Source organism: Lygodium microphyllum, chromosome 21 (genome assembly GCF_053477565.2).
Source record: "Lygodium microphyllum isolate KBCC chromosome 21, Lygodium_microphyllum_v1.1.10, whole genome shotgun sequence".
Classification (NCBI taxonomy): domain Eukaryota; kingdom Viridiplantae; phylum Streptophyta; class Polypodiopsida; order Schizaeales; family Lygodiaceae; genus Lygodium; species Lygodium microphyllum.
In genome coordinates, this window is record NC_141155.1 from 130228176 (window position 1) to 130300264 (window position 72089).

Below are 72089 nucleotides of genomic sequence, written 5' to 3' on the forward strand. Positions count from 1 at the left end.
AATTACCTAACACATTAATTTGACATATAACAAACAGCTTCTTTAATTAGCCCTGTTAAGCACTGGTTCCTTCACGTAATCTTATCACGTGACATAGAAAAGAATATCAAACAACTTCTTTATTATCATTTCATCCTTTTATCTTTGAAATACAAGGAGTTCCGCCCGTAGGCTTGTCTATAATCCGCCCGAAGGCTTATCCAGTAATCCGCTAGGGATCACTATTCTAAGCTTCTGCCCGTAGACTAGTATGCGGGCCTCAAGATCCAATCCCGAGTCACGTTAGCCTCTTGTGCAGGACCCGGAAGGCGAGGGATTTACGGCCAGAGCCCCCCTGGCACCCAAGCGTCCTCCTGCTCCAAGTAGAGCTCAACGGAAAGACCTCTCGCGGCGGGTTCGGTCCACGTTCCCGGCGCGGTCAACAACCCCCTTGGTTAGGGTCAGGCAGGCAGTTGGGGGTAACTGAAGCTGCCCCTCCCTTCAGGCCTTCAACCTGAAGCATTTATATATCTTTTCATCCTTTAGTTCCTTGAACAAACAATGCAAACAGTGCTTTCTAAACTGTTACAAGCACAATCAATTCCAGTGGTCGTTTAGTTGGCAAACTGATAAGGAGTGACTCCTTCTCTCCGAATGCATCCCGCATTCGATCCGAAATCAATTGCAACTTGGCAAGATTCCTATCGTCCTTGGGATAGGGTCATACCCTGTTAACCCAACTTAACCAATACCTTAGGTTTTATTAATAGTAAATCCCGGCGGCCATGTCGCTTTAATTTATTGATTAATCATTTGCGTCCGAGCAATCACCTAACTTCCCTTAACTTGGCAACTTTTCCCTAATGATGGCGATGTAACAAGATGACTAACCATCCCCTTGCAAGTTAAACTTGCGCAAGAACCTGCCAACCTCATTCCAAGGATTGGCAAAACTTTCTTGTGATCGAACCACAAGGCTATGCGACGTTGCAACTTGTTGCACAAGTGTCGCCTCCATTCCAAGAGATCATTTCACTTTTGAATGGTGTTTTCTGGTCAAGAATTATGATTAGACTCGAAGTAGGGTTTTAGGGCGTCTTCTCACTCACCCAATCCTAATTGCACTAGACCGACAACGTTCGGTCCTAGGGATTCCAACTCAAACCAAGTTCTAGCACTAGGTCGAATGGTCCTTAGGGTAGAAACCCTAGATCATTATTTGCGTGCGTGTCCCATTGGCTCAATTTCTCCGGGAAGGTGGGTAGGACCTTTGGGTTTGAGGACTTCGACTTGGTGTCCAAGTACGTTACTTGGCTAGATCTCTAACGTGCCAAGCCCTAACTAGTACTTGAGGTTTTTATTGAATCGGCTAGCTATGCCTATACGAAACCCTAGCAGTCGTGATACTACACATGACTTGGGTAAATTGACCTACTTGTCTTTAACAAGGACAATTCTTTCCTAGAGATGATATACTTTATCTAAAGTAGGAAAATAGTTGCAAAATGTTACAATACATATAAACCTGTAATTCATTACTTTCACATACCATAAGATCCGCAATAGCCCTATCCCTTCCTTTTAATTAAAGTCAAAAGGCAAGATAATTTGAAGAGTAATCTACATAGGGCTTACTAGGATTTAGGTCAAGGGACAACACCTACAACCTTGTGTCTAAGTATTTGCATTTCACGCTTTTATAAGCCATGCAATCATTCCTACATGTTACATGATGAAATGAAGTTTGCGAAAGTAAAAGTGCGACCCTTAGATACAACAACATCGTGAGTGAAGTTCATGCAATACTAAGGCAAGAGTCGATTTAATCTATTTGCAAGCATCATTTTCCATGCACATATAAGATCGGGGTTCTTTATCGTGCCGTGAAACAGAAGTTAATAAATCCCTCACGCGAATCATAACGAAGGGAGTTATTGACTAAATGCAAAATACTCCTTTCCTACATGACCAATGCACTTTAACAATTTCCCCTTTTACCCTAGGCCATATGTGGCTTTCACTTTGAAAATGCACGACAAGACAGTTTGCAACTAAGTTCATAGGGAGAATAAGTGCTTTTCATTCATAACTTTGTAGATGCATGATATGCACAGATCCTTTATCTATAATTATCGAATGTACTATTATCACTACCCATGAATTAATGATAACGTAGTATGAATTTCCCTATGGAGTTAAGCGTATTTAAAACATCTCTTCATGTGGAAATATATTTACGGAACCTGGATTTGTGGATCCGCGGTGATATCCACGTGTAAGTCCGGGGAAGAACCTCCCGCAGGTGCGCCTTGTGTCTTCTTGGGAGCCATTGTAGACATGATTATAGACTCTGTGGGTTCCCTCTAGCCTTACTCTCGCTCTCCGAAACTAACTGTAGGTCGATACCTCCTCCTCGCGTGTAGGAATAGGAGCTTTATGAACCCGGGTTTAAAATCTAGGAAGGGAACATAGGAATAAGGCCTATGTCCCTTATCCTTAGAAGCTTCTTGACTGAACAGAATCGATGTGGAAGGGGCCCCAATGATTGGGGAGAGGAAAAGATTGAAGATGAGGGAAAGGTAACGATTAATGGCGCTGATGGCAAGGAGCATGGGTGGCAGCCGACACTGGGTGCAGCAGGGCGGCAACTATGGCAGCTACAACACGGTAGGCGGCGTCCTTCTCACAGTGTGGCAGCCTCTCTCTTTGATCATGCCCCTTGGCAGAATTCGGCCTCCCCACTCCGATCGAGCCTTGTCCCTCCCGTGGCTTTTGTTTCCCAGAGCGGCAGCCTCCTCACCCGTTCGTCTGATCCTCTAGCATGCAGCCTTCCCTCTCCCTTCGTCTGATCCTCCCCTCAGTACGGCGACGTGTATCTGAGCCTCCTCCTCCTTAGCACGTAGCGGGTGTTTATATAGGCATGGGGGGGAGAGAAGGCCTCCACCACGTGGCCCCTTGCATGGGTTCCCCCCCTCCCATGCAGCCCACGACTCTTCCATGTCCCATCCCCCCACACTCCCTCTTCTCCAGCCATGCATCGGCTGGGGAAAAGGGATAAAAATAAACAAAATTTGCCTTGATAATATTCAATTTGCCCCTCCCAAGAGTGTGTTTACGCGTGAATTTTGGTTTTGAACCCTCGGCTTGCTTTGTCAATGCGGATGGTCTCGATTTCTCACGTGTAGGTCACAGATCACACTGCCGGTAATTCCAACAAGAAGGATAACCTTTGCACGAGGTTTACGCGGTGTGTGGGAAGTCAATATTCGTGGGTGGGAATATTACAATGGCTTTCTTCCATTTTTCTTTTCCCATGGCTTCCTCAAAAGAAGTGGGTTCTAGTTACTGTATCACTTTAACCATATATGCATAGTGAATGGCTGTAAATCCATCATATTTCAGCCTATCCACAGGATACCTAGCTCTCGTAGACCTGCGCAAAGTAGGTTCACTCCTAGGTACTCTCAAAACATCCCTGGTCTTCCTTACTCCAGGTGTAACAATAGAAGGAATACCCAACTCATCATCAATGCTCTGTTCTGAGCCACTGGATTCACCATCCACATAAGAGTGACCTACATTCACATCAAACATGGGCTGATCAACCTTCTCTTTTCCTTTTCGTGATACCTGCATACCACTATCTGCATTGCTTTGAGAAGATTCTCCTGATCTCAATCTGCCTGTCCATGGCGAAGAATGTGAACCACTGCTAGAGGACGCTCCAAGTCCACTAATATTTTGTGACTGCTGCTGTGGATTCTGTGCAGCATTACCATTTTGTGCATCTACATCATCAATCACATTTACTGGTTTATACCAGCTACTCATCTCATCAAAAATAACATCTCTGCTCACTGTAAACTTATGAGTAGAAGGGTTATAGCATCTATACCCTTTGTGCTGCAGAGAGTAACCAATAAAGATGCACTTCTCAGCTTTTGGATCCAACTTGGATCTCAACTCATCTGGTACATGTACATAGGCAATGCAACCAAAAAATTTCAAATGAGAAATATCTGGTTTCCTACCAGTATACCTCTCCTCTGGAGTCATTCCATGTATTGCTGCAGTGAGATTCATGTTCATTATGTAGATTGCTGTAGCAACTGCTTCAGCCCAATAAAAATCTGGCAAGTCTTTTTCATTGAGCATGGCACGAGATACCTCTCCAATATGCCTGTTTTTCATTTCTGCAATTCCATTTTGTTGTGGGGTATGACTGCATGAATATTGCTGCTTTATGCCATGCTCCTACAAGAACCTTGCAAACTCATTTGAGAGGTACTCTCCCCCTCCATCTGACCTTAGGCATTTTATCTGCAGGCCTGTTTCTTTTTCAACCATAACTTTAAGAGTTTTGAAATGCCCAAAAACTTCACTTTTCTTTTTCATAAAATACACCCAAACTTTTCTGCTATAGTCATCAATAAAAGTGACAAAATAATGACAGCCTCCAAGAGATCTAGCTTTAGTAGTCCACACATCAGAGTGGATTAATTCAAATGGCTTCTCACTCTCTTGAACATGTCTAGGAAATGGTTTCCTTGCCTGTTTTCCAAACTGACAGGCTTCACATATCTTATGCATTTCTGCAACCTTGAATTTGGGCAATCCTGGAACAATATTTTGGGCCTGCATTGATTTAAGTCATTGTACATTAACATGACCAATGCGTTTATGCCAGATATCAATATCTGCAACTACACCGGTCCCATGTGCAAACATTGCATCACTCAATTCAGACATGTCTACATCCAATGTAAATATTCTGCCCTTCTTATTTCCTTTTGCTATCAAGCGACCTTTATTTTTCATATCCTCAACAAAGCATCCATGAGGATTAAATCTGACCTGCAAGCCCTGCTCAACCATTTGACCAACAAAAACCAGATTCTTGGTGATATTCGGGACATGAAATACATCGGACAAGTATTTCTTTTTCCCATCCTGCATAGACAAAGGAATTTTTCCAATCTGCACAATAGGATGTGCAGTATCATCACCAGTCTCCACAAATCCTGGTTTTTCCATTTTCCTTGCATCCTCCATTCATTCTGCATGACCTGTCATGTGGTTTGATGTACCTGAGTCAACATACCATACATCATTGCTTTCTTCTGCACTTGTCATAGAATTGTTCATGTGCTGCAAGATAAACAAATGCTCATTTCTGTCATCACCCTGTCTACTAGAAGATGCATAATTCCCTTGTTGCAGTTTTCCATTCATGATGTCATTCTGCTTTTTATAGCAATCTTTAGCCATATGACCCATTTTACCACAGTAGTAGCATTCAACATTACTGTTTGCATTTTGGCCTCTTTGCCATCCACCACGACCTCTTTGGCTTCCCCTGTCTCTAGAGTTACCACGTCCTCCTCCATAGGACTGGTTTTCTTGAGTTTGCTGCATATTCTGATTTCTACCACGGCCTCCAAATCGGCCTCCTCTACCTCTGCCTCTACCTCTTCCAGCATTTGAGTAGAAGACAGCTTCTTTTGAAGTTCCTCCTGAAGAAGATGCACCACCATTTCTCTGCTCCTCAGAAATTAGAAGAGCAATCAACTCCTCAAAATCAGAAAATCTTTCATGGACGGAAATGGATGTTCGGAATTGTGCATAATCCTTTCCTAGACCATTCAAGGTCACAAAAACTAAATCATCATCTTCCACTGGTGACCCAATGGAAGCAAGTGCATCTGCAATCTTCTTCACCTTCATGTGGTAGTCATTGATGCTCATATTTTCTCTTTGCACATTGTGCAACTCTTGCTTGAGCTGCATTTTCCTGGCTTGCGTATTTGTGCTATACATCTTTGACAGAGTATCCCATGCCTCCTTTGGCGTACTTGCATCCTGAATATGCACAATCATAGAGTCTGAAATGTTGATAGACAGCCAGTACATAACTTTTCTGGCTCTCTCATGCCATGCTTTGAATGCCTGCATTTGCTGTTGATTGGAAACATCAGGAAGAACTAGTTCTTCTTCATTTCCTACAACAAATTTCCAATATCCTTTTCCCATACGGAAATTCGTCATTCTAAACTTCCATGCTTGGAAGTTGTTCTTGTCAAGCTTTTCAGTTACAATCTGTGAAAGAGAATCAGACGCCATTACAGAACACTGCAAAAAATTCTGTCACTGCAAAAAACACAGTTTCACCCTCACAAGGGCAAATCTGCAAGACTGGCGAAAGTGGTATTTGACCACACAGTCACTTCCCAGTGACGATTTTGCATAAACAGGAACCAAGGATGATTTTGTAACTCCCAATGTCTCTGCACATAAGCATACGATGTAATTTCTGTGGTAACTTTTCACCGACCTGTAGAACAGTGGTCGCACAGCATAAAACTGGGCCTTTTCCTGAGTGCGTGCAGAAAACTTCCGTCTCCAAAACAGGCCCCGAAATGGCCTTAAATAAAAAAAACAGGGTCGCCGGGGGCTAAAGCCCTCACCCGCAGCATATACTGCCCTCTTGCTTCACCGCGAAGGGCGTCTCAACCTGAGACAATACACTCCTGCAATTTTCGGCTGTGCTACCTGCAGAGATCTGCTCCCAAAACAGAAAATGAAAGCAACACTGCTCCTCTTACCAGAACACCGCGAGCTTGGCTTGCTTTCTTGAGCTCCTTACCACGAACAAGACTCTGATACCATGTCAAGATTGTGGGAGAGAAGGAAGGAGTCTCACTTGTAGCTTTCTTGCTTGCACAATGGGGGAAGACACACAAGGGTGGAGGCTGAAAACAGTTTTCCTCTTCTTAATTGTGTAAGCCAAAAGAACTCAAGTACAAAGAAATAGAAGAACCCTATATATGGGTCTCAAACCAAACTCAACTAACTAAGGTGGCATACTAACTGAGCCATGAACTAGAGTAGATAAGGATAGCTATCATGTAGCTATTATTCATGGGCGGTGTACCAACCGCGTCTGCAACTGACAAGTCGGTGACATAAATACACAATGGTCACCCTGGCGTATCACGAGTGGAGCTCAATATCTCAACAGGGAGATGACCTCTTGATGGTTTGGGTGGGGGGGATTTGATGTGGAGGGAGATGAACTTGGTGATGCGGAAGGGGAGTAATTATTTTCCAATGAATGTGGCTAAGGGGGGGACTCACTCTGGTGAGTATTTTTTGCTACCTTTGTTCCTCTATTCCACCATTTTTGTCTTGAATCTTTTGCTTTGTAGATGACTTGGTTGCACTTGGCCCTTGGCCTCCACCACTAGGCATTCCACCTTGAACAACTTTGTTTGCTCAGTTGCTACTTGGCCTCGAATGAACTTACTACTACCCTTTGTCTCCATCAATAGCACTTAGCTTGTGACATCTGAATAGGACCATGCACACAACCTTAGGCATCTGCTTGTAGGGCTCGCTCACCAATAAGCCTTGTCCTTGCATGTTTAAGTAGCGGATAGGGCTTGGCCCTCGATTACTATGCAATCAATCTTGGTCTTTGGCTATGGCACACCACCCTTGATCACCTTGGCCCCACACACTTATGTGCCTTGCATCAATGAACAACCATTTCACCAAAACAATTGGGCATATCAAGCCCTTGGCAGTGTGGCTCTGCCATAAGTAAGCCTTGGATGGCCATTCCACTTGCTTGATCACACCCTCGACCGCCTCATAGCACCCTCTTGGCCTGTTCGATAGGACAAGTGGCTAATGTCTTAGCCCCGGCCATAAGTGGCCAACTTGGTCATCAGCACAAAAATAGGCACCTTGACTTGTTAAAATTAGCCCCAGGATCCATCATAACAACAATGGCCATGTGGCCTTTGAGTCGGCCCACATGGCTCTGATTATCAGCTCCTCGATTTACTTTTTTTAAACAATCAAACGATGATATTCTTCACACAAGAGCACATTGAAGGAACCTTTTGCAACTGAAGTTAAAACGATGCCATGCTTCTGGAAGACCTTTGAATTCGCATTCGCAAAAGCTTCTTGCTCCACTGCTGAATTGCTCAACAGCGAGATCTCTAAGGAGCAAGCCATCAAACAGCGCCTCATCACATCATACGATCAGCGAACCACTTTTGCTATCATTGATCAAGAAATCACAGCGTTATCAAAGCTCGCTGATACTGACTACCCATTCTTGAGGCATTGGTACACTCTTAGGCTGCAATGGGAAGTTGAAGGGTGTCGTATAATGACCAACGCTGAGCAACGCCGCGCTAGCAAAACAACGGAATACGACCCCACATATGTCGCGCCAACCTCATATAGAGTGTTAACCACTCTTCAAGGCTGACCCATGGAAGAACAAATCAAAGGACACCCCTACCTCAACCGCTTGTTGACTGAGGAAGAGTTACACATTGCTAGCCATGTCAACTCTGGTGACTTCTTAACATATGTTCTCACATACATCACGCAAGTGGGGATTCAACCCTCTGATCTGGACCGCGAAGCTCACTTAGAATATAACCCCCAGTTCTATGATTGGCTCCTTCACAAGTAACTCCTACACCACCATGCCGAACGCCCTTGCCCTTCTGACCCTAAATCCTAGGAAGGATTCTTCTCAAGCTGGAAGGGGAAGGGGTAAGGTGAATAAGGTGAATCAAATCAGGCCAATTAAATCAAAATTAGTGAAACACATAAACATATATTATGAAAAACGGATGGGGTAGGAAAAAGGATATGAAAACTTTGAAGTAAAGGACAAAAAGTCAAAGTCTAAAAATGAAAATCTACATTGGTTCTTAATGAATTCATGCAAAAAGCATAGAATTTTTCTTTTTCAGCAATCAACAAATTACCATGTGGAAAGATAAAATTACGGTTTATGATAAAAACGAAAAATATCGCAACAAGACCATGCCCACCAGCTTCCATTCACGGAAGAGGAGAGAGCGCAGTACAACATCACCTTGGAGAGCCACACCTACAACCAACTAAAATTCCGAGCTATTCACAACTTGGAAGGATTGGTGGCCAAAGAAGAGGTGGCTAGGAGAGTCATTGAAAACTGCAACTTCACCAAGTACCTGGAAAGATTCGCACAAGAACCCGACCACACAAGGTGCATGAAATTTCTCAGGTCTTATGACCCCGACAACGAATGCGGCACCGTCACAATAGGAAGGGGACAAAATGCCAAGCAATTGTTGGTTCGCTTATCCCCCGCCTTGGTAGAAAAGGCGCTAGGACTAGAACCGAAAATAGAAAAGAAGCAGAAGAGAGATGTGTACGCCATGCTGGAGATGAGAAAGGAGGACGAGCTGACAAATGGCAGCATCAACATTCAAGATATCCCTGATGCAAAAACCAGACTGCAGGCAAAACTGATACACGTGCTCTTTTCCAGCCAGTGCTACAATGCATTGATGCACTAGATCAGTGTGCCAGTATTGGAGAATGTCGTGGCTCATACCTTGCATGAAGTCGATCGGAATGGCTATGTGCGCAAAACCATCGACCAGGCGGCTAAAGCACTGGCTTTGGAAAGCATGCCAGCAGGTGGAGGGTCGCCAACTTCCAAGGCCACAGAGAGGAAGAAGGCCTCATTTATCGGCTACGGACGCATTTTGGCTACGCTCATCCAGGAGGCAATAAAGGAGACAAAGAATGCAGAAGAAGAAGAAGGAGAAATGTCGGATAGGTCGCCCCCTCACCAGGACAAAGAAGGGTCCATCAATAGAACTGAGACCAAGGAAGAAGGGGAAGAACAGAAAACCAAGAAGATGACCAAGAAACCCAAGAAGAAAACAGTCCAAAGGAAGAAAGAGGATGACGAAGGCCGCAAGAAGGAGAAATAGGACTTGGAAAGGGCCAAAAAAAGAATCCCTTAAGGAGGCCAAGGAGAGGGAGAAGAAGAAGAAACAGGAAGAAGAAAAGGAAAAGGAGGAATTACAGAAGGCAAAGAAGGTGTCAAAACAGGAGGCTGAGGAGAGGAAAAAGAAGGAAAAGGGAGAAAAAGACAAAAAGGGGGAAGAATGCCAAAAAACAGAAGTGGAAAGGCAAAGAAAAGCCGCGGAGGAAGACGAGGAACTAAGAAGGAAGGAGGAAGAAGACCTGGTTGAGACTACACGCCGGTCTATCGAACAACAAAGTAGGGCAAATGAATTAGGGAATCTGAGCCCGCAAAGAGAAGAAGAGCCTGGTTCTAGCACACAGGTGCCAAAAATCATGTCGCCTGTTGTCATTGAGGGCAAGGGCAAAGCCCCAATTCACCCGATTCCGCCCCTCATGGTGCCTCGCACCAAACCAACCACCGTCACCCCTAGCATCCCGACTAGTGCCAATGTTTCAAATTTCGTGGCATGGATGCAATACTTCATCAACAAAGAAATGGGCCAAGAACAAAGCACCGAAACTACGGCCACAAGGCAAAAAAGGCCAGCCATTGATGTAGAATCAAGACAAGACCCTAAACGGCAGAAGGTGGAAGACTTGACATCACCAACCCACACAACGATGACGCCATCAGCTTACTACAACGAGTACGTCACCGAGCTACTCTCCCAATTGGAGAAAGCTAAGGAGGAATGAAAGATAGCTGTGGCTGAGTTAGCGGCTGAAAAGGAGTCAGTAGAGCTGCCTTCCAACTCGACAAAACTAGAATGATAGTCATGCAGCAAAGGGAGATCTCAGATCTCAAGCAAGAAGTGAAGGCTAAGGATGATAGGAAAGAGCACTAGAGGTAGCTACTAGACAATGAAACATAGGAACTTGTGAAAATGCAGAGAGAACACAAGCTCTTGATCATGCAGTATGAGGAGCTAATTGCAAAAGCCGCCAAAGTCAAAGCGCTTATGGCTGAGCTCAATGCCAGGGGCGAGGAAAGAAAACAGAACATGGAGCACTAGTAGAACAAGATCAAGTCCCTGACCGATCAGCTGAACTCCCAAAAAGAAGAACAGGAGACACTGGTCAAAGAACGGGAATACCAAGAACAAAGGCTCACAACCCTGGCTCTAAGGCAAGGAGAGAGTCTAGAAGAGATAAACAAGAAAGCAGAGGAGTGGGCCATGCAGAATAAAAGAAAGGTGAAGACACTGGCACGGCACCTTGCTCTAGTGGAAAAAGAGAAGATCATCGCAGAGAACAAGACAGAAGCCGCCCAGGTGGCCTTTGGTACCCAACAGAAGGCCTTCCTCAACACAATCATGGACACCACCCGCCCAGAGGAGGGAGAATCATTGGAGGTGGCACAAAAGAAGCTTAACATTGCACGCAGAGCCCTGCATGCAGGACTGCAAATGCCACCCCAACCTGCGGAGGTTAGACTAAGCCTGGAAAAGCAAAGGAAATACCTACTGCTGGCCGGCCTAACCCCCCAGGAAGTAGATGCCATAGGATTTGAAGAGAGAGCACCACAGGCAGACCGGCAGGGGGAGGAAGCAGAACTCGAATTCGACATGGGCAGATTCAGAGAGGATGTGATCACACAACCCTCCTCGCCGCAGTCTCAAGAACAACAATAGAAGGATCCATCTGCAGAGAGACAAGCCGCACTTAAAGAGAGATGCAGGAAGCTAGTCAAAGAAGCCAGGAAGCAGTTAAGGGCAGCCGTGTAGCCGTCCGCACCCCTCCCACCTTGCCCTGATAACATCCCAGTTGGATTCCATGCAAAGCTAGCGGTTTGGGAAGGACAAGAAAAAGAAAAGGATCCATTCACCTTTAGCTTTCTCCTGCCCAACAATCTACGGAGGGTCTTGCCGCTTAAGGTGATGGAGCAGGTGATCGCGATTGGTGGCTGACTAGGGCAAAAGTGGCTAGAAGAGAGAGAGAAGACCCCCACCTCTTGTGAAACTGAAGAGGCCAACTACTGGCAAAACAATATTTTTGAAGTTTCATATATAGTACAGGGCTATAAAAGCCAACCCCTGTGGAGGAGGCGAGTATGCAACATTAGTATGCTCGCCTGGATGGCATTTTGTAACACGCTGCCCTTCGAGAGGAACAACCCCACATACATGGTATACCCTCGAAGGGTAGGTGTGGATTTTGATGCCACCCTCCACGGGCGTTACGACTTTCCCATTATCTATAACTCCAATATAATATCCTTCGAACATGCCCTCCTCTTTAACCTAGAAAGCCTAGATGACTCTATGATGCGCTTCCTCGTAGATTTCTCTTCATGTCCTGACCCAACTTTTGTAACTACATATAACTACCTTAGATTACTTAAGCTATTACTTAATCAGGACCCAACTCCACAAGAGCGTGGTCTGCCTCCCCTCTTCTTCGACCCTAACGCCATTGACAGCTGTGCCATGGCTCGTCTCATGATGAGGGCTAGTCTCCTCCCCTCCTTTTGCCTAGCCCTCCTAGAACACATGAATGACAGCCAGTTTACTAGGTGCAATCACCCTTTCCTCTCCACCACCTCTCTCCACGTCCACATGAATCTGAAAGGATACATACAAAGCTACCAATTTTTTAGTAAATCCATCCAACCCCCTTTTCCTCCTCATTCAGATGAAGAGAATTTGGCCCTGGCTGTCATTCTACTACTATAACTTCAAAAAAAAAAAGAGAAAAGAAAAGTAAAGTAAAGTAAAAGCGAAGAAAAGAACAACATGAAAGGAAAAGCACGAAAGACTCTCCACTGACTGGACAACATAGCCCACTTGCAAAAGCACTTACCACCACATAAAGCACGATCATTGCACCTAGGGGTTCTCAAGTTAGGCATGCCCAGTGGCTTCGGTTGGCCGGCTCCACTCCTAACCCCCTAGCCCTTTTGCTCCCCCACTCCACGCTTAGGGCACATCAAGGGCAGGACATATCTAGGGAGGTAACACTCGCCTATGGCTAGATCTGTCACCCTAAGCCACTTGCACCGCACCTCCCTTGGCACAAATGGGGTCCTCAAGTGTGGGACATCACCCAAGCTTGCCTACGATTAGATCCACCTCCCCATTTCACTAGCACGAGCACAATGCACTAACACAATGAGGTAGGCACTTCCCTTAGAAATAGCATCGCACCTTCTCCTTTCAGGCATCACAAAAAGCAACAAACCACCAACTTCGGAGGCCCCCGTCAAACACGCAATACCCATTTGGCTTCTCCAACAAAAATCATTTCACAACTTCCACAAGCACCTGAGTCTCCAAGTGGCCCTCACCTTTACACCACTTGGCCAATTATCTGTCAACCTATAACAACACAGAAGTGCCATGGGACTGGCACCCGTCTAGGAGGGGGGTAATATTAACCCCAAGTCGAGATGGTGAAAAAAGAAAGGAAAAAGCAAAAAATCATAGAAAAAAAGCAAAGACACGCAAGCGACCTCCAAAGCTAAGCCAGAAAAAAAAGCGCAATTTTAAATGAAAGGCGCCTCAAAGAACTTAGAAAACTCTTGTAAAAGAGCGCCAAGCTTCCTCCTGTGCCAATTGTAAAATATTAGACGGGTGTAGGCTAGAGGCATAATGCTAGAAGAGGGAAATGAAAAAAGGACCTTGCCACAATGGCCGGTCATGTAAAAAAGGGATGGGTGCCCATGGGATTTTAGGGTTTGTATATATAAAGTTTAAAAAGTGAATGAGAGCTCATTCTTTGGTGTGGGGCTAACAAGAACTCTCTTCTTCTCTCCTCATCTTCTTGCTTGTGTGTGCTCTTGAGAGAGGGAGTGTGAGAGTGTGAGGGAGTGAGTGTGTGAGAGTGAGGGATCAAGAGGGTGAAGCTCTTCACCATCTCCTCTTCTCTTCTTCTCTTCTCTTCTCTCTTCTCTCACGTGCGGCTATGGAGGATGGAGCTTGGGGATGGAGGAGGCTTGAGGATGCTTGAGCTTGCATCTAGGATCATGGAGCTATCGGGGTGTGCGAGAGAGGAGGCAACTCGTATCGGCATCAAGGTAAGCTCACTACACTCATAGGATTGACGGCGCGTCGGCTAGGTTAGATATAGCCATTAGAGCTCACTTGAAACGCTTGAAGCAATAAGCGGTCCGTGGGTCTTGGTGGTTGAGCGAAAGCTTCCACTACACCTCTCTTGAACCTTGTTTATTTTCATAGTATTAGAGCCATCCCACAATTGCGCGGAGCTTAATTAAAGATTGAGGTAAAGGCATTGGAACACGAAAGAAAACAAGCAAGCAACAGCTAAGAAGTTCTTTCACCTTGCTTCGTTTGCCTTAGGTTATAGCTACAAGGAGGTTCCAGTTTAGTCAAGAAAAGTTCGCCAATATCAAATGTATGGGTCACAACTGAGTGTAGTCCAACAAGTGCCGTCCAAAGCACTTGGCCTATGTGCTCATGTGTGAAGAAGATCATTGTTTGACTGTTTAAAAAACTCAAATCAAGGAGCTGATAATCAAAGCCATGTGGGCCGACTCAAAGGCCACATGGCCATCGTTGTTATGATGGATCATGGGGCTAATTTTAACAGGTCAAGGTGCCTATTTTTGTGGTGATGACCAAGTTGGCCACTTATGGCTAGGGTCAAGACATTAGCCACTTCTCCTATCAAATGGGCCAAGAGGTTGGTATGAGGCGGTCGAGGGTGTGACCAAGCAAGTGGAATGGCCATCCAAGGCTTACTTATGGCAAATCCACGTGGCCAAGGGCTTGATATGCCCAATTGTTTTGGTGAAATGGTTGTTCATTGATCCAAAGCACATAAGTGTGCGGGACCAAGGTGATCAAGGTGGTGTGCCATAGCCAAAGGCCAAGATTGATTGCATGGTAGTCAAGGACCAAGCCCTACCCGCTACTTAAACATGCAAGGACAAGGCTTATTGGTGAGCGAGCCCTATAAGCGGATGCCTAAGGTTGTGGCATGGTCCTATTCAGATGTCACAAGCTAAGTGTTATTGGTGGAGACAGAGGGTAGTAGTAAGTTTATTCGAGGCCAAGAAGTAGCTAAGCAAACACAGTTGTTCAAGGTGGAATGCCTAGTGGTGGAGGCAAAGGGCCAAGTGCAACCAAGTCATCTACAAAGCACCCCTTTAAAGACAAAATGGTGGAATAGAGGAAGAAAGGCAGCCAAAAATAGTCACCTGAGTGAGTCCCCCCCCCCACCCACATTCATTGGAAATTAATTACTCCCCTTCCTCATCATTAGGTTCATCTCCCTCTACATCAAAGCCTCCCCCCACCCAAACCATCAAGAGGTCATCTCCCCCTCCTAGTAAATTCTCCTTCTCCCCATCATCATCATCACCACCTCCTTCTTCTTCTTCTTTCTTAGCACCTCTCTGAGCAAAGAACAAATCTTATTCTCCCCTAATAACATATAAGTAATTCACCCCACACACAAACACACACATAAAAAATATAAAATCGCCCCCTCTCATTTTTCCAAAATGGAGGCAAATAGGAGCTAACAAGCTCTAAGAGCTCTAAGTGAGTGAGTGAGTAAGCGATAGAGTAAGAATGAGAGAATATATTAAACAAATAGAGAGTGAGAGAAAGAGAGAGAGAAGATATGAAGTGGAAGATAAATAACAGAAGGAAATAGAGAGAATAGAGAGGGAAAGAAACAAAGATGAGAAGGGAGAGTGAGAAAGAGAGTGAAACAAAGCTCATGCCACCGATGATGCATACATAAAATCAAGCTCACATACACAAAGGAAAAACCCCTTTCTCTTTTATTTTCTCTAAATCTTCATTTTCTTTTATGAGAATGCCACCACATGAGCATACAAATGTCTGGGTTTCCTCGACCACCATTGTGAGCCCATCATTTGACTAGCAACGATGCAAGCAAGCAAGAAAATGCTCCATCCAAGCATCGCCTCCACAAACAAGCTCTTGACTTTTTTGGGCCTTTAATACAAGCACATGTGTATCCTTCTTCACTTTCACTAGCTTTGTCTTCATAGCATATCCATTGTCTTCCCTTCCACAAACTCCTCTTTCTCTTCCTCATAGTTTCAATTATGGCTACCTCATCCTCTCTATATCCACTGTCTACGTCTTGGGTCCTCTCCTATTGGTGGGTTCCTTGAGTGCTTTATCTAAGTGAGTTTCTTCAGTTATTGAATACAATTCTCAATTTATGGTCACTCAGTGTGCTTGTCGCTTCTCGTGCACTTGTGCTCAATCAGGCTTTCAATTTCCTTAAGTGCATTCAAGTGTAGAAATTCAAGGTGAGTGCAGTAAACAATCTCGAAGTATCTTACGCACTCTCGCTTTGTTCCGGGCCTGATAGGCTTATTGTAGCCGCCTTGACAGGGTTCAGGATTTTTCTAATATGTTGTCTCGTTTGTTTTTTGCCAATTAGGTTTTAACTACTCAGCGCTTTGAATCTAGGTCTATGGGTCTCGCTGCTAACCAAACTGCTCCCTACAATTTCGTCTATTCCGTGTGCTAGAATCAAGTTCTGAGCATCAGAAGGACTTTCGACAGTTTGTGCTGTTGAGCTCTAGCCAGGTCAAGTCAAATTTTTGAGAATTTGATTAAAATTTTCACTCCACCCAGCTGGTCCAAATTGTAGGGTCCGAGTGAGTCACTCGGACGGGCTGAGATGCATGGGCCGAGGACCGAATTCGTGACTCGGACAGGGTAGACTCGGACAGGCCGGGGCGCAAACTCAGACAAAGTCGCTCGGACAGGTTCGCTTGGACGTGCCGAATGGTCAATTCAGACGAGGTCACTTGGACGACGGGCCGAGGGCCGAATGTGACATGTGGCCGAGGGCGGAATCCTATGGCTCGAACGGTTTGGCTCAGACGGGCAGGGCCGAGGGCCGAATTAGTCGATGATCCAAAAGGTTAACTCGGGCGGACCGAGTAGGTCTGGGCCGAGGGCCGATTAGGGTTTCGAGCCGAGTGGGCCGAACGAAAGAGGGTCGAGGGCCGATTCTGGGACTTGGCCCAGAAGCGACCGTTTGGACAGGTCGAATGCGGTGCGACGACGATAGAGCGAGAGGTCGATTTTGCTCGATTCTTGCGATTTAATCAATCATAGCAAGCATAAACCTCCAAATCCTATCTAGGGGGATAGGAGAAGGAATTCATATACCTGAATAGAGCTGTAGGCTCATCGATGATGCGATTGGATCGAATCGTGCAATGGCTCTCTCTCTCTCTCTCTCTCTCTCTCTCTCTCTCGCTCGCTCTCACTGAACTGGTCACAAATGAGCTCTCCCTTGGCCTCTTGGCTCCTATACCCCTTCTCGAGTATGGTGTTGATGCCCCCAATCACTCACTTGCCGATCTTAGGCATCATAAGCGAGCTTTTTACCATTTTTTGCACGATTTTTGCCATGTTTTACCCTATTTTGCAATAGTAAATCCTACCCTTCTGCGATGTGATTTCCTAATCCTAACCTATGCTAAATGCAACAAAAATCGAAAGCAAAAAAGTAAAATAATTTCTCCATGTTTCCCAATCATCAAACAAACAAAATGTCCCAAAATACTTACTTGTTTTAAGAATCAAAAATACCCAAACTTCTTACCTATCTCAAGCTCCGTTTCGGGGATGAATCCCTTACTTTGATGCTCAATATGAGGCACGCAAGTGCTCAAGCTTGAATCTGTTGATCCTGGCAATCGAATCAAAATGTAGTGGGAGCTTTCGCTCAACCACCAAGACCCACGGACTGCTTATTACTTCAAGCATTTCAAGTGAGCTCTAATGGCTATCTCTCACCTAGCTGACGCGTCGTCGATCCTATGAGTGTAGTGAGCTTACCTTGATGCCGATACGAGTTGCCTCCTCTCTCGCACACCCCGGTAGCTCCACGATCCTAGATGCGAGCTCAAGCATCCTCAAGCCTCCTCCATCCCAAGCTCCATCCTCCATAGCCGCATGCAAGAGAAGGGAGAAGAGAAGAGAAGAAGAGAAGAGGAGATGGTGAAGAGCTTCACCCTCTTGATCCCTCACTCTCACACACTCACTCCCTCACACTCTCATACTCCCTCTCTCAAGAGAACATACAAGCAAGAAGATGAGGAGGGAAGAAGAGAAGAAGAAGAGAGTTCTTGTTAGCCACACACCAAAGAATGAGCTCTCATTCACTTTTTGAACTTTATATATACAAACCCTAAAATCCCATGGGTACCCATCCCTTTTTTACATGACCAGCCATTGTGGCAAGGTCCTTTTTCCATTTCCCTCTTCTAGCCTTATGCCTCTAGCCTACACGCGTCTAATATTTTACAATTGGCACAGGAGGGAGCTTGGTGCTCTTTTACAAGAGTTTTCCAAGTTCTTTGAGGCGCCTTTCATTTAAAATTGCGCTTTTTGCCCCGGCTTAGCTTTGGAGGTCGCCTACGTGTCTTTGCTCTTTTTCCATGTTTTTTTTTGCTTTTCCCTTTCTTTTTCCGCCATCTCGACTTGGGGTTAATAAGAGATGAAGCACCCAAGAGCACATATTAACAAAAGCAATGGAGACTTGAGAACACAGAGAGATAGGACTAAATCTTATTCTTCTTTCTTTCTTTTTCTTCACAAAAGAAAAACTAAGTCTACAACATGAATGAAAGTACCAGAATGTATGTACACACAGTCACTAAGTGTGAACTTGCAAAGGAAAGAAAAGTGGCACCATGAATGTGCCACAACCAAGGGTGGATTACATGGGTGTAGTCTGGCTATAGAATCAATAATGTATCCTCATGTCAGTCACCTAACATGCTGATGAATAATATCTTGTCACAATTTTGATTCACTGTTAGCTTGGAGATAGGCTATATTGGAGGAAACTGATGAGGCTTGGATGGCCTCAACCTCCTATTGCTTATTGTGGGTCTACATAATCACTCACAAGGATACCATTTCACCTCACCGAGTTTATTAAACTTGCCTTCTGGTCCGGAAGCACTCGCCATGCTATAGAAGTTCGCCATTCACAACTCCGGAATAGGTAGCACTGTGGCAATCAAAAGAGGAAACCCGCAAGAGTGAGGGGGGGAGAAAGGAAAAGAGGGAGGGAAAAAAGAGAAGAAACAAACACAAAACAAGAAAAGGTTGGGCCAACCACCACTCACTCAAGTTGCAACTTAAATGTAATTTCAAAGACGCATCGTCTCACACCGTAGCTGCTGGCCGCCAACCATTAGGCAGGAGCGCCCTTGGGGCCATGCTAACTAGTTGGAGTGGATAAGAAGAAATAAACGTTGGTGTTTAGATCATTGATTCGCCTTGGATTGGGTGCTTCAATTGTAATCAAAGTGATCAGCCAATCAGTGGCGTGTGATTATTATTGAATCACGAGAGCTGGCAAGCCAATTCTACCTTCCTATTTTGAAAAGGAATTGAATTTATGTGAGCTGCTTGGACGTCAGTGCCTTGCTTGCAGGAGCTACAATTTGACTTGAAGGCAGCTGGGAGGCTAGAAAGGAAAGGCTTATAAAGAGACCAGTAGAAGCCTAATAGAGCATAGAGGGAGAAGAGAGAGAGAGAGCTTGAGCGTATGAAGAGAAGAGTAGAAGCCTGTGGAGTATAGAGAGGCTGTTAGTATCGGATAGTCAGAGTCGATTCCCCACTCCGAGAGAGAGAGAGAGAGAGAGAGAGAGAGAGAGAGCGGGCTGTGAACCATGGCATCCTACCGGCACCCCTGCCTTGCCCACCTCATCATCCTCCCTTTCATCCTCCTCTTTGTCTCTGATCAATCTTGCCAGCTTGCTTCTGCCAAGACTAGATACTTCCATTTCACTGTACGTTGCATTTTGATTTTGACAACAGCTCTCCTACTGATCTCTCCGTTGTAATGTAACTGTCTCCTCATTAATCGACAGGTAGAGTTGAGGTAATCCATTGTTTATTGCTGAACAGATCCAGTTTGCGAGCGTCACACGTCTCTGCCACACCAAGTCCCTGGTCTCGGTGAACGGCCAATTCCCGGGCCCAGCTAGCTACGTGAGAGAGGGTGACAAGGTGGTTGTCAATGTTACCAACCTGGTCACCTACAATGCCACTATTCACTGGTAATTCGACCGCAACTGATCCCCAGGCCCCATTAGCCCCCGGGGACGTTTGTCGCGAGACTGGGTTGCTAACCGGATGACCAGCTCTGAAGCCTTAACATAAAAATCCTCTCGTGCGCACATGCACATGCACGTTGTGTTCTTATAATATGCAGACCGTGCATAATATCCCTGATATGGGTTGCCCACCTCTGAACTGCACACGCAAACACTACATACAATGTAGGCTAGTTTACATGAGCTGCGAATCAAATCCAACCCTACGTAGTACGCAGTAAAGCCACTGGCTCACTTTCACCCAATGTGTACAAACTCCCTTTTTTGTTTTTTCTTGTGTGGCTCCCCCAATTCCACAATCTCTGCAGTGCCCACTTGCAAGCTTATTACTGATGTCCGTCTGCATTTGGATTTTAACTCTGGTAGCAATGTGCATTTGGTGAAAGATCAGCTTTGGAGTCGGCTTTTGAGACCGTAATAATCATGAACCTGATCTCTTTTCTCTGCATTCGACTGTGACAGTGTGTGATTGTGTGTTTTACTAGGCATGGAGTCAGGTAGGTACTGTCTTCATGGGCTGACGGGCCGGCCTATATCACACAATGCCCAATCCAACCAGGCCACTCTTATGTCCACCGCTTCCAAGTCGTCGGACAGCGGGGCACCCTCTTTTGGCATGCCCATTTCAGCTGGCTTAGAGCTACTGTCCATGGTGCCTTCATCATCCTTCCCAAGCACAACGCACCTTTTCCTTTCCCCAAACCACACAAGGAGATGGAACCCCTCATCCTAGGTAACATGTATCCACCATTAACGCTACAGCACTTATAACAGTTCTTTTTTATGCATTCACCTTGAGTCAATGTTCTTCAGGTGAGTGGTGGAATGCAAATGTGGAGGACATTATTGCCCAAGCCTTAGCAACGGGAGGCACTTACAATATCTCCGATGCCGTCACCATCAATGGGCAGCCTGGAAGCTTATACACCTGCTCAGCCCAAGGTAAGAGGCATATGTATGACTGCTGCGGCCAGCAGAGGTTGAGGATGGATTACGATCTATTTGAGCTAGTAAACTTCAGCAGTCGTGGTTTTAGTAAGCATTATGGTAATGAGCAGGATCCCATTGAGAACTTGATCAAGCTGTTCCCTCAATCGCATAACTCTTCGTGGGCTATGCATGGATTGCAGGCACTGCGGTGTACAATGTGACCCGGGGGGAGACATACCTTCTACGAATAATCAATGCGGCCGTGAACTTCCAGTTCTACTTTGCCATAGCCAACCACACCATGACAGTGGTGGAGGTGGACGCAGAGTACACAGAGCCCTTGCCAACGGACATGATCATAATAGCCCCGGGGCAGACGACGAACGTGCTGATAAAGGCCAACGGCTCCGTATCCAACTACTACATGGCGGCTTCTGTGTACTCTCCCCCAAACATCAGTATGGTGCCATTTCCTCAGACCCCCACAACTGCCATACTCCATTACAAAGGGGCAGAGCCTGCCTCGTTCCTGCTGCAATCGGACACATCAAACAAGAGCACGTCCCCCTTCGTTGGCCTTGCCTAGCTTCCCTCTGGCCAACGACTCCACCTTCCAGGTGAACTTCACCCAGAGCCTGAGAGGGCTGAACTTCTCTCGAGGGTACTACTACTATGATGTGCCCAAGGCGGTGGACATCGACCTGCTCCACACTGTGGGATATGCCCTTCAGCCCTGCAACAATGCCACCAGTACAGGAAGCGCCGCCGACTCGTGCCAAGGACCCAATGGCACCATCTTCAGATCATCCATGAGCAACATCACCTTTGTCAACCCTCCAAGACTGTCCCTAATTCAGGTGATCGGGGTGTTGCAAGTGACAACTGCGAGTAAATATTTAAATCATGCCGGGGACACTAGAAGAGCAGGAGTAGGATTGACACTAGCTAGAGTTTGCAGGGCAACATGAATGCTGTTGATTAATGCGGAACCCCATAGACACAGAGACAGAGAGAGAGAGAGAGAGAGAGAGAGAGAAAACTGCGAGCGCAGGTTAGCGTCATCTATCTATTTAGGAGAGACTTGCCACAAAGACTACCTCTGATGATGATGGCGACGATGGAGCACCTCCATTGCAGCGACCCACAGTACCAACAAGCAACTGATCGCAACAAGGTCCTCTGTCTCTGCAGGGCCTCACACGCACGCACACACACACACACACACACTCTCTCTCTCTCTCTCTCTCTCTCTCTCTCTCTCCCTCTCAGCCTAGAACTTAGAAAAGTTTGGCCATATCTAAAGTCTAGCCTAATCACTTGTGTACCGTGGCAAATGGCAATGTGGCTAATGAGCCTTCCGAAAGTTTGAAAAGGCGCGTGTCCTCCGGTGGATCCCCATGAAACACGGGCGCTTCTCCTCCTAAATTCTTATTTTAAAAACGAGGACCGGCCAAGAATTTAGCTTATCCCCACAACAAAGTACATATTTACATGTTATATTTGTGTGTGTGTGTGTGTGTGTGTGTGTGCACGTGCAGGTGCATGCATGGGGGTGGGGTTGTGTATGTAAATATGTATGTTGCATGCTGCTTGGTAGATGTATCTCTCATTCCGTCAGTCGATTGAATGCAATGGCAGGCCTACTATGACCACATAAACAGAGTGTACACCTCGGATTTCCCAGATGTCCCAATGTTCCAGTACAATTACACTGGTGTTAATCCGACAGACAAGGCAGCATTGCCAGGGACAAGGGTGAGGGTGATCCCATTCAACAGCTCCATTCAGGTGTGTTACTTTGTTGGAGACAATACCCGATGGAGGGGGGTGGTGTTTATTAACCGTATAATGATAACGACTAGCTTTTTTTAAAAAAACCATGACTTTATCCGTGAATATGAGCCACTTAAAATGGTTCTCCTCGGAATTCAGGTTGTTTACCAGAACACAGCCACGCTCTTTTTTGAGTCGCATCCCATCCACCTTCACGGCCAAAGCTTCTATGTGGTGGGCACTAGCATTGGCACCTTTAACCCCGCGACCGATCCAACCAACTTCAACCTTGTCAACCCCCACTCTCGCAACACCGTAGCTATCTACCCTGGTGGCTGGGCAGCTATCCGATGGCAGGCAATGAACCCAGGTAAACATAGCATGTGCTCTCGCAAACCTTCATTATCCCTATGTTGCCTTGTTCCACTCAATAAAATGCCTAAATTTCTGCTCAATTTCCTACCGCTTTTTATGTACCTTTTTGGTTAGGTTTGCTTGGTAAATAGTCAAACTATTTGGGTTAGCCTTACCAAGGAAGAGTTATCCGCAAACAGCTTGCAAACTCTGATCTTCTCCCTAGGTTAAGGTTGCCCCTCAAAGCTATCCTTGGGGGTAGTTTAGGGAGTGCCCCGGTTAGATTCTCGTTCAAAATCTATAGCTTAACCAAAATCTACAATGGGATGTGCAATAAGTTAAGTACAACATTATTCAAATCATATTACTAAACCTTTAAATCTAACACCAAGATCTACTTCCATGTCATATGAAGGCTTATTCCTTATACCGAACATCTAGTTACATAGGATCACTAGGCTCACTTTCAACTTGTATTGCTAAAACACCATCTTCATTGCATTTGCTTGTAACGTACTTGGCGATGCAGGACATCATCTTCACTAACGTGCTGTTTTGTGGTTTGATCAGGAGTATGGTTTGTGCATTGTCATTTTGACATACATCAATCATGGGGCATGGACATGGTCTTCATCACCCTTAATGGTGTGGGACCTTCCCAAACTTTACCACCACCGCCCAGTGATTTACCACAGTGTTAGTGGTTATGCAAGATTTAGATTTTGTTGAGGCCACATTTCCTCATATTGGAGATTTTGTATTGAGGCAATTACATTTAGTAATTATTTCATATGATTTTTGACAAACAGTTAATGTGAAGAGCAAATACATTTTTTGCATTGTCTTACATTCATATAATGTGTTTGTCTTGCTTGTGGATGTTCTACACCCATTCAAAATCTCTATAATGTAAGCAAGATTTCACTAAACCTAACTTATTCAACCAATAGGAAGCTATACCTGCCTTGTTTGACGTCTAATATGTGTGTGTGTGTGTGTGTGTGTGTGTGTGTGTGTGTGTGTGTGTGTGTGTGTGTGTGTGTGTGTGTGTGTGTGTGTGTGTGTGTGTGTGTGTGTGTGTGTGTGTGTGTGTGTGTGTGTGTGTGTGTGTGTGTGTGTGTGTGTGTGTGTGTGTGTGTGTGTGTGTGTGTGTGTGTGTGTGTGTGTGTGTGTGTGTGTGTGTGTGTGTGTGTGTCAAAAGATCATGCATTCAATTAGCAACAAGACAAAGTAAAACACAAACAAAATTGATGAGGACAGATAGAAAGCAACTCAATAACACATGAAGATCATAGAGAGATCACATAAGGCTTGCCCCGAAGTAAGGCACTAAGAATATTGGTGACTAGTCTCCAACTAAGTTTTAGTGAAAAATGAGTATAATGCAAAATTAATGGCAATGGGTGCCAAATAGGGTTTATTTTATATAGGTTATAAATGGTGGGTGGGGAACTTTAAGAGGGTCACAAGGATAGTCACATTGATGAGACCCACGATGACTAAGTACAAGCACCTCACTAGAGAAACCCCAATATCACTTTATAAAATAGCATGCATAATTGTAACTCTCCCTCTTCATATATGAGAAATTCTATGAGTAAGAAGAGATAATAATGATACAAAGAAGTTAAGAAACTAGGGGAAGTATGGATGCCACATTCGTGCACATAGATGAGATGTGCCTTAAGGATGGAGCAAATAAAATACTCAAATACGAAGCATGGAATGAAGAAAAACTTGCCACAAGGCATAGCTCTCCAACATCTAGGGTAGTCCAAGAAAGAGTCGCTCAATGCTCCAAGAAGAACATCCAATAGTCTTCAACTATATGCATCATTTAGAATGTCACACAATGTTGAAGTGGAATTGGTTCTCAAGCCATTGATTATAGTAGGGACTAGACTCATGAAGTACCTCCCAAGAACTAGTGTTGGATTCTTGTGAGGAAGTGAAACCAAAAGGACACCCAAGATACACTAATCACAAATCACTCCTCCTCAAGGTGAATGTCAAATATTTATAGGGGAGATTGTTGGCTTCCTCCCTCTCAAGCACCAATTACCATAGTTCCCCTTGACTGATTGACTTCAACTTGCATTAACAACTCCTCAACCCCTCCACCAAAGGTACACCAACAATGGCAATAAGTATCTCATGAGAGAGACTTAAAGCGAATGCAGCTTAATACTCAAGAGGAGGCATAGGCTATCCATGGTGAAGAATCCTCCATGCCCCAAACATCTCGAGTAGTGTACTTGAAATAAAACTAAAAAGATGCTCATGCAGAAGCCAATAAGCTAATATGAATGTGCAATAAGGATTCCAAAGCACAATTCAAATCATACTACTAAGCCTTTAAATCTAACACTAAGATCTACTTCCATTTCATATGAAGGCCTATTCCTTTTACCAAACACTTGATTACATAGGATCACTAGGCTCACTTTCAACTACTCAAGCTACTTGTTGTCTTCTTGTTTGACCCGCCTAATTGGGCATGCTTTTTGCATTGTGTTTCTAATTCTGGAGCCTTGATGCCCTTTGAAAATCTTCAAGTTCAAGGTGGCAACAATCTCATAATCTTCTAAGGGGGGTGGATGTGGGGTATTTATACTTCATATAATCACACACATGAACATGTCTCTTTCTATACCTAAAAGGTATTACAATTATATGGTGGCCTTGAGAGTGGTCTTGTCTTTCCAATGGATTTTCCACAAGTACTTCTAGTGTGTCTATTTGAGGATTCATATGCTTGATCATTATGACAACTTATATAGCTAAAACACCACCTTTGTTTCTTTTGGTTGTCCATAATGTACTTTGTGATGTGTGACATCATCTTCACTAATTTGTTGTTTAATGGCATGTTTGGTTTGTGCATTGTCATCTTGACATACATCAATCATGAGGCATGGACCTAATCTTCATCACCCTTAATGACCCTCCCAAACTTTATTGCCAAGGGATTTACCACAGTGTTAGTGGTTATGCAAGATTTAGATTTCGTTGAGGTCCAATTTCCTCATGTTGGAGGTTTTGTATTGAGGCAACTACATCAAATAATTATTTCAAATGATTTTTGACAAACGATTACTATTAAGGACAAATTCATTTTTTTGCATTTTCTTGCATTCATCTAATGTGCTTGTCTTGCTTGTGGATGTTCTTAGCACCCATTTTAAATCTCTATAATGTAAGCAAGATATTACTAAACATAAACTATTCATGTAATGGAAAGCTATGCATGCCTTGTTTGACATTTAATGAGAGAGAGAGAGAGAGAGAGAGAGAGAGAGAGAGAGAGAGAATGTGTGTGTGTGTGTGTGTGTGTTAACCCCAACACGAAGAAAGCAAAATGAAATAAAAAAGACGCAGGGCAAAGGTGGAAAAAAGGTAGCCTGATTGAAGAAAGAAGAGGAGGAAAGGCCAAAAGCTCAAGGGCAACCTTAAAAAGTCCAAGGCAAAAACAAAAGGAGAAAGGTGCATTTTAAAATACAAAGGCACACCCTGAAATCTTGTAAAAGAGTACCAGGCGGTGGAAAATCCGGAAAGCTAAAACAGAAGACGAAGACAAAGGCCAAGGCAAAGAGAAACGGAAGACAAAGGCGCACAAGGAAAAGCGCAAGTCAAAACTTTTGTAAAAGAGCGCAAGCGCATCATGGTTTAATTCAAGGAGCGCCGGGCTCTCACCCGTGCAATTTGTAAATGTAGACGGGCGGTGGAAAGGAAGCTAGGAAGATAGAAGGACAATGGAAAAAAGGGCCTAGCCCGGCCATGTAAAAAAGGGGAAAAGGGGATGACTGCCCAAAAGGGATTTAGGGTTTTGTATATAAAGTTGAAAAGTGAATGAGAAGCTCATTCTTGTGTTGGCAAAAAGTGGCTCTCTTCTTCTTCTTCTCTTCTTGTTCTTGCTTGCTTGAGCTTGTGCTTGAGAGAGGGAGTGAGTGTGTGAGTGTGAGGGACCGTGAGGTGGAGAAGCTCTCCATCTTCTCCTATCTTCTTCTCTTCTCTTCCCTTGCTCGCGGTGATGGAGCTTGGAGTGTGGAGCTTGAGGATGGAGCTTGCTTGAAGCTTGCACTTGGATCGTGGAGCTACCGGAGTGCGCGAGAGAGAAGGTAACTCGAACAGCATGGAGGTAAGCTCACTACACCCGTAGATATGGATGGCGCGTCGGCTATGTGAGAGGTAGCCATTAGTGCTCGGCTTGGAACACTTGAAACAATAAGCGGTCCATGGGTCTTGGCAGTCGAGCAAAAGCTCCCACATTTTGGTTCTGTTGCCGGGACCAACGAATTCAAGCCTTGAGTGCTTGCGCGCTTCGAATAATCGAGCATTGAAGTAGGGTTTTCCCCGAACCAGTGCTTGAGGTAGATAGGTAGGAAGCGAGGGGGTTGAAGATGGTATTCGATCTCCTTGGCAAGCAGGTTTTTTGCTTTTTTGAGATTTATGTTGTGAGATGGAGTAGTGTAGGTATTTGCTTTGTGAATTGGATGCATTAGAGTAGGAGAAAACAAAGAAAAACAAAGAAAATAAGCATTAGGGTTTACTGTTGCAAAACAGGGCAAAAATCGTGTAAAAAATGGTAAAAAGCTTGCTTGTGATGCTTAAGATCGGCAAATGAGTGATTGGGGGCATCAACACTATACCCAAGAAGGGGCATAAGAGCCAAGAGGCCAAGGGAGAGCTCATTTGTGACCATTTGAGAGAGAGAGAGAGCCATTGCACGATTCGCTCCATCTCGCCATCGACGAGCCTACTACTCTATTCAGGTATATGAATCCCTTTCACTATCCCCCTAGATAAGATCTGGAGGTTTATGCTAGCTATGATTGGTTAAATCGCAAGAATCGAGCAAGATCGACATCTCGCTGTTGTTGTCGCACCACGTTAGGCCCGTCCGAGCAGCCGCTTTTGGGCTGAGTCCCAGAATCGGCCCTCGGCCTTCTTTCGCTCGGCCCCGGCCCAAGTGCCTCGGCCCGTCCCAGTGACCTCGTCCGAGTGACCTCGTTCGAGTGACCCATTCGAGTGACCTCGTCCAAGTCTACCCTGTCCGAGTCCCGAATTTGGCCCTCGGCCCGCCCATCCGAGTGACCCACTCGGACCCTGCAATTCGGACCAGCTAGGCCAAGTGTAAATTTTTATCAAATTCTCATAAATTTGACCTGACCCGGCTAGAGCTCAACATCGCAAACTGTCGAAAGTCCTTCTGACGCTCAGATTTTAATTCTGGCATACGGAAGTGATGAAATCGTAGGGAGTAGCCGCTTAGCAGCTTGAAGTAGGCAGTGGCGAGACCTAGAGACCTAGACGCAAGCGCTGAGCAGTTAAAACCTGATTGGCCAAAAGCAAACGAGACAACATATTAGAAAAACCCTGAACCCCAAAACTGACCCCAAAGGCTACGTAGAGCTAAAGACACATCACAGACCCATCATTGGGCTGAAACTTAGAACATTAGTTCAAAATTTGGCTAAACGGTCCTCCGAATTGCACATGGTGTTTACTGTAACGGCCCTATGAGGCATGGGGAGAGGTGTGGACCCTACAAGGCCTACCAGAGCTGACACCGACTAATGCCTCATAGGGCCGATGAGGCATGGACCCTACTAGGCTGACACTGACTAATGCAGCTCTTAGCCCTTATGGGGGATCTCCACAAGCACTCATGGGGAAGTGCAATATCCTTGCAAAAATTGAAACTGAAAGCTTGCCTATCCTATTTCATGTTCCTCCAAACAGTGCTAAATATGGTAAGGAAACCCTCCTGGGAAGACCCTTCAAAATGTGAGGCTGGCTATGTAGCACAGAGGATACACCTGACACTACCGGGTGCAAGGATAGTCATGAACTTTAGCAAGTGTGACCTCATCAAACCTCGAAGGAAAGGCAAGCAAGGTGCTGACATAACAGTCAAGCCTGCTAACGAGAGCAAGGACTTGTTGGAAGAGTTAATGCAAGCACAGGTCGAACAATGAGAACCAGTGAGTGAGGCCATTGCCTGAAACAAGAAGGTCAGAACACAATGCCAAGGACGGCCTTTGGACTTACAAATATCGTAGAAGACCCAAAAGAAGCCCAAGCCTTATAGACGAAGGCATTGATGGAGAGTCAATACAACACCGCGATGGATATCCAAGACGTTGCTACATGCTCAAGGGTATTATGCAGGTAACCGATGGATTTGGGTACCAAAACCCCCTTTTAAACCTCCTTTGTCAAATGAAGGCCAGATTGTATCAAGAGCAAATGAGTGACCGAGCCCCTCATGGTCGAAATCAAAGAAGTGTAGGAGGAGATCTAAATGAAAAACCAAGTCTCAAGTCAAGAACAATGGAGTGACCGAGCCCCTCATGGTCGAAATCAAGAAACCCAACAGGACCAATTGAAGGGTAGATACTCAGCCTAGCGTGCTTGACAAGCAGACATTAAATGTAATCGTTGAGGATACCCAAAAGCCACTAGTGCCCAAGGAGCCTTTGATTCCCCAAGAGGATAGCAGGCATCATAGGCACAACATTGCTCATGGCAAGGGTAAATGCTCAACAAAGCAAATAGCAAAATCATCTAACAACAGCAAGCAAATCTCCCAGCCAGTGTCAAAGCCACTTAGGAGTCCCAAGTCTCCTACACCCTCTTCCCCTAAACGGACACAGGAAGCACAACACTCGTCAAGTGCGGCTACTCAATCCCAATCTCTACCTACATCAAAGCTTCCAAATGTCCAAGAGGTAGGACACGACACCACCGTTAGCTTTCAACCTAAGGATATGCCTATGCAATCCACCGTGGCTAGCTCAACGGATAATCGATCTACGCAAGTGAATGCTCTAAGGGCAACAAACAACACAACCACTTCCAATTTCCGTAAGGACTTGACACCGCAAAATCCACCAATAGTAGCAAGTCCATTGAACTAGCTGCTACTACTTCAAATCAGGGATCATAGCAGTCACAGCCCTGGGCCGTGACAATGCCCCTTGCGGAATGTGCCCTTAGTAGTTTGCCTGTGGAGGAGGTGTCGCAACCAACTTCATTAACAACTCCAACACTTCCAAAGCGCCTAAAGCCTAGATTGGAGGAGTTAAATAAAAGTGAAGAGCTAGACTCTCCAAAAAGGGAGGTAGTTGTACCCTCACAACCTAGCAAGGCTACTCAGCAGGCCACGGTTATGTCCCATGAGGACACACCAGAGCAGGGGAAATTTGAGGCCCAACCAAGCACACCAACGGCTGACCTAGTTCAGGGACTTGAGTCATTAAGTTATGCACCTTCACTGACCAAGAAAAAGAGGAGAAAACAACGAAAACAACAGCAGCGAACAGCAGGTGGTTGTGGACCACAAGAGCATTGAGACCAAGAGCGCTAGAGAGCTGGGGAATAAAGCATCAAGTCCATCCACCAATGAACCCATTGACGTCTCTCCTAATAGCGGTGAAACCTCAGACACATCCGTGTGCTCTGAAAAATCAAAGCAGCCATTGCCATCAACAGTTGCTTTCAACACTCAATCCACCGGCAATAGAACTCGCAGCGACCAATCAAGAGTGGATACAACGTTGTCACAACAGGGTGACAAATCTATACCAGTCACATCCAAGAAGAACCATGAAAAAATAGCAGCAAAACCTCAGGAAAAATGCACAATCCCTAAGAGCATAAGTAATCTTATCGTTGACCAATCTTGCTCATCTAGGCCTGAGCCCCTAGCTATGCTAAAGCCTAGGCAAACTCCTAGAACCTTGCATGAGATAGCAACCGAGCAAGCCCTCGTGGAACATAGAAGTGTCGCAGAATGCTTAACTGAGTTGGATGCTAAGCTCAAGGTGTTTGCATGTGTCTATGTCCTTGCGGACATGGGTGCATTCCCTAAAGGGCAGCTCGAAGAATACTTGCCATTTCCCTTATCTTGGGAAGAGCAAGAACATCTTGATGAGAACTATAATAGGCTCCTGTATAAATTCATGCAACTCATCTCTGGCGAGGAAGCCGATGAACTACGCTTAACGGTCACATTCAATGATGTGCTCTGCCAACCAAGTCTCTTACGGATAGAGCAACTAAAGCGACTATCAGAGGGCCGAAGTCAGTTTGAACAGAGTTAATATGAAAACCGCGTTGCAATGGCCAAACTAGGAGCCTAGATCATGACAGTCTCCGAGGAGCGATTGGCCAAATCGCAGTCTCAAAGAGACCCAACCTATGTGGCACCAACTTCCCTTCGAGTGCTAACTACCATTCGCAATATAGACTTAGCTGAACCTAGCCAAGAGAACTCGTTGTTTGATAAGGTTCTCACTGAGGAGGAGTTACATGCTGCCAGTAGACTCGGACAAGGTTCCATGCTACTCGATGTTGCAAAATATCTATCGGTATTGAGTAAGCTGGCACAAGTATTGGATGCGTGTGCCACGCTCCAGTACAATCCGGAGTTCTATAATTGATTTTTATCCTCATGAAACGACATGGATTCATGGATATGTATATAAATAAATAATGACTTTTGTGACCCTGTATAGACACTATCAACACATACAAGCAATAATAGTCAAGTACAAGAAGAAGAGTTAGGGTCAACAAGCTAAGCTCACAGCCCCCCTCTCACCACATATTTAGAAGTTGCGTGACCATTTTTACGTTCAGGTGGAGGGCATGCACCCCTCATTGCCACCATGGGAAGCCTTGACCAACATCTCTGATGATGTAAGCAGGGTGTAGTTCCTTTCTATACACCTTTCCCTTTCCGATCTATCCTTGCGAGGATGAGCCCTGCCCCAATCCATGACCACCAAAACCACGTAACTTAGCATGAGCCAAGATCTGCTAATGGTTGGAGGCTAAATGAACATCATCACGGTGGCCATCCCTCTACAACAAGCATTGCACATCCCACCCCTCCCCTTCTAGTCATATGCACTTGATAACCCACACTATAACCCCTCCCATGCGAACGGTTTTATTTCGTATCAAGGCCTAACCCTTGGTTCGCATCTTGTAGGTCCCCCTATGAGAAAAACATGGAGAACCTAGGATAGCTGGCTTGTAGAGATGCTCTCTGCGGACGACGGGAACATGCAGCACACGCCCCTCCGCCGGTGCACTACGTGCCCACACTCAAAAGGTATGCAAAGAAATGAGGTCCCAAGCGACACCGCCCCGAATGAAGGCCGAAGAATCCCTGGGCCAGAGGGTCGAAGCTCAAAGAAGCACACAAGATATGGCAACACTAGTTGCGCAAACCCCTAACGGACACTCGGGCACCAAGTGCTCAAGGGCAGAAAGGGCAGCCCGGGACAGAGAAGAATTCAATGAATTGTTCAACAGCATTTTGGAAATGGTGGCGGCCCGAGATTACACCATTTATATCATGGCCGACATATTCCCTGCCCAACCTCATGGGAGCCCCGCACCAGTAGAGCCTTAGTCGCCTGACCACCCAGACTCACCCCGCCTTGTGCAAATCGAGTAGCCCCTATGATATACAAGCAACTTGACAAATCATCATGCCATAACTTTTTGTCTTTTGATGAGTAAAGGGGCAAGCTCCCCACTTGTACACACTTCCTTTACCTATCATTAATGTATGCCACGTCTTTAACAAGCAATGGAATAGGCATTGCAATTAACATCATAGCATTCTGAAAAGTTATGTCTTAACATGATTGCATTTGCTCGATGTACTTGACGCAAGTAAGCATATACTCTCATGAAGTGACAAGTGGATGCAGGATGACATAGGTCTTCGTGCAAACGTGTTCAACGCCCAAGTCACCACAAGACCACCAACCGCACAAAGAACCGCAATAAAGCCACGCTGTTGAATGCGAAAAATCACCCTTGCAAGTGCCCACATAGCACGAACCACAGCATAGTCATAGGCTACACTCTCTTCTTGGGTCAAGCTCTACAGTGAGCTCACGATGGGTGTCACCTCAATCGCACCAATATTGCAACAATGGCTCCTCTAACAACGAGGCTAGGGCACAATCAATCCTGAGCCTTCGAAGCTTGACATTTTCCAACCCATTGAAAGGCTCATAGCCTCAACATATTGCAATGATTGTACTTAGGCAAAAAAAAAAAGAGAAGAAAATAAAAGAATGAAAAGATACGAAGCACCCATGCTCACAGCACTACACCTAGGGGTCCTCAAATTAGGTGCGTCCAGTGACCTTGGTCAGCTGGTTCCGTCCCTAGTCCCCTAGCCCCCTAGCATTCCCCACAATAATTTAGGGCACATCAAGGGCAGGACAGACCTAAGTGAGCTTGTCTCAACTGTAGTATAGTATCCCTGTGTCTACCAGCTATGGATAGTATAGTATCCCTGTGTTCTATCCTGTTACGTTGTGCAATCACAATGCACAGGATGTCGCATACACCTTTACGTGTACTTCTTCCCACCATGGACCACTTTGCTTTATCCACATGTCGTTATGAGAAACCAGCCTGCGGTCTTCTACCTACGTAATATCTAAGTATGCACGAGCACTCACACAATATATGTACCAAAGTATATACACAGTTTGGGTCCTTAAGTGCAGGACAATACTCTCACCTTGCTTAGAGTTCGACTTGTCTCCCAAAATAATTGAACTAAGTCTTGTGCACGATAAAGAAGACTAGCACTTCCCCTAGGGAGAAATCACGTATGAGAGGTTTTCAATTGCAGGTATTAAAGACTCCAATGAGGATGTCGTTCCATCTTCATCAACACTCAACTCTGCATTCCTCTCCGTATCACCCTCTAAACTTGCCATTCTACTCCATCAGGGCAACCCCCCAAAGAAGAGCCCTACCCCCAACTCCCATTTCCCTACCACCTACTGCTTAACCCACCAACGTGCCCTCAACGGTCTTCCTCCCACCTCTACCAATACTCTGCCATGTGGCAACCACACACGCCCTCGCCACCCACGTCTTCGTGCATGCTAACACCTACTACTTGTGACGGGGAGTGCCATGGGACTGGCACTCATCTAGGAGGGGGGTAATGTTAACCCCATCACGAAGAAAGCAAAATGAAATAAAAAAGACGCAGGGCAAAGGCGGAAAAAAGGTAGCCCGACTGAAGAAAGAAGACGAGGAAAGGCTAAAAGCTCAAGGGCAACCTTAAAAAGTCCAAGGCAAATACAAAAGGGAAAAGGTGCATTTTAAAATACAAAGGCGCACCTTGAAAACTTGCAAAAGAGTGCCAAGCGGTGGAAAATCTGGAAAGCTAAAACAGAAGACGAAGACAAAGGCCAAGGCAAAGAGAAACGGAAGACAAAGGCACACAAGGAAAAGCGCAAGTCAAAACTTTTGTAAAAGAGTGCAAGCGCATCATGGTTTAATTCAAGGAGCACCGGCCTGTCACCCGTGCAATTTGTAAATGTAGACGGGCAGTGGAAAGGAAGCTAGGAAGATAGAAGGACAATGGGAAAAAGGGCCTAGTAAAAAAGGGGAAAAGGGGATGACCGCCCAAAAGGGATTTAGGGTTTTGTATATAAAGTTGAAAAGTGAATGAGAAGCTCATTCTTGTGTGTGGCAAAAAGTGGCTCTCTTCTTCTTCTTCTCTTCTTGTTCTTGCTTGCTTGAGCTTGTGCTTGAGAGAGGGAGTGTGAGAGTGTGAGGGAGTGAGTGTGTGAGTGTGAGGGACCGTGAGGTGGAGAAGCTCTCCATCTTCTCCTCTCTTCTTCTCTTCTCTTCTCTTCTCTTCCCTTGCTCGTGGTGATGGAGCTTGGAGCGTGGAGCTTGAGGATGGAGCTTGCTTGAAGCTTGCACTTGGATCGTGGAGCTACCGGAGTGCATGGGAGAGCAGGTAACTCGAACGGCATGGAGGTAAGCTCACTACACCCGTAGATATGGATGGCGCGTCGGCTATGTGAGAGGTAGCCATTAGTGCTCGGCTTGGAATGCTTGAAACAATAAGCGGTCCATGGGTCTTGGCAGTCGAGCAAAAGCTCCCAAGAGAGAGAGAGAGAGAGAGAGAGAGAGAGAGAGAGTTACCAGAACATAGCCACGCTCTTTTTCGAGTTGCATCCCATCCACCTTCACGGCCAAAGCTTCTATGTGGTAGGCACTAGCATTGGCACCTTTAACCCCACGACCGATCCAGTCAACTTCAACCTTGTCAACCCCCACTCTCGCAACACCGTAGCTATCTACCCCGGTGGCTGGGCAGCTATCCCATGGCATGCAATGAACCCAGGTAAACATCGCATGTGCTCTCGCAAACCTTCATTATCCCTATGTTGGCTTGTTCCACTCAACAAAATGCCCAACTTTCTGCTCAATTCCTACTACTTTTTATGTACCTTTTTGGTTAGGTTTGCTTGGTAAATAGTCAAACTATTTGGGTTAGCTTTACCAAGGAAGAGTTATTGGCAAACGACTTGCAAACTCCGATCTTCTCCCTAGGTTAAGGTTGCCCCTCAAAGCTATCCTTGGGGGTAGTTTCCCGATTAGATTCTCATTCACAATCTATAGCTTATCCAAAATCTACAATGGGATGTGCAATAAGTTAAGTACAACATTATTCAAATCATACTGCTAAGCCTTTAAATCTAACACCAAGATCTACTTCCATGTCAAATGAAGGCCTATTCCTTATATCGAACGTCTGGTTACATAAGATCACTAGGCTCGCTTTCAACTACTCAAGCTATTTGTTGCCTTCCTATTTGATCCATCTGATTGGACATGCTTTTTGCATTGTGTTTCTCATTCTAGAGCCTTGATGCCCTTTGAAAATCTTCAAGTTCAAGGTGGCAACAATCTCATAATATTTTAAAGGGGGTCATGTATGGGGTATCTATAGTCTACATAATCACACACATGAACATGTTTCTTTCTACACCTAACGGTGCCAACAAACGAAAGGTATTCCATTTATGTGGTGGCCTTGAGAGTGGTTTTGTCTTTCCAATGAATTTTCCCTAAATACTTCTAGTGTGTCTATTTCGGGATTCACATGCTTGATCATTATCACAACTTGTATTGCTAAAATACCACCTTCATTACATTTGCTTGTAACGTACTTGGCAATGCAGGGCATCATCTTCACTAACGTGTTGTTTTGTGCTCTGATCAGGAGTATGGTTTGTGCATTGTCAGTTTGACATACATCAATCATGGGGCATGGACATGGTCTTCATCACCCTTAATGGTGTGGGACCTTCCCAAACTTAACCACCACCACCAAGTGATTTACGACAGTGTTAGTGGTTATGCAAGATTTAGATTTTGTTGAGGCCACATTTCCTCATATTGGAGATTTTGTATTGAGGTAATTACATACAATAATTATTTCATATGATTTCTGACAAATAGTTAATGTGAGGAGCAAAGACTTTTTTTTCATTTTCTTACATTCATCTAATGTGTTTGTCTTGCTTGTGAATTTTCTATACCCAATCGAAATCTCTATAATGTAAGCAAGATTTCACTAAACCTAAAATATTCAAGCAGCTATACATGCCTTGTTTGATGACTGAGAGAGAGAGAGAGAGAGAGAGAGAGAGAGAGAGAGAGAGTGAGTGAGTGAGAGAGTGAGTGAGTGAGTGAGTGAGTGAGTGAGTGAGTGTGTGTGTGTGTGTGTGTGTGTGTGTGTGTGTGTGTGCATCAAAAGATCATGCATTCAATTAGCAACAAGACAAAGTAAAACACAAACAAAATTGATGAGGACAAATAGAAAGCAATGCAATAACACATGAAGATCATAGAGAGATCACACAAGGCTTAGCAACAAGACAAAGTAAAACACAAACAAAATTGATGAGGACAAATAGAAAGCAACTCAATAACACATGAAGATCCTAGAGAGATGATGCTAGGAGGCATATTTCACGGTGGATTCCATGCCACGGTGGATTCCGTGAGGTTTTACGGTGGATTCCATAAACTTTGATTATCGGGGCTCATACACAAAGTGGATTCTTTGTGCGAGAAGTCGATGGGGATGCCTATCCTTTTCGAGCATTTCGTTAATTTAGTGTGTACATGGGTGATTTCATAGCGGGTGATTCCGCAAAATACATATTAAATTAATAAACGTTTATGAGTTTAGAGTGCGCACTCATGATAAATTAAGGTTAGGATTGATTTCTAACCAATTTATGTAGCTAAAGACTGCTAAGTATTCACTTTTGTCAGTTTAATTGTATTATTTTACTAATGATGTGTAGAGATAGCAGCAGTGGCGAAGAAAAGCATTGGAGGATAGCGTGTATTCGAGTTATCACCTATATTTTGATGGGCACATACCTTAGGCATGGCGCCTATATTTTGTCGCGCCTATTTATTAAGGTGTTGGATATTTATTTATTATTTTTAAATGTGCATGGGCGCACAATTATGATATTTGTATTTGAACATTGTATTGGGTATGCCTGACTTCTTGGGCACCCACCCATTAGCTTTATTTCTATTTAGCACTAAAGCAAACTCAAAAGCCAAAAGCATGCTATTTTGTAATTTGGGCTATTATTTGAGCTTGAAGATGATTAATACAAAAAAATACATGCTTTGTGGAGCGCTCACACAAGGCATGGGGGGAGATTGCACCCAATTGGTCTCTTGTTCATGTCGTGCATGCTTTCTACCTAGAGTTTTGTGCAAAAAGCTGAGTTCTTTTGTTCTTGGGGACCTTCCGATGCTCACTACGTGCGCTTACGGCATCCGATCTGTGCACTAGTGGTATCAGAGTGAAGCTGAGATCGAGAGCTTCCAATCGCTACCCATCTTGTGCGAAGGTGGAGCTCCTGGAACGATCGAGTTCTACAGTCAGTTTCATTACGAATGGTCAATACGGGTGGATTCCTGGCAATCAAGAACCTCTATCTACAGCCTCTGATCACGAAGGACCGACTTGAGGAAGCAGAGGACCATGTCAATATCTTCTTCAATAAGTCGTTATGTAACATAGAGTACAGATAAGCTTTATCTCCATATCCACAAGTTCAATAAGCTTTAAAATAAAGCTTAGGGAGTTAATAGTAATCTTTATAAAAGCTTACTTAAAAGAATTTCATCGACCAGTATCGCGACATGCTGACGCCGTGATCAGTGGCGGCGGAAAAAACGCCCCCCCTCAAAATTCGTCGTCAGTTTCAGTGTTACTAAGCTTAAGTTACTTGAGCTTTATAAAAGCTAAATCATCTAAGTAATCTCCAAGTTCCTCAAGTTCTATCACTCTGCAAGTTTACCAAGTCTGCAGAGATCAAAACAGACTTACCTCAATTACTCCTATAAGGATTGTTCCTGCGCAAAAGCACAGAACTACAAAATTGTTCCATAGAAGACTCTGTTCCTATACGCAAACTTATTGAACCAATTTTAGCACACGCAGAAGATCATATACAGTTTCAAAGAAGATTACAAACCCTGCAACCGCAAAAGACAAAGACCGTGAAAGCCAAACAAAAATCTATAAGCCTTGTATATGCGATTTTGAGCTACGCTCATCCCGCTAATTGGATTTTGAGAATGTGAGGTCTTTTGGATTTTTACAGGATGACAGAACAAAATATGGATGATTTAATGGCTGAAGGTGATCTTCCTGAACCTATGATGGAATAAAAATTGGATTTAATTATGATGCAGCTTGATGAAGAATGAAGAGCCCGATAAGCTTTGCAAGTTCAATTGGCCAATTTGCAACGATCTACCACCGATAAAGATGGACCACAACCGGAAGATCTTATCCGACGTACCATCGATGCGATGCTCGAAGCTCAATCCATCCGCAAAGAAACAAAGATAAGTAAAAGAAATTTCAAATTCCGTACTTTCAATGGAACTCGAGATGGAAAGACTGTACTTGCATTCATCAGTCAATTTGATGATTACTTTCATGAAGAGACATACGCTGAAAAAGACAAAATCAAATGTGTCACTAATCATTTAGTCGATCGAGCACCTCTTTGGTGGACCGTGGTTCGTAAGAGTATTGAATGTCCCACTGCCTGGGAGAGTTTCAAAAAGAAGTTTCTGCAGAATTTCCTTCCTCCTCAATTCCATGAAAAAGCCATAAAGCATTGGGATCTTCTACAACAAAGAGATCGTGAGCCTATTTCCCAATACACCGAACGTTTTTGGAATGCCCTACTGCAACTCAGAATGCTTGAAGACGTACCTGAAGCGACTCACAATTGCAAGTTTATGTCTGGATTACTTGGACATTACTACGCTGAAGTCAATATGTTTAAGCCTACAACCCTTGAAGATGCAATTTCCTTGGCTCATGACACTGAAGACAAGATTCGAGGAAGAGACAAACATCCACAACAATTTCAAGCAAATGGTAACTATGGTTCTAAGCAATTCAATTCGAATTTTAGAATCATGTGAGCTACTGAATTCGTAGCCCCTCGAGGTAGAGTACACATGCGGACTAGGCCAAGAGGCGTCTTCATTGTGGTAATGTCTCGGCTCTCCAAAGCAAGCTGAAATTGGTCATAGCTTGAATATAAATCTCCCATGGAATAGATTGCCCTACCTGCAAAAGCTTCAGCAAACTCATCCACAATTGGCCCTGATCCAACATTTCTAATAATGACTTTATTGACGGATTGTGGAGGTTTTCAATAGGAAAGATAGTGGCGGTAATTGGATTTGTGATAAGTACTATAAGTTGGATTAGATTTTGATGCACCCAAGTACTCGAGAGGGAGTTTCAAGGTCAGGTGTAAGGATGTTGCAAACCCTAGCAAACATTGGAAAGGTAGAATTTTAGAGTTCAGAAAAGTGTTCAATGGAACAAGTATAGTAATACAAGTGTTGATCCAACATGTTTATACGCACAAACAAATCTCTGTACACGATAATAACTACATTGCAAATTATAAACAAAACAGTAAGTTTTTAAATTTTATCATTGTTTATTCTTTTGATTCAGAGTTGTTTTTAAAAATCTTTACAGTATTCTAACTCAATCTTGTTTTACTGATAGCTCTATATCACTGCGAAAAGAAGCGGGACTAGGATACAAAATTATATGTGGTGGTTTAGGCGTATAATACGACGTTTAAATGAGCCACTGGCCACACCCCATTCAAATTAGTTTACGGGGAGGAGTGTGTATTGCCCTTAGAAATTGAGTTGTCGACCATTAGATTCACAATCAATCATTCTCTAGGTGATGAAGATGCCCTATTTGAGCTGTTTACGACTATAGCCCACTTAGACGAGCTCAAATTACAAAGTTTGTTGCACCAAGAGGTAGCTAAACGTCGGATGAAGTGGTTGCATGATCTGAAAGCGAAGAAATATACTTTTAAGAAAGGGCAGTTAGTTCTATATTACGATGCACGTAGAGAGCTATTTCCAGGAAAGTTGGAACCTAGATGGGATGGCCCTTACAAGATAGTTCAGATAGGTAAAAATAAGTCCACAGTTCTATTAGCTGATCTACAAGTAGTGGAATTTAAGAATAAGGTTAATCTTAATAAGATTAAACCTTATTATTTATAAATATGCTAATGCGCTAAATGCATTGCAAGTCCATGCTGGGGCTGATCGGAGACCTGCGACAGGAGTGCTTAAATTGGTTGATGTGGGGCAGTTAATTCCTTATTTGGAGCACCCATATCTCAAGGAAAGATATCATCAGGGGAGGCTTATCTGGTGGAGCAAGGAACATAAAGTGATTGAGTGAGAAGACGGTACCTTTGTGTAGGAAATTAAAGTTTTCTGCCATCACTGCTTACAAATCTTGACAAGCATCCCTATTGAGTTTAATGAAGAAGGTGCGATGGAGCCGTTAGTTCATCCTCTAAATATGTTGAACTTTTATTACCATAATTACGAATAGGGGAGTTATTGATTGGCTGGTGGTGTGAATCCATTATGGATGTATACATTATACTTTGATGGAGCGTCCAAGGGCCCTAATAGAAAAGGAAGTGTTGAAGTACGAGATCCCCGACGAAAGAGTTACAATGCAATTAGCTACTTACCTCGGGGTATGATTCACTAACAACATGGCAGAGTATAAATGCCTGATTATGGGATTGAATATTGCTAAGAAAGGTGGTATTCGGCGGTTGTTAATAAAAGGGGATTCCCAGCTGATCTTAAATCAACTCAATGGGACATATACAGTCCGAAATCCTCTCCTTCGTATGTATCATCAAACTGCTATAACCCTACTTGATGAATTTGAGAGCATATCTCTTTAGCTGATTCCACGTTATTGGAATCAGTTTGCGGATTTCTTAGCTAATTTTTCTTATGAAGAGGACCTCTTTTTCAACTGTGGTCCTAGTCCGGATGTTGCTATTGATACTGAGACAGGACCTGGTCGCTTTGTGGGGAATGTTATCCGACCACGTGTTATATGGTAGGCGATGGCTGATATGGGTAATGCAAAGAGTAGCGAAGACCCATCTATCGTTGTTATCTTGGACCCATAGGTTGATCCGACGACATGTTACGAGTACGCCTCTTGCTACATATGCAGGAGGTATGGGCCATAATTTGATGCATTTAGTTTAGGGCTGAGAGCCCTATTTTTTCCCTTGGAATGGAGTGTATTTGCATATATTTGCCTTCTTCTAAGGAGGGATCTCTATGAGCTATTTTGTTTGATTCCATTAGGCCAAGATGGCCAGTAGCTTTAAGTAGTTAATGTATGATTTCTTTAGGCCAAGAGGGCCAGTTTTAATAATCTATCTCTTTAGGCCAACAGGGCCCATTAGGTTGCAGTGAAAAGTGCTATTTCTTTAGGTCAAGATGGCCCTATCTCTATTTGGTGCAGGTACATTTAATGCTTTGTTGTTCTAGGGATTGCACCATACAGGTTGACGAAGTCGCTGAAAGGAGCCTTTGTTGTGAAGAAGCTTCTTGTGGCCATTCCAGATGGTTTCGTTCCCTTTTCTAGTTTTTTTCCTTAAGCAATTAATGATATATGTGCATGTAAGGGTTACTTTCTTTTATTTATTGGGGACCGGCACTCAAGGCATGAAGTCCCAGGTTTAGGCTCTGTATGTTTCAGGGAGGTCTGAGTAGTCCTTGCCTCCTACAAGGCATAGTCATGAATTGTAAGACCTGTTTTAGATGGGAGTTCTAGTGACCTTGTTTTGCTGACCTGCTAGGCAACCGTTCTAGGAGTTCTTGCTTAGTTGTGAGGCAGTTAGAGAAGCCTACTAAGATAATGATGGAAAGAGACAAAACCCTAAAAATCTGAAAGATAATATATAAATATATGGAGGTGTGTAAAAAGGGGTTTTAACCCCTATAAAAATAGAAAAGGAAAGAAAGAAAAATCCTTGAGCTGTTGTTTATTGCCTTGTGAAGGCGTGGTAGGTTCTTGGGGACGAGTAAGACCCAGGGCCGATGCCTTGTCTTCCTTGGGGTGACATCTTGCCATAAAAGAAGAGAATAAAAGAAGGTTGGAGTGAAAATAAAAGTGAGTGTTAGAAAAGTATTAAGTGTCGCCTTGCGAGGGCTTGGTAGGTTTTTGGGTACCGAGACAGGACCTGAGGCCGATGCCCTGTTCTCCTTCGGTCACTACTCTCAGCTCCCTCATTTTTACACGCTCGAGTATGGAAAATGAGAGGTTAAAAGAGTAATGTGCTAAAAGAAAATATCTTTTGATCGAGCTATAAGAGTCCTCGCCTAAGGGAAGCTCCTGGTTGAGTTGTTCTTAGTTAGGTAGGTAGTTCAGACCACCACTTAGGATGACCTCTTTGATAGTTCTTTTTAGCTTGGCTGTGTTGCAGAAATTGGTTAGTGACTAGCTTCGGGCCTTCTATAAATTATGCTGGGCCTACTCCTCATGGATTTCATGCCTTGGTTTTGTCAGGGATAGGGTATGAGCTGTGATGTGTTGTGTTGTGTATTTTTTGTATCAGCTTGATGCTCCTTTTTGTTGTTTATGTGCAGATCTATTCGTGGGATTCGACGGGTTGAGTCGCCCTATCCCATGGAATCGCCAATGAGGCAGATGATTTTTTATGCCGAGAAGTGCTTAAAAATAGCCAAAAATTACGAATATCCGAGGAAAAATAGAGTTCGTCAAAGGCGGCGGTGGAAATCAGTACGATTTAAGCAGCAATGCTCAGAAATGCTTAAAAGACCCATTGAATGACAATCGGGGAATTTTCATAATTTTTTGGCGTGCAAGACAAGACCTTGGGAGATGCCGGACAGCGGAGGACTTCAAGATGAACACCCAGGATTTTTCAGATCAAGAATCAGACATCGGACGAGGAAGAGGGAGTGCCCAAGAGGCCAAGCCCAAAATGCCAAGTGTGGAAATTGACTTTAGGAGAGCCCAAAGGGTGTGACCCTTTGGGGCTAGCCCCAAAATCAAAAATGGGGGGGGGGGCTGCATTTTTTTCGCGAGATGCAGAGAAGGCATCATGAATCCACGATTTGATGGAAGGGGCTATGGCACTTACAAACAGGGCCCCCAACTGATCGGATACATGATCTATATCCTATCTTTGCTCTCTATTGCCGGTCTCCACTCCTCAATTGGCTGCCTGTTGTGGAGATCAAAAACCAGTCTTTCTCTCTTCTCTCTCTCTCTCCTGCATAGAGGTAATTCATGTGCAAGAAATCAAGAAGAAGAGGGGCTGAAGGATGCTTGTCCGATCAGATTGCTTCAAGATGAAGTGGAGGTTGAGAAAAGAGGTTCAGCACTGAAGAATGGTTACTGGTCGGTTCATGGGCTGCTCAGAATAATTATTAAAAAAACCGCAACATGCAAGACATGCGATATGCTCCAATTTTATGAAAAATTTTGCTTGTTTTTGTTGTTTCATTGTCCAAATGTTGTTCATATGCGATGAATTTTTGTTTGAACCTTATTTGCATCATGTTTGAGGGCTATAACTACAGAAATGCTAAACCTGTAATGATTTAGAGTCGTTATTAATTCTTTAAAACCCATAAAATGTCATTTTCAATGGAATTAGTGGTTTTTTTCGATTTTGAGTTGGAGAAAAGGAATGGAAATGGGATAAACTCGGAGAAAATGTTAAGTTTCAGTTAAGATAATAAGCCAATGAAAATAAATAAAATAATACCTATTTTTCATGAGTAATAAATAGAAAAAAATAGCAAAAATAGAGAAAATTGGGATTTTCGTGCTAAAAAAATATGAAAAAATAAGATTTATGCGCGTGAATGTTTGACGAGGTTAAAGCATGGGGTTAAGCCTGAGTTTGGCCTTGTCCTTTGTGTTATAGTCTGTGTTTATTGCTTTTTACATACAAAAATGATAGAAAACAACCATTTACACCTATGCACCGCAGCAACACCTAAACGCTGAGGGGGGATGAAGTTTGTGTGACAATCTAATTGCTGAAAAGATACAAATTTTGATTTTCCTCTTTATGCATAGCATTTAGGGATTGTTCCATAATTAAATATAGGCGACTAGTAGCACGGAAGTTCTGGTGCTAGTCCCTAAAGTAGTGCAGCACGTAACTCTTAGTTAAAATTCATGAAAGGGCTATTTTCCACACCTCACATGGCTGGTTTTTTTAAAATCATAAAACGGTTATGCACAATCGCCATACACCTTATATCAAGCATGCCACGTGGTATCTCTTGGAATGCATTGCAATTGATTGATAAACTTTGACCAACGCTGAGAGGATAGGAAACCTAAGTTGTAGGTTAGACGGGTGCTTCCGTTGGGGAAAGTTTTGTGAGGCAAATCAAAATCTCCTGGAACGCTGGATTATGAAAGAGTGGAGTTTGTGTGAATGTTATATGTGTTAGCGATGCATCTTGGGGCTAATCCCGGAGGCATAGGAGAGTCGCATTGGAGTTGCGGCAATCAGCCGAGAGGTGCTTCCCTATGTGTGTATTACGAGTCATTATGCCTATATGTTATGGGATCTCCCTCTGAGGAGAATGGAAGGTGAACGTTGGACTACATATTGGATACAAACGCAAAATCGTCATAAGTATTTAGTGCAAAGTGAGTTTTAGATGCTCCTAGCCCGTGAGGCCGTGTGGTGGGATTTTCTGTCATATGCATGAGGTCCGGCTAGTGCCATAGCCAATGCCGACCCATTTTAGGTCCCATTATACATTCAGTAGGGCATACAAATAAAACTTCATTTTTGTTAAGTGAAGGTTAATGTAAGCCTTAGAAGGCTAATTTTGGATGGAGGGGGGTACTATTCATGGCCTCTTCTCCATGATTTTTGGAGAACTTCAATAGGTTTGAGAAGGAAATGCGATATGGTTGGAGGAGGCTATTATTGCATGGAATGATGATTTTATGAGAAGAACAATAGTTGGATTTCATGGAGATTTTCAAAAGCAATCAAAGAGAAATGGGAAGTCCAAATGTTGTAGAAAACATGATCTGAGATAGGGGCAAGCCATCTAATCTTACAGGTGGTTGGTATTCGGAGGATCTTGAGGACTCTAATTGTGGGGGAATAAGACTTTGCATGCTTTTTGAGGTATAGAGAGAAGAAATATTGTAAACATTATCGTAGGCAACATCACAATATAGACGAAAGGAGAATGACAGGAAGTAATTAAGGCAAAAGTTTTAGTATGAAAAAGACAAGCTGATTGAATTGTTAGTTGCAGTTTTTCATGGTGATGGAGCTTATTCTAATGTGGATTTTTTCTCCTTGAGGGCTCAGAAGTGAAGATTGTGGACATAAATGACTTAATCACAACCTATTTAAGTTGGTATGAAGATTTCCTTTATTAAAGGCACTGCATCTTTTACTGTAACATGAAGTTGAGAGTGGGTGATTGCAATTTTAATAATGCTTCTCAATTGAGAGCAATAGTGACTATATGTAGTGAACAGAATGTAGATAAGGTTGAAGAGCACCCTACCACCACACAAAAAGAACCACGAACCGGCCAAGAGAGGCTGCAAATACATTGTTGGCCATAAAACCTACAAGAAAACCCTCTTTTTCTCACCAAGAACCATGCCTCAAAACATACAAGGAGATGGCACGCAAGAAATAGACAAATGAAAACCCTCCTCACCATCTTCCTCTTCCTTACTCTCCATAAAATTTAGCAATGAAGCACAAGAGAGAAAAACAAGAACAAGAAGGCAAGTGTTGTGCCAAAATGAGGAAGAGGAAAATGAACCATAAGGAGAAGATAAAGGAAGAGAGATATGTAACCACCTCAACGTCCCACCTCCCCAAATCCCATGGCTGCAACCACCTTTCCTTTTTCTTGATATTAAAATTGAGTTTGCATACATAGACTAAGGTCTTAGAGACCCCTCATATTTGAAATAGGACAAAGGTGTTTGACCTTTTCTTTTCCTAGCACAATACTTTATAATGTGAGCCTTTTGGACTACACATTTTACATTGCTTAATAAATGATTTTTTACAAGAGAGTACAAAAGCAAAATGTCATTTCATAAAAGATGTTTCTATGTTGAGCACATTTTGGTGCCTATATTTACACAAATTTCCTAGTTATCATTCCTCCCATGCTTAAGTGTGAAGCATACTTGCGAACAAATTTGAAAAAGAACCACAATCAGCACTTGAAAATCCTTCATCTTTATCTTCATCCTGGATATTTTCTTCATTGTCTTTGAATTGCAATTGGATAGGGAAGGAAAATAACACACAAATAGAAAGACACAACTAGGTCACAAAAGATAGAGTTTTTCAACAAATTTGCATACGAGGATGGGCACTACACTCAACATAGAAAGAAAGATAATCACTAGTGAAGCACATAAGAAAACCTGAGAAAGATAATCATTCAATGTACCCTCACTAAAGATACAACAATATAGTTCTCTACCCGATTAGAAAGGAAAGAAATGTAGATTTTATTCATAACATAGCTTTTAGAGAAAACAAAAAAGAAAAGTCAGGTGTGTATTGAAGGAATGTAATCTTGGGAAGAGAAGAGAAGAGAAGATGGAAAGAAGCTGCATGTAAATGGATTTTAGGAAGGGTTATTTTGGTCAAAGGTTTTAAATCTTAGCTTTATTGTGTGGCAAAGAAATTAAAGATTAATTAGATAATTGTGTTGAACAGATGAGGAAAGAAAAGGATGATGCTTGTCAGCAGACACACTAATGGAAGAAGGGAAAAATCTATTTGCCATATCCTCGCTGCACAACAATTGTAACGTGCCCACCTATCGGCTCTGTCCAAGCATGTTTTAGCGGTCCATTGAGAAAAAAATCTAAGCGTCGCCGCCTGGCACTCCCAGGGAATGTTTCAGGGTTTGTCGCTGTCGAAAGGTTGAATCCATCAGGGATCAAAAGTAGAAGGAAATAGAGATAGGAGATGGAAGAGAAGATAGAGAATACACAAGTGGTAAACACTACAAAGACAAAGCATAATGAATTGAAACAATATGTATTGAAAGAACCTAGAATCTTCGCACTACTCATAAGCAATCTCCAAGCATTAGATCTCCTAGAGCTTCTTCTTCGTAGAACAAAATATGCATAAAAATTGCAGCTCCCTCTCTGCTGCTCGGAACCCAAATCTGATGGCTCCATTGGCTCCAAAAGGGGGGTAAAACCCTAGGACACCTACTCAGGATCTCCCAGATTACTCATTCTTCTTCTTTTAGTTCAATCTCTAGTTTTCAGCTTGTTTACAACGATCGCGACGTGCATGATTTTGTCCATCTGTCCCTCTTGTGAAAATCCCATAATTGGCTAAAAAAGCAGCTAGCTTTTTGCATGCCATCCTAATCTAGAATCTTTTTCTAATTTTTTTATTTTTACAATAAATAATATCAAAAATAGGCTAAAATTATCCAAAAATATAGTATTTTTGGATAATCCATGCAACTCACACTAGTACTAATGGCTAAGATCACATTGACTCTCTAGATCAATAAAGAAGTCGGATGATGATGCATTCCATACTTTTTCACACTGTGTCCTCATAACATCACAATATCCGCCCCCTTTGAACCTACACATCCTCTGGTATGTGCCAAAATCCTAGTTGTCACCGAATTCTGAGTCCTCATCCTCTGTACCCATATCCTTTGCTTCTTCATCTTCCATATCTTCATGGCTAGCCCCTATATCATGACCACTATTTTCTTCCAATTCCGCCTTTTGAATAATTTGATTTTTTTCCTGCTACCGAAAGTTTGATGGCTGTCCCATCTAGCTCATTTAATGCATAAGTAGCATTATCAAACATATGTATTACCACATAGGGTCCAAACCATCTTTTGGAAACTTTACACATGGTACTTTGCTGGTTGTCTAAACTGCTATCATAAACCAATACTCAATCCCCATCTTGTATGGTTCTTGGTCTCAGTCTATGTCTTTTGTCAAACCATTTCTTGTTCTGCATCCTTGCTGCCCTTAACTTTGCAATTGCTGCCTCTATGTCTTTTGACTTTCTTTCCAACTATCTAATGCATAAGGCCAACAACTCCTCTCGATTCAACTCCTCCTCCCAAGGTAACACACTCCATGTGACTGTCATCTCTTCTATCGGCATGATAGGTTTTTGACCGTACATCAATTCTGCAGGCATATATCCTGTAACAACACTATGACTTGTTCTATTGGCCCACAAAGCATAAGGGAGAAATCGTGGCCACTCTTTTACCTTCTCTCCACATGCTTTTGCCAATGCCTTCACAATAGGTGGATGACCTCTTTCACTTTTTCCATTTTCTTCAGGGTTATAGGCTGAAGTTAAAGCAAGCTTTATCCCCAACCATGCAAAGAAATCATGAGCTTCATCTGCATCCAACTCACCCCTATCTGCTGTAATTTTTTTCACACAACCATACCGACAAAAGATCTCTTCTAAGAGAAAAGTACACACAGCATTTGTTGTCTTAGTACATAGAGATTTTCCTTCCACTTGATTAGTCAAGTCTTCACGAGCAAGCACAATATACCTCATTTGCCAAAGACCTGTTGGCATTGTGACCAAATCCACCACCCACTTAAAATGAAGAGACAATGGATATGTGGGTTGCAATCCATCCTGATGTCTCACAGAATACATTTGACATGTCGTACATGTTTCCACAAAGTGAGCAACATCCTTATACATAACTTGCCACCGATATCTTTCTTTGATCTTTGTAAAAGTACCCCAAACACCTCTATGACCATCCCACAAGCTTTCATGAAATTCTTGCATTACTTTTACTTGTGAAACTGTGTCACTCACAATGGCATATCCTGTTTCTTTTTAGCATGTTTCCATAAGTATCCATCTTTTAAAAAAACCGCATACACTTTCCTCTTGATTTTCTTAAACTCCTCATCTGACCATTCATCTCTCTTTGTTAATGTACTGAGGTATTGACCAATACTCAGCCACTCTCCTGCATATTTGTCTTCCAAAAACACTTCTACACAAGATACAAAACATCTAAAGTGTCTCCTCTTTGTTTTCCAAGCTTCTGTTAATGCTGTAGCAACACCTTGCATTGCTGAATTCACTCTTGCAACATCATTTTCAGCCATAAGAAAGTCATCTTCTTCCTCCTCATCCATCATCCGATCTTCATTCTCATAACGTGAATGAGATAACTTGTCTGCCACCACTGGGTTATCTCTTCCTACAATATGCTGAAATTCAGGGTTCAAATATTTGATATATGCAATCCACATGAGCATAGCAATGTCCGGAGTAGCATAACCAATAATCATACCCAATACCGACAAACAATAAGTCTGAATGACTACATGAGCACCCATAAAATACTCCTTATCACATTTAAGGGCTGTCACAATTTTCCATAATTCTCTTTTAACCTGTGGATATCTTCTCTGTCGTTCAATTAATACTTTAGCACCAAAGAGAATTGCATATCTTTGCCCTTTCTCATCATCTTGCCCAATTGCCCATCCAATCTCGATTGGGCTTGTATCAATAGTAATAATGATAGGCTTTCCATGTGAATAGTTAACCTTTCTCAATGTAGGAGCAAATTTTAAGAGTTGCTTCAATTTCTTCATTGCTTTCTGATTCTTCCTTTCCCAATGAAATTTCTGACCTTTCCTTAGAAGCTGATAAAGAGCATCGGCTACATGTGCAAAGTGAGGAATCCATATCAAATAGAACACATGCACCCAAGAATCTACACGCCTCTGATACATTCGTGCATATATCCTGCATTCTATCAATCCCATCTATTTTTGCTGGTGATGGCCTTCCCCCATAAGGCCCACACATATGCCCAACAATCAAAATCTCTTCAACTCCAAAGACAGACTTTTGTCCAGAAAGAGTTAAATGCACCTCTTTTAGATGTGTCAAAATCCTCTCACAATCCACAATATGGTCTACCACAAACTGTCTGCATCCATGTGCATCCATCTCTTCATTATTTTCATCCATTGCACACCCTTTGATTGGGACATCATCCAAGAATGGCATAGTCAATTGTGGTATATAATCGCTAAGTACCCTATTCATAGTATTTGTCATGTGTGCCACTGAGTTTGTTGCTCCCTGTGGGAGAATACACATCCGTACTAACCCCAAGGGAGTCTTCATGGTTGTGATATCACTGATTTCAATTGCAAGCTGAAACTGATCATAACCCGAGTAAAGATCACCCAAAGAATAGATCACTCTGCTCGCAAAAGCCTCTACAAATTCATCAACCACAAGACCTGCACCTACATTTCTTATGGTTACTTTATTTACCGATTGCATGTATTGAATAAATCTCAAAGCCCCATTCTTTTTGGGCACAGTAAACCAATGATTTGAGTAAGGGGCTGAAGAAGGCTCCAAGATCTTCATGCGAATCTTTTCATTTAACAAATCCATCAGCTTTGGCAAGTAAGCTTTAGGCACTAGAATAGGCCTCAAGTTCCATGGTACATGTGGCACTATAAATATGACCATAGGAGAGACAACATTTGGATCCACACAACCTATTTCACTTGACTGAAATGCAAATGCCTTTCCATGTCTAGCTAACATCTGCATAAAACAGTCTCTCTCAGTAGCTCATTTTCTGCATGTATAGTTACCAATAGTAAATACATGCTTCATTTCATCAAGAGGCGAGTACACCCACTAAACAACACTATTGTAGCCCTGCATTATAGTAGTGCTTAATGAAAATGTAGGTCTTTGAATTCCCTTGCATTTGAAACCAAAGGAGACTCTCGAAGCGTATCCTGATTTCTAGGATGATTAACACAAACAGTAAGAAATTGCACTTGTTTTCTCCCATCCTTGCTTCTGACTCTTGCATAAGCAGATCCATCATCAAGCACCTTTGTTTCCATACGCACACCTATAATATAGGGCTGTCCCAAAATCACCGCATATGAGGAATTATCTTGCACAAAGAAGTGTTGCTCTTCCTGTACATCACCAATCGTCACTTTTACATTAGGACATGTAGCATAGAGCTCCTCTGAAGAATTATTTGCAGCCCTCATTCGCCAACCATGATCAGTGTCTACAAGCCATGCACCATTTATATACAATCCACGCTCAATGACATTTATCTCAGACCCATGGTCAAGTAAAGCAACATAAGGAGTTTCACGCTGTCGAAGGGTTTATGAAAGCAATGTCGCAACAACAGAAGTCCTTGTTAAATTTCAGGATAGATGATCAATCATACAAATAAACAAGATGAATGGATTGGTGAGCAATAATAAATCTGCCAAGCTTCCAACAAGACTGACACAATGGCTTAACTTTAAAGATGCAGCACAGACGGAAATAACTACACTTGAGTCAGATCATGTGCCAACCAAGATGCCTGCATGTAAGTAGCTATTTATATTGGGATTCACTGCTGAGTATCTATTCCCAGCACAGTAGCTTTGCCTGGATGAATGTCTTGTTGATCAGCTTCTTGGTAAGCCATGAGAGGAAGAACTCTTACACAGACATTGCTAGAATTCAAATACTCATCTGTAAGTTATGCAGGCAATTTCTCCTCTCTTTTATAACAGAACATGACTTCTCTTCTGTTTCTTCTCTTCCCCTTCTCTCTCTTCTTCTCCTTGTTCACACAGAGTATCAATGGCTGATCAATGTTACATCTGATGAAGAGCTTTTACACAGATCTGTGAAAAGTTCAAATGCCCATCTATAGGTTAAGCTCAAGTCTCATAAAAGATTAAGTCTTTGCTGATGCTGTTGCTGCCTCTTTCTTCTTCAGATAGCCGAATTTGTTTAATTTTACTACAGATTGAGTCTTCTTTCTCTAGGTCTTCAGATGGGTACTGCAGACTCGGTCTTCGTATGAGATTATCTTAGCGCAATGTATCTTTCTGATCAAAATTCTGGTGCTTTGATGCTTGGCCAAAGCTTGGGTGCCAGCTCAAGGATACAAGGATGAATTGCTCACGGGAGAGAAGAATCGGAAGAGAAGACTCCTGGGTTATTTCTAATTATGGACCTGTAGCACATCTTTCACAGTCTGACTGACCACCCCTTTCCTGGCCTTTCTTCTCCAGTTCGCGCAGAAGATAGAAGTCCTGATCGTAACATGTTGCAATTTGCAAGCCCTCTTTGAAACTTCTCTCAGCATCATCCACAGCACCTATTATGTTGTTAAGTTTCCCCACCTGCAGGAGACTTTCCTAATAATCAGCAATCACTGACTGGGTCCTGGTTGCGGCCTCTTATAGTTGACTGATGTGGTCCGATTGTTGACAGCTACAAGTTGAAGTGCATTGGGCTGAAGCTTCTCACTGTTGGAATCCACTCCATTAAAGTCTGGTAAAGCTGATAACTCAGAAATCTTGAAACAGCGGTTTTATATTTTTCGACGCAAACGAAGTCCTTCCTTTCTCCCCTTTTCTCATATGCATTTCCACAGTTATCATCGGCTTTCTCCAGAAAATCAGAGAAGCATGAGAAAACAAACATGGCAGACTCGGATTACAGCAACTGTATTGGGCAATTATCAAAACATAATGATCGATCAGTGGACGAAAACGATCAGTTTGACGTTCTTTAGGAGACGGATGAGAAGTTGAGGAGGATGAGACAGACGAGGAGTGTAGTGTTGATGATCAGAGCATAATTGCAGACGAACGCCGTCCTTCCATTCTCCCCTTGATTAACTTTTTTATCACTTTCATCTTCACTTTGTTTTTTATGCAGGTCAGTCGATCGTTGTCATCTTCCCCTGTTTCTCTTCGTTCCTCTCTCTTCTATCCGACTTTAGCACTCCCCAAAACTAGTGCACCTTACGGGCTATCTCTGACCAAGTGACTCACTCTAACTTCATCAAAAGGCGATTTGGTGCAAGCTTCTCAAATTGCTTGCAATGTGAAGAGTCGTGTGGATTGATAGGCAAGTATCTTGGACTGCTTCTGAGTTGCATACTATCAAAGATGCATAATTCTATAGCCTCCTATTCATTCACTAGAGAACCAAGGTGAGGTAGACCTGCCGCCATACTCCATTTGCCACACAGATATTCCAAATTATATGCATGAGAGATTCATCCCTTCCACATGTACATTTACCATCCGTAATTCCTCTTCTCTTGAGCTTATCTTTTGAGCTTCTTCCTATGTTCTCGAGAACACAACACATTCTATCTACTTCTTTGGTTGCGTATGAAGATTCTTCCTCTACTGGTCAGTTGCGCTTTCCATTGATGACATTCAAAACCATCCTCCAATAAACTTATTAAGTAGGGTTTTCCAGAAAGGTCTAGCAGCTCCAAAGCGTTATATACATTATTCTTATATCCCCTGAGCATCATAAGGAGGTCATCCGCAAATCCCTAGCCAAGTCGCTCTTTGCCCCTATACTCTCCGTGTTTTTTCTCCACAGTTGATCTTCACCGTTTTTCCCCCAATCCTCTCTCTTGCCTACGACTTCAACACTCTGTCTCTGCCTTCCAGCGCTTTCTCTTCTCCTCTGCCATAGATGTCTTCGTTTTCTTCTTTCCTATTTCCAGTGTAATTCTCCTTTTTCAGCTGCAGAGTATCATCCTCCTTTCTTCCCCTGTTTCAATCCTCTAATCCTCTCTCTTGCATACGACTTCAGCACTCAGTCCGCGCTCAGAGCTTTCTCAGAATTCTTCCATCGTTTTCTTCCCCTTCCACGATTGCCCAGCACTGAAAACCTCATTGCCCACCAAAAAGCAAAATTCTCTCGATCAAGGAAGCCCAATTTAGCTTTCTTCCTGTCCTCAGAAAAGCAGCCTTACCAAAACAGCAGTTGAAGCCGTTGAGCCCGCCTATTCTCAGCTTTCAAATATTCTGAGTCTGATTGCTGATTTATTTCAGGAATAAACTTAGGATATTTAATCAGATTTTCAAATAGATTCTTTAACACATAATCTGCAGCATGAGAACCTTTATAACCATCAAATATATCAAAACAAGCAAACAATGTGCCCATCAACTTGAGTAAATCAGGCCTCATAGAAATCCTCCTCTCCATGAATTTGTAACATCTCAAGTGCATTCTTGCACTTGAATCCGTCACTCTTGGCTGGCCAGTTTACATGTTAGCATTTCTCTCGACCAAGTCGGCGAGCAAGTTCTTCTGCAACCACTTGCCCCTTTTTATCTTCTCAAAGAAGTCATGAGATTCCCACATATACTCATACTTATCACCCTAATTCTCCATTGTGCATAATGTGAAACTCCTGTGAACTGTTGATCAAAATTTCCTCGTCTAAATTGACTGACCACTTGGCAAGGCATGCCAATTAGAGCATTATTGATAAATTCCTCTTGCTCCAAACCCTTCTTTACTTTATTACCCACGCAGAACAAAAGTACAAACACAACAACTAAATATGTACAAAGTATCAAATCACACGCACAACTTTTGGGTGGCTTTTCACACCTCGAATGCGCAGCAATACGACAACGCTCCCCTATTTTCACTACCATTTCAGTGGTAACTCTAGCCCAATGATTTCTTATGTAGTGACTTCGAGAAATAAATCCTAGAGTCTCTTCTCCATATTGTTGCATTTGCCTCACTCCACTATGTATATTGCTACAAGACTGCATTTTCAGCCACTTTTTTCTCTTGCATACACTGAATATGCATCTACCGCTGATTCCCAACTAGTTATGCCATGAATATCTTGCCCTGCATGGGACATTTCACTATCAGTGACCTTTCTCTTTTCAGCTGCATGTAAAGGATGTGTCCATATTTCAGCCTTTGGACCAACCATCACTTGGCCATGCATTCTATCCATCTATAGACCAAAAGTAGAAGCATGTACCATTGCATAAGCATTTTGGACAGCCAAGTCTTCCAACAACTTATGCATACCTCCATTTCCAAAATTCAAAGCAAGAGGCAATCCTGTTTCTTGTGCATGGATCTTGCCATCTTTCCAAAAGATGAGCTGTCGTGCCAAGGCCTCCTGATAGGCAGCACAATTTTTTTCTCTCGTGCTACAAACTGTCACACCAAATACATCTTTTTCCAGACTTAGGAACTACTGCCCATCCCCTTTCCTCTTGTCCTTTTTTGTCTAATTTTCCAACCTTCAATTGAAGATCCCGCATGCCTTTGACCAATTCATCTAAGACATCTTCCCTAAAAGAGGGAACAATACCAGGTACAGCCATAGGGTTAGCCACAGAAGTAGGTGGCTTACTGGATACATCAATTGTCTTGCCCATAACAATGGGCAAGCTAGAGACATGCAAGCTTTCTCTTCTTCTATGCTTCTTCACAAGTGCAGTAATAGCTTCCTTGACATGTCTCCACTCTGTTTTCAAACTTGTCTCTGTAGTGTGATCCTCTAGCAAATCATCAAGCTTCTCTTGAAGCTCAAGATCAGCTACCTGTAGTAGAAACAATTCAAATTTTTAACTTGCAAGAGCTTGCTATTCTGCAAGATCCAACTGCTCAAATCGACTTTCAAATTCTCTTAACAATTCTGTAGCCACAAGACCCTTATTGGGTTGTAAAACCCACTTTTGAAAAGTCTTGCACGTAATCAAACTGGTGTCCTCAATGTAAAATTCTTCCCTGAGTGTCTTCTTGAAGGCTACCCAGTCAGCATCCTGCAAGTATAATTCAGTAATTTGTGCTTTCAGTTTATGAACAATAATACGTAAAAAATACCGGCTCCATGCAGATTGAGCCATCCAAAGAATTCCATCTTCTTAGCATAGGTATGTATATATGCAGATACATTCCTGCCATTGAATAACTTCACCTCACGCTCAACTGCTTACAAAGCATTCATCACAACACTTTCTGTTTGTGCTAAAGCTTGCATCACCTATTGTTGTTGTTGTACTTGCATAAGCATATTTATATTTTGCACCAACTGTTGCAAAACATCACTGGAGATTGTATTCGAAGATTCTCCCATATTGTCTTTCCTTCTTCTGACGACCTTTCACGTCGAGTTCACCAATGTCGGAGGTGTTTTTGTCAAAATATCAAATCCACTGGGGATCAGAAGTAAAAGGAAGTAGAGATAGGAGATGGAAGAGAAGATAGAGAATACACAAGTGGTAAACAATACAAAGACAAAGCACAATAAATTGAATCAATATGTATTGAAAGAACCTGGAATCTTTGCACTACTCAGAAGCAATCTCTAGGCATTAGATCTCCTAGATCTTCTTCGTAGAACAAAACGTGCATAAAAATTATAGCTCCCTCTCTGCTACTAGGAACCCAAATCTGATGGCTCCGTTGGCTCCAAAAGGGGGGTAAAACCCTAGGACACCTGGTCACAGATCTCCCAGATCACTCCATCTTCTTTCAGTTCAATCTGCAGTTTTCAACCTATTTAGAGCGATTGCAATGCGGCACGCGATTTAGTCCATCGCATGTCATCCTAATCTAGAAGCTTTTTCTAACTTTTTAGGATTTTTACAATAAATAATATAAAAAATAGGCCAAAATTATCCAAAAATCTAGTATTTTTGGATAATCCATGCAACTCACACTAGTACTAATGGCTCAGATCACATTGACTCTCTAGATCAATAAAGAAGTCGGATGATGATGCATTCCATACTTTTTCACACTGTGTCCTTATAACATCACGGCACCGCCTCCCAATAGAACGTTTACGACTAAACCCACTAGGATCGACATGAAATTTGGGTTCCTAGAGGCCAAGGTCTTCTAACAGCATTCTAGCGTCGGATCCTGGACATCTTACTTTACGTAGAGATACCCAAGCCGAACCAGACCCATGTCACACTTGGTTAAAAGAGAATGGGAAATGAGAGGGATGCGTTGCTCAACCTCTCTACCTATAGGGTATAATCCCATTCCGGTCCCCTAAAACGGCATGAATCAGGTTCTAACTTAACAATACCTAAAGTCATCGTCAGTAAAACCTTGTGAGAAGCCTCCCACTTCTCTGGGACTACCCAACTGTAGGGATGCTCACAATGGCAGAGATGTCATGGACACTCGTCCCATCATATCAAGCCACCTCATCAACATGTGTTGGTGCATCTTGTATATCAAAATCTATAAAATCATCAAGTGCATCACGCACCATGATACAATATAACTTTTCTTCCCTTAGCTCCAAAATTTCTAGTACATCCTGCATAAGGAAATATTCCATCCCCTCGATGATGATAGCATGGAGAGAAGTGAGGGGTGGCTCATCACTTGTCGGCATCTCAACAGGGCAAGGAGGTGGGTGCACAATGGCTAAGCTTTGTGCTGCCTCTACTCTCGAATTGAGTGTGATCTCTTTAGGCTCCCTCTTGAAATACTCTAGCTGTGGCTGAGAGGGTGTGTCGATGTCTTCCTCATTGTCCTCTTGCACCTCAATGAACAAAACATATATGGCAAATGCTGCATTGCGCTCGATGAGATCCATCATGGCATGGTCCTGGGATGAGGTGGGCACTGCTCTGGCATAGAGAAACTGCCCCACATGCATGAGGGCTTGATTTATTACATTTTCATGGCTTGATCCAGCACGTAAACTATATAGGAAATCTATGGGGACCCATTTGAGAGTAGAGTTCGGAATAGAGCAGGCGAGAGGGTTTGCGACATCACAAAACGATGCCAATATACTAGAGCTAGGGTCTACGGTGGAAAGTGAGATCTCTAGACTCAAGGTTGCACAAAACCTAGGGTATATTTGATCTCCTATGTGTGCGTAGCATGTGGAGCTAATCCATGCGGCAAAGGTGGGAGTGGTAGCCATGGCACACAAAGAGAGAAGGGAGGAGAGCACAAGTGTAGGGAAGTAGAGAATGAAAGTGAAAATGAGTTTGGAGCTATAGCTTTTATGTATCTAGGGTTTTAAATAAAGGTTCTTTTTTAACACTAAAGTTTCTTATTTTTTTATGTTTGACTTTTCATTTCTCCCCTTTTCAGTTTCCCCTTCTTTCTTAGGCAGATCTCAAATTCATCATATCTCTTTCCGCGCTTCTTCTTTCTTGACGAAATCTTATAGTCTCATTGTTGCTTGCCCTATCTGTAACTCTGTGAAATTTTATTTCCTCTCCACAAACACAGAGTGAGTTTCGCACGTTTTATGAGAGCAGAGCTTGTCCTACCAAAGCCTTAAGATTTTCTTCACAAAACTTTACACGTATATTGTTCTCTTCCATAGATGTTCTATGCTAAAGTTTTATCTCATGTTGACAAAACTTGTGCAAGTTATGTGCATTCTCTAACATGTAATTTCTTTTTTTTTGGTACTCTAGGAGTCTTTACAGTCAAGAACAATGATCTTTTGAACACTCAACTTCTTCTTCAACATCTTACGGTTTCTTTGTAAACAAAGTTGCAAGTATATTGTCTTGTTTTTTTGCTGCTCCATGGTTAAATTTTATCTCATTTGGACAAAATGTATGCAAGCTATATGCATACTGAGTTTTTCTGTGTTTTTTTACTCCCAGAGTCTTTGAGGGTGGAGAACAATGATTTTTTAAAAACTCAACTTCTTCAACATCTTTGGGCTTCTTTGCAAAGAGAGCCACATGTATATTGCTACTTTTTTCTATTGCTCCATGGTTAAGTTTCAACTCATTTGGACAAAGCCTATGCAAGTTATATGTATGCTTTGACTCAATATTTCTTTTGTTTTTGTACTCTAGGAATTTGTCAGTGAAGGAACAATGGTCTTGTTATAAGTCAACTTCTTGTTCAACATCTCTGGGCTTCTTTGTGAAAAGAATTGCACGTACGATGTTTTTTTTAAATTGCTTCATTTAAATTTCATTTCATTTGGAGAGAAAATTTGCAAATTATACACACGTTGATAGGTGACTTTTGTATTTGGTTACTATACATGTCTTCACGGACGAAAAACATCAGTAACATACTTGCAGTGGAGGTCTTCAATAGGAAAGATAGTGTCGATAATTGGAAAGATAGTGTCTGTAATTGGATTTGTGATAAGTACTATAAGTTTGATTGGATTTTGATGCACCCAAGTACTTGAAGGAGTTTCAAGGTCAGGCGTAAGGATGTTGCAAACCCTAGCAAACATTGGAAATGTAGAATTTTAGAGTTCAGAAAAGTGTTCAATGGAACAAGTACAGTAACAGAAGTGTTGATCCAATATGTTTATACGCGCAAACAAATCTTCGTACACGACAAGAACTACATGGAAAATTATAAACAAAACAGTAAGTTTTTAAATTTTATCATTGTTTATTCTTTTGCATCATAGTTGTTTTTAAAAATCTTTGCAGTGCTCTAATTCAATCTTGTTTTACTGATAGGTCCATATCCATCAACTTTGCATGAATGGCAGAATGTGAAATGTTTGAGTGGTAGGATACATGTTTGGCATGAAGACATAGGTTCTTTGATCTATGATAATAACTCTGCAAGTCAACTTGTAACTCAAAATATATATATTTTTAATAATTCATTGTATGTAGTAGAAAGCCAAAGATTGCAGCATGTCCCATTGCCGCGACTATCTACTAGTGAATGGTTGATTGGTAGCTTGGAGTTGTCAGGAGCATGTAAGTACAAGATAAAATCTGACATCAATAGTGCTATGAAACCCACCACAGGCTCCAAAGATGTGCATCTTCGTTGGTTTATTTCATTCTCATTGTTTGCACATTTGTTTGGTTCATGTGATATTCTGAAGAAAACAAAGATTACTTATCAATGCAAGTGTCCATCCGAGGAATGGATGAGTCAGCTATTGGGTGAGTCTTGGCAAGTCAAAAGAACACATTTTGATGAGACGATTGAATGCAGGGTCAACCAATCTGATCTCACATTCAGGTAAATCTTTTTTAGTACTTTGAATGCCTTGATTTGATTGACATAGGTCTTGCTTAGATGAATTTTTGTGTCATTTGCATTTACTTACCATTATTTTTATTTTTATTACAAGCATTTCATTGAGAGCAGAGTTTTGAGCCTAGAATGTGCCTAAAATTTGCAAAAAAATCCAGAATTTAGGTGAAAAATATTCGACATCGAAGGCGGCAGTTGCAGCTAGGACAATTTTAAGCACCAAGTGAAAGACGACTTTTAAAAGGTGCCTGAACGACACTTGCAGATTTTTGATAATTTTTTCGACTGCCGTGCAGGATGCTAGGAGCTACTAGTCAGTGCGGGATGCCGAGACGGACACGTAGGATTTCTCAGAGGCTGAAACAGAGCCCGGACGTGGAAGAGGCAAAAAATTGGCCAAGATTTGAAAAGGTGGACAAAAAACTTAGGACCAAAAGGGGGTGCCCTTTGGGAGGGGGCACCCCCCCTTCCAAATTTTTTGTGGATATGGTAGCAGTATCTTCACGCTGAAAACGGCGCAAAAATCGCTACCCCCCCCCCCCTCCCCTCCAACTCGATTTTGGGCTGCAAGTAAGCCATGGATCACACATTGCCGGGGAACTTCTCCCTCTTCCCTGATCATATCACCGGTCTTCGTACGAGATATGGCTGACTGAATGAAGAGATCAAAATCTATTCTTTCTCTCTCCTCCCTCTCTCTCCTCTCTATGGACTGTTCATGTGCACTATCTTGAAGGAGGAATCAGGAAGGAGATTGAAGGAAATGGTGATGGAGATTGATGGTGATGCTGAAGATTTATGTGCAGCATTGGATTGAGAGCAATGGAGGCTCCGTCCGCTGGTCACGCAGTCATTTAATGAGTTTCGGGTTTTGTAAAAACACGGTATGACCATTTTTATGAAGAAAATGAAGGTTTTTTGGTATTTTATGATGGTAATGATGTTCTTATTGGATGAAAATTTGTTTGAGTGCTGATTGCATCATGCTTAATTGCTGTTTATCATAAAATTTTAATTTTGCAATGATTTACATGCGCTATTTAATTCTCGAAAACCCGAAATGCGGTTTTTAAGCAGTAAAATGATAGTTTTGTCGTTTCAGGTGGGTGAAATGTGTTCCTATGGGGGAAAAATGGAAAATAAATTGAATGATAGTATGCTGAAGTGATTGGAATAAGAAAAATTAGAAAATAGCATATTTTATTACCAAATAAATCAAAAAAATGGGAAAAATAAGGAAAAAAAAAGAAATACGCTTTACAAAAATAAGAAAAAATATAATGATTATTTGTGGATGTATGGTAGTGGCAAAGCATGAGGTTTAGCCTCAGTTTGCCCTATCTCCTTGTCAAAGTTGGTGATATATTACTTTTCGTACATCAAAACATGATAAAATGAACCTCTACACCTATGCAATGAAAGCAATACCTAAACGTAGAGGTTGGGATGTTTGAATGGTGGGATTTGCATGTTGATTATTGCTGATTTGCTGATGCATATCATGACATAGATTTTGTTTTATTTTAATTAAGAGGATAGTAGCACGGGTGTTGTCTCGGTGCTATCCTTACATCGCCGCAACGGGTTAGTGAATAAGGATTGGAAAGCCTGGTTGTGCACAGCACGCTTCTGATTGAAAATTATGTTTGAGCACTTTAGGATCATCCACCTTTGCAAGTGCATGTCAACCATGGTATCAGAATACAAAGGACTGGATGCATAGCACATGTTTTCGATTATGATAACCCACGCTTGAGTGTGGAAAGGCCACCTAAGCCGTAGGATAGATGTTCGTTTCTTGGGGAATTATTTGGTAAGGACACATGGTATCTCTTGGAATATTCTCAAAATGAAAGAGTGGAGTTTGTTTGTTTGTTCTATATGTTGAGCAGCGCATCAAGGGGCCAATCCCTGCGATGTAGGAGAGCTGTAGTGGGGCCGTGGTGATTCAACTGAGAGGTTGCCTCCCATGTATGTGATTATCGTGACATTTATTGCCACTGTGTATGGGTTCTCCCTCTATGGAGTTTATAGAAAGGGAAATGTTGGACTACAAAACTATAAACGCATAGATTAGGCTTTAGGACAGATAGTCCTTTAGCAGCAGCTAGACGCTCCAGGCCTGCGAGGCCGTGTGGGTGTGTTTGCCTGTCATGAGCATGAGGTCCCGGCTAGCGCCATAGCCAGTGCCGGCCCATTTGAGGTCCTATCAGTTGTGCATTTACCAGGAGCTGCCAACAAGTGGTGATTCTTGAATCTAGGGTTTTTAGGGACCAAAAGATTGGTTTATGTCCTCTGACAAGGACCGTCAAGCCGAAATACAAATAGCAGAATGTGCTGAGAGGGCTAGATGGCGGTTGGAGATTGTAAGTCGCTACTCTCCTTAAAGGAGCAGCCCGATACGCATAAAAGGCAGCGGTCTTAGTAACCCAACTGCTGCACATAGTCCTTTAGGTGCAGAAGGAAGCACAAGTTCTTCCTCTCTTCCACTAGGTCAACCCACTTCAAGTGGGGGTGTGATCCCATCAGTCCAAACTCCTATTGTCAATTCGATTGTCGTCATGGCACAATCCATTGCAATTCCTGCAGGGACGCCGGATCTACTAGCTTTAGGAGTTCCTTTGCCCATTTTTAATGGGTTAGCCGAAGAAGACGCGGAGTTTCACATTTGCGAATTCCAAAGATTAATGTTTAATTACCGCATCCAAGATGAGGGACATCTTATGATGTTCTTTAACATGACATTAAAAGGAAGGGCTGCAGTATGGTATCATAGCATAGAGACTGGAACCATCACTATAATCGACCAATTTTATGTAGCTTTTCGAGGAGAATATGCCCCTGAAAGAGGGGGCCAATACTGGTTACGTGTTTTGAATGTAACACGTCAAGACCCCCATGAGAATGTGAAAGCATATGCTAATAAGCTTAAGTAAGTATTTCGTAAGTTACAAACTTACATTCCCATTCCGCCAACTGCCCAATTGCAATACTTCTTGCATGGATTAGATTTCAATATTCAGGTACAATCGAGCAGTGTGGCTTTGGCTGATATAGACACCACCATCACGCAGGCAGAAGGAGTAGAGTCACGATTACAAACGGCCTACTCCTCTCGAATAAATCTTAATGCGGGTCTAGTACATGGAGGCAATTTACCATTGACAAACGGAAGTCAAGGGATGCCTATGAATAACCCTAATGGGAGAGGAAGCGTGGTTCAAAATGTACCTTTGCTGCTACCTCCTCCCAGTGTGACTATGCCTATGGTTAGTCAGTTGGCTCCACCGAATGTTGGAGGCCAAGCTTCAAACCCTAATGTTATTCCTGTGAGTCAACAACTAATGCCCAATCAAATTGTTAGGCCAATGGAACAACGGATAGACGATCAAGTGAGAGCAGAATTTTGATGCCGAGAAGTGCTTAAAAATAGCTAAAATTTACGAATATCAAGGGAAAAATATTCAACGTCGAAGGCGGCGGCTTGACTTAGGACGATTTTAAGCGTCAAAGTGCTTTAAAGGCGCCCGAGTCACACTTGTTGATTTTTGATAATTTTTTAGACTACTATGCGGGTGGTCAGGAGTTGCCAGCCAATGCGGGATGTCAAGCCAGACGCCTAGGATTTTTCAGAGCTCAATTCGGACACCGGACGGGGAAATGGCCAAGGAAATGGGCAAGATACGAAGGGGTGGACCAAAGTTTGGCCAAATGGGTAAGTGACCCTTGGGAGCTCAAAATGAAATGTTACATGAAATGTATGAAAAAAACGTGGAGAGAGGGAGAAGAAGGCATGGGTAGATCAATGCCGATTTTTGTGCTCCATCCTTGGGGATGGAGATGGCAGCCTACAAGCAACCTACCCAACCGACATTACCCCTGAACTGCTCCTTCCCTGCTGACTCTATCGCCTGTCGTCGCTGCTCAAATGGTGGCCTGAATGGAAATCTCTGATTCTAGTCTTTCTCTCTCCTCCCTCTCTCTCCCTTAAGGGGTTGTTCTTGTATGGAAGAAGACAATGAAGGATGATGGAGGAAAGCTTGTCCGGATGAGACCGGATTGCTTCCCCGTGGATGAAGACATGAAGAATGCTATTCTTGAAATGCTGGACATTGAATGAGGGCTGACACGCAGTCCCATAGCAAAACCGAGATCTCGAGACACAAAGCCTAAGCGGTAATTCAAATTTTATGAAGAAAAAATGAGTTTTTATGCTATTTGGTTGATGAAATATTGTTCCTATGGGCTGATTATGCATCGTAATGTTGTTTGCTATGAGTTTGATCAGTTTATGCTTAGAAAATTAGAAAATCATAAGTGTTATGGCTGAAATTAATGGTATAAAACCCGTAAAATACGCGTTTAAGAGGCAAAATGGAGTCTTTTTGCAAAATAAAGGGGAAACAGGAGATATAACATCAATTAAACCTGAAATTTTACTGTCAAGAAACCTAAGGGCCACAGCCCATAATCAATCTTAATTTTTAGTCATTTTTATTGAAGATAATAGAGGAAAAATACCAAAAAATGGTGAAAAATTGGTTTTAAATGGGGGAAAATTAGGAAACGATAAAGGGAAAATTCCAAAAAATTACATAAGTGTTTGTGCAATGTATAATGAAGGTAGAGCATGAGGTTAGCCTCGGTTTACCCTCATTTCTATGTTTTTGTCTGTATTTATTGCTTTCTCTACAAAAAAATACACATAAAACGACTCTTACACATATCAACGATTGCAAAACATTAAACAGTAGGGTAAGAGGGGAGTTTGAGAGTTAAAGTAAACTCTTAAATCTGATTTATGTGTTGCATCATGGCTATAGGACTAAGGCTCGGTGTCTCTCCTCATTTCAATACATAAACATTAGCATGGAAATCATGAAATGATTGGTTTCACACGATGCACAATGCTGATTTTCTATTGTTTGTGCACTAAACCATTCAAATTATGCACTATGCATGGTTCATGGTATCGAAGGAAAAATCTCCTGGACTACATAGCAATTGTTTTCTTAGGATTTTGACCCACGATTGAGAGTGTGAGGTTATCCCTTGCCGTAGAGTAGAGGGTCGATTTCCTAAGGGACTGTGAAGTGAGGAAGCATGGTATATCTCCTAGAAATACGAGAAATATAAAAGAGAGGAGTTTGTGCTCGTATGTGTTATATGTTTAGCAGCGCATCAAAGGGCCAATCCCTGCGATGTAGGAGAGCTGCAGTGGGGCTCCGACTATTAGTCGGTGGAGTGCCTCCTCTGTGTGTGTGACGAGGCGTTATGCCTAAGTACTTTGGGATCTCCCTTTGAGGAGTTTTAGGAAAATGTTGGACTATGAACTATAAACGCATGAATTAAGCTTTAGGGTAGTTTGTCCTTCAGCCCTAGATTGACGCTCCTGGTCCGCGAGGCCGTGAGGGTGTTTGTGTGTCATGAGCATGAGGTCCGGCTAGTGCTATAGCCAGTGCCGGCCCATTTCAGGTCCCATCATCAAAGCTATGAGTCGAGTGCCTCTAATGTCCTGTTGAGATATCGAGCTCCACTTGTAATATGCCAGGGTGACCGTTGTGCATTTATGTCACTGACTTGTCAGTGCAGATGCGGTTGGTACACCGCCCATGAATAATAGCTAGATGATAGCTATCCTTATTTACTCTAGTTCGTGGCTCAGTTAGTATGCCACCTTAGTTATTTGAGTTTGGTTTGAGACCCATATATAGGGTTCTTCTATTTCTATGTACTAGAGTTCTTTTTGGCTCACACAAACTAAGAAGAGGAAAACTATTTTCAGCCTCCACCTTTGTGTGTATTCCCCCATTGTGCAAGTAAGAAAGCTACAAGTGAGACTCCTTCCTTCTCTCCCACATTCCTGACATGGTATCAGAGCCTTGTTCGTAGTAAGGAGCTCAAGAAAGCAAGCCAAGTTTGCGGTTTTCTGGTAAGAGAACCAGTGTTGCTTCCATTTTTTCTGTTTTGGGAGTAAGTCTCTACAGGTAGCACAGTCAGAAAGTGCAAGAGTGCATTGTCTCAGATTGAGACGCCCTTCGCAGTATATCAAGAGGGCAATATATGCAATCTATTTTTTTGATTTGAGGCCATTTCGGGGCCTGTTTTGGAAGCGGAAGTTTTCTGCATGCACTCAAAAAAAGGCCCAGTTTTATGCTGTGCGACCACTGTTCTACAGGTCGGTGAAAAGTTACTGTAGAAATTGCATCATATGCCTATGCGCAGAGACTTTGGGAGTTATAGAAGCATCCTTGTTGCCTGTTGATGCAAAATCGTCGCTAGGAAGTGACTGTGTGGTCAAATACCACTTTCGTCAGTTTTGCAGATTTGCCCTTGTGAGGCTGAAGCTGTGTTCTTTGCAGTGACATAATTTTTTGTAGTGTTCTGTAATGGCGTCTGATTCTCTTTCACAAATTGTCACTGAAAAGCTTGATAAGAACAACTTCCAAGCATGGAAGTTTAGAATGACGAATTTCCTTATGGAAAAAGGATATTGGGAGTTCGTTGCAAGAAATGAAGAAGAACCAGTTCTTCCTGATGTTCCCAATCAACAGCAAATGCAGGCATTTAAAGCATGGCATGAGAGAGCCAGGAAAGTTATGTACTGGCTGTCTATCAGCATTTTAGACTCTATGATTGTGCATATTCAAGATGCAAGTACGCCAAAGGAGGCATGGGATACTTTGTCAAAAATGTATAGCACAAATACGGAAGCTAGGAAAATGCAGCTCAAGCAAGAGTTGCACAATGTGCAAAGAGAAAATATGAGCATCAATGACTACCACATGAAGGTGAAGAAGATTGCAGATGCACTTGCTTCCATTGGGTCGCCAGTGGAAGATGATGATTTAGTTTCTGTGACCTTGAATGGTCTAGAAAAGGATTATGCACAGTTCTGAACATCCATTTCCGTCCGTGAAAGATTTCCTGATTTTGAGGAGTTGATTGCTCTTCTAATTTCTGAGGAGCAGAGAAATGGTGGTGCATCTTCTTCAGGAGGAACTTCAAAAGAAGCTGTCTTCTACTCAAATGCTAGAAGAGGTAGAGGCAGAGGTAGAGGAGGCCGATCTGGAGGCCGTGGTAGAAATCAGAATATGCAGCAAACTCAAGAAAATCAGTCCTATGGAGGAGGACGTGGTAACTCTAGAGGCAGGGGGAGCCAAAGAGGTCGTGGTGGATGGCAAAGAGGCCAAAATGCAAACAGTAATGTTGAATGCTACTACTATGGTAAAATGGATCATATGGCTAAAGACTGCTATAAAAAGCAAAATGACATCATGAATGGAAAATTGCAACAAGGGAATTATGCATCTTCTAGTAGACAGGGTGATGATAGAAATGAGCATTTGTTTATGGTGCAACACATGAACAATTCTGTGACAAGTGCAGAAGAAAGCAATGATGTATGGTATATTGACTCAAGTGCATCAAACCACATGACAAGTCATGCAGAATGGATGGAGGATGCAAGGAAAATGGAAAAACCAGGATTTGTGGAGACTGGTGATGATACTGCACATCCTATTGTGCAGATTGGAAAAATTCCTTTGTCTATGCAGGATGGGAAAAAGAAATACATGTCTGATGTATTTCATGTCCCGAATATCACCAAGAATCTGGTTTCTGTTGGTCAAATGGTTGAGCAGGGCTTGCAGGTCAGATTTAATCCTCATGGATGGTTTGTTGAGGATATGAAAAATAAAGGTCGCTTGATAGCAAAAGGAAAGAAGAAGGGCAGAATGTTTACGTTGGATGCAGACATGCCTGAATTGAGTGCATCAATGTTTGCACATTGGACCGGTGTAGTTGCAAATATTGATATCTGGCATAAACGCATTGGTCATGTTAATGTACAATGACTTAAATCAATGCAAGCCCAAAATATTGTTGCAGGATTGCCTAAATTCAAGGTTGCAGAAACGCATAAGGTATGTGAAGCCTGTCAGTTTGGAAAACATGCAAGGAAACCATTTCCTAGACATGTTCAAGAGAGTAAGAAGCCATTGGAATTAATCCACTCTGATGTGTGGACTACTAAAGCTGCATCTCTTAGAGGCTGTCATTATTTTGTCACTTTTATTGATGGCTATAGCAGAAAAGTTTGGGTGTATTTTATGAAAAAGAAAAGTGAAGTTTTTGGGCATTTCAAAACTCTTAAAGCTATGGTTGAAAAAGAAACAGGCCTGCAAATAAAATGCCTAAGGTCAGATGGAGGGAGAGAGTACCTCTCAAATGAGTATGCAAGGTTCTTGCAGGAGCATGGCATAAAGCAGCAATATTCATGCAGTCATACCCCACAACAAAATGGAATTGCAAAAATAAAAAACAGGCATATTAGAGAGGTATCTCGTGCCATGCTCAATGAAAAAGACCTACCAAATTTTTACTGGGCTGAGGCAATTGCTACAGCAGTCTACATAATGAACAGGATTCCCACTGCAGCAATACATGGCATGACTCCAGAGGAGAGGTATACTGGTAGGAAACCAGATATTTCTCATTTGAAAATTTTTGGTTGCATTGCCTATGTTCATGTGCCAGATGAGTTGAGATCCAAGTTGGATCCAAAAGCTGAGAAGTGCATCTTTATTGGTTACTCTCTACAGCAAAAAGGGTATAGATTCTATAACCCTTCTACTCGTAAGTTTACAGTGAGCAGAGATGTTGTTTTTGATGAGATGAGTAGCTGGTATAAACCATAAATGTGATTGATAATGTAGATGCACAAAATGGTAATGCTGCACAGAATTCACAGCAGCAGTCACAAGATATTAGTGGACCTCGAGTGTCCTCTAGCAGTGGTTCACATCCTTCGCCATGGATAGGGAGATTGAGATCAGGAGAATCTTCTCAAAGCAATGCAGATAGTGGTATGTAAGTATCACGAAAAGGAAAAGAGAAGGTAGATCAGCCCATGTTTGATGTGAATGCAGGTCACTCTTATGTGGATGGTGAATCCAGTGGCTCAGAACAGAGCATTGATGATGAGTTGGGTATTCCTTCTATTGTTACACCTGGACTAAGGAAGACCAGGGATGTTTTGAGAGCACCTAGGAGTGAACCTACTTTGCGCAGGTCTACCAGAGCTAGGTATCCTGTGGATAGGCTGAAATATGATGGATTTACAGCCATTCACTATGCCTATATGGTCAAAGTGATACATGAACCAGAACCCACTTCTTTTGAGCAAGCCATGGGAAAAGAAAAATGGGAGAAAGCCATGGATGAACAAATGGATGCCTTGGAAGCAAATGTTACATGGGAATTGGTACCTTTGCCTAAAGGTAAGAATGCAATTGGCTGTAAGTGGGTTTATAAGGTGAAGCACAATGCAGATGGTTCTGTGAACAGATACAAGGCAAGATTAGTAGTCAAGGGGTATGCACAAACATATGGCATTGATTATGAAGAAACATTCAGTCCGGTTCCAAGGATGGCAACCGTAAGAGTAGTCATTGCTGTGCCTGCATCAAAGGAATGGTCTTTACATCAGATGGATGTAAAGAATGCCTTCTTGCATGATGATTTGCAAGAAGAGGTATATATGGAGCAGCCATCAGGTTATGTGCATGCTGTTCATCTTGAGTTTGTTTGCAGGTTGAAGAAAAGCCTTGTATGGCTTGAAGCAAGCACCTAGAGCATGGTCTGACAAGATAAGACAATATCTTGTCACTATTGGCTTTCAAATTTCCAAGGCAGATTTCTCACTTTATGTGAGAAAAACAGAGAAAGGTATTATGCTACTTGTCATTTATGTTGATGATTTGATTATGATAGGTGACAGTGATGAAGATATCCTTCATGTGAAAATGCTATTGAAACAGAAGTTTGAGATGAAGGATTTGGGAGAGCTGCGTTATTTCTTGGGCATTGAGGTGATTAGATCACCAAGTGGGATATGGCTCTTGCAGAGGTAGTATGGATTGGACATGCTGTCCAAATATGGGATGATAGGCTGTAAGCCTATTTCAGTTCCTTTGGAGCAGAATGTGAAGTTGAGTGCAGATGCAAGTGAGCTTCTCGAAGATCCTACTATGTACAGACGCATAGTAGGAAGTTTGATTTATATGACTATTACCAGGCCAGATTTGAGCTATGCTGTTGGATTGGTAAGTCAGTTTATGCAGGCTCCAAGGAAACCGCATTTGGATGCAGCTAGACGCATACTCAGGTATGTGAAGTCCACATTGCAGTATGGACTACTTTATGAGACTGGGGTTCAGATACAGTTACATGGATACACTGATGCTGATTGGGTTGGTAGTATTTCTGATAGACGATCTACCAGTGGATATGTGTTCTCTTTTGGGAGTGCTGCAGTCACTTGGAGCAGCAAGAAACAGCCTACAGTTGCCCTGTCGAGCACAGAGGCTGAGTACAGGGGTGCAGCAATGGCTACATGTGAGGTAGCTTGGTTGCATAAGCTACTTTATGATATGCATCAACCTACAGATGGGCCAGTTGTCATTTATTGTGACAACATGAGTAGTATACACTTGGCAAATAACCCAGTCTATCATGCTAGAACAGAGCACATTGAGGTGCATTATCACTACGTGTGGGAGAGGGTTTTACTAGGTCTTATTGATCTAGTTTATGTCAGCACAGAGGATCAGGTAGCTGACATATTTACGAAAGCATTGGGCGCAGAGAAGCTGCGCAGGTTCAGAGACCTACTTGGTGTGCAGGAATTGGGATTGAGTTCGAGGGGGAGTGTTGAGATATCGAGCTCCACTCGTGATATGCCAGGGTGACCGTTGTGCATTTATGTCACCGACTTGTCAGCAGATGCGGTTGGTACACCGCCCATGAATAATAGCTAGATGACAGCTATCCTTATTTACTCTAGTTCGTGGCTCAGTTAGTATGCCACCTTAGTTAGTTGAGTTTGGTTTGAGACCCATATATAGGGTTCTTCTATTTCTATGTACTAGAGTTCTTTTTGGCTCACACAAACTAAGAAGAGGAAAACTGTTTTCAGCCTCCACCGTTGTGTGTATTCCCCCATTGTGCAAGCAAGAAAGCTACAAGTGAGACTCCTTCCTTCTCTCCCACATTCCTGACATGTCCTTGGTGAAGTTAAGGATATGATGAAGCACTACACCGACATGATTACTGAACAATATCGGCAAATAGCTGTTGATGTCAATTTCCTAAAGAAGCAACAAAATCTGATAGGGAGTCGACGCCCTGAAGAGGGTGGTCCCTCAAGATTCAGCTGTAAGTGGTGTGGCGGATAACATTTCCCTAGAAACTGTCCAAATGTTAAATGTGATATTTGTGGGAAGTCGGGCCACTCAGCTGCTACCTATTGGAGTAAGATTGGTTCCCTCCAACAAGGGAGTAAACAACCAAGTCTAGTTAATCATAGAGCGCAAGGTAGTAACCTCCAGCAAAATGATGGACCAAGACAAATACTGCAAAGGGGAAAGACCACTATAGAGGAGTTGCCACAAGGCAATGGAGTCAGCCTTATCGAGGCTGTACGCGTCAATGGCACTGAAACCTCTAACCTACGAGCCGTGACAAGAGGCCAAAAGGCTAAAGAGGGTGATAAAGATAATGCAAAACCAGTCGAGAAAAACCCTAAGCAAGGGGATAAGGGGACGCAAGTCCTGAATCCTGGCATGGAAGGTGGACCTCTAAGTCCTGTTGACAAAAAAATCGATCCTAAGAAGGATGAGGAAGTGCCAAGAAAGAAGGCAAGAGCTAAAAAAGAAGCACCAAAGCCAGTCCAGAGACCAAAAGAGAGAATGGTTTGGCGAGAAAAGAGAGCTTTGGCTACCTATCATGATTTTGATTTAGCAAGTTCTCTTTGCGAAGTCAAACTAGATGTAAACCTCTTATAGTTGATTAAATTATCTCCAGGAGTACGCAAGGAATTCAAGAAGATCCTACGTATTGGGTATATTGTAGAACCTTTGGGCATAGCATAAGTAGGAGAAGATTGGTTTGATCATGCTGAAAAGAATTGCCCTAGGGTTCCAGCATACGTGGATGGAATATTAGTGGAGCATGCC

At 42.9% G+C, this 72089-nt stretch overlaps 1 pseudogene across 1 annotated transcript; it reads left to right on the forward strand.

Annotated features, from left to right (window-relative positions):
• The first annotated feature begins 19303 nt into the window (after positions 1-19303).
• Positions 19304-23773, forward strand: LOC148018547 (putative laccase-11; annotated as a pseudogene). The gene is made up of 8 exons (XR_015687687.1): positions 19304-19570; positions 19689-19840; positions 20383-20630; positions 20711-20839; positions 21028-21684; positions 22466-22615; positions 22760-22970; positions 23525-23773. The product of XR_015687687.1 is annotated as a putative laccase-11 (transcript).
• Positions 23774-72089: the final 48316 nt, after the last annotated feature.